Source organism: Hemitrygon akajei, chromosome 14, assembly GCF_048418815.1.
Source record: "Hemitrygon akajei chromosome 14, sHemAka1.3, whole genome shotgun sequence".
In the NCBI taxonomy this organism is placed as follows: domain Eukaryota; kingdom Metazoa; phylum Chordata; class Chondrichthyes; order Myliobatiformes; family Dasyatidae; genus Hemitrygon; species Hemitrygon akajei.
This window is the reverse complement of record NC_133137.1, coordinates 42622908-42689721: the sequence shown is the minus strand read 5'-3', so window position 1 is coordinate 42689721 and position 66814 is coordinate 42622908. Positions and strand designations below refer to the sequence as shown.

The 66814-nt window shown below is 45.7% G+C and overlaps 1 protein-coding gene across 6 annotated transcripts; it reads right to left on the bottom strand.

The window, feature by feature from the left end:
* Positions 1–8050: 8050 nt before the first annotated feature.
* Positions 8051–65799, bottom strand: LOC140738528 (histidine ammonia-lyase-like). Of its 6 annotated transcripts, none has more exons than XM_073065910.1 (20): positions 65505–65799; positions 65307–65361; positions 56143–56173; positions 55983–56057; positions 55826–55898; positions 55660–55726; positions 55054–55091; positions 51327–51452; positions 51092–51231; positions 50658–50735; positions 49827–49974; positions 48293–48388; positions 46303–46361; positions 46094–46174; positions 44568–44633; positions 41953–42118; positions 35402–35536; positions 21187–21295; positions 19085–19154; positions 8051–9171 (listed from the first exon to the last, which is right to left on the bottom strand). In XM_073065910.1, the coding sequence occupies exons 1-20, from the start codon at positions 65749–65751 to the stop codon at positions 9112–9114; spliced, it is 1920 nt and encodes a 639-aa protein (XP_072922011.1). In that variant the 5' UTR covers positions 65752–65799; the 3' UTR covers positions 8051–9111. The 6 variants fall into 6 exon arrangements, with proteins under 6 accessions (XP_072922011.1, XP_072922013.1, XP_072922012.1 ...); XM_073065912.1 differs by having other exon boundaries at positions 50688–50735; XM_073065911.1 differs by having other exon boundaries at positions 56143–56164.
* Positions 65800–66814: the final 1015 nt, after the last annotated feature.

Genomic DNA, 66814 nt, shown 5'->3' with positions numbered 1-66814 from the left:
AATAAAAGCGATCTTCCGTTGGTTCTAGCCACAAACCCCGCATTCGGAATTTAACGCACGTGGCTTATTTCAAAATGGCTTCCCGTTCCCACGGGAAGCGTTATCGTGCTTCTTGGTGTCTCCTTGGTGCGTCTGAGGGTCGTCCTCTTTCAGACCCTTCTTTATACTGCCTCACGGGATCTCAGGTGTCAATCAGGTTGCAGGTGATGCAATCTCTCTCTCAACCAGCCCACTTTGCCCGAGGGCTTTACAATGTCCCTGTGAGTTGGCACGTCTGCAGTTCCCAGGTGTCTCCTGAGAACAATGCCACAGTCGCCAGCTTTTGTCCCAGTGGAATGCGGTATCCAGCACGTTGCTGTCTTTCCATTTCCTGTGTCCATTCGGCCTGTCTCTCTCTCTCTCTTGCTCTCTCTCTCGGGTCATTGACCCCCCTTTCACTAGGGCTCTTGCAATTCTCACAAAGGAGGGGGCTGGTATCATAACACCTCCCCTCTTAAAAAGGTTTTTACCAGCGGTTAAAACCCAGAGTGGTACAGTCTTACAGAAATTTTGAATCTAATACAATACAGAAGCTTTTCTTTTCACTACAGAGTAATACAGTTATACATTCAAGTCAGCATCTAAACAGTTAACAAGTACAGTGCCCCTTTAGTTAATATCTTAACATCTTAATATCTTAAAGTCTTGTAGCATCAGACTTCAATTCAATAACCACCTATTTATTTATTTCAGCCACAAAACTGCGGAGGTGTGATCTTAGCTTAGGTGCATCTACAAAAGTTTATGCGAATACTAATCGTTTCGGTCGGTTTACTTCGCCGGCAGGTCTCCAAAGGTCTGTCTTTATTATTCACAGGCTTTGGCGCAACCCGTAAAACCTGCTTTGCTGTTTAAAAAAAATGGCATCCCCATTAACCGTCACCTCTTTTCTGGCGAGCCCCCCCCCCGTTGGGACTTTGAGTAATTTGGCGTGGTGAACTCCCGCCCGCCTCGTTCATCGGGGCTATTTTTTCAACACCATGCCCCAAACTGTCAAGACCCTTCAGGCTATTTGTTTTTAATTCCAACTCCTCTTTCAGGTAGCATTTCGAATGCAACCTCTTCACACCCCACCCTGGCGTAACAATAGAGTGGGGGGCCCCGCTATTTCCCGACTCACTCTGTGAGCGATCTGCCAGGTTTAAAATTTCTTCCTTCGACTTGGGAACTACAGACTTTCCGTTTCCTTCAATAACAATCCTCATTCCCCCCTTAAATTCGGCATTAACCTTGGCCCCACTCTCGAATACAAACACCGTGGAACTCACACTTCCCACGGTTACCAAGGTTAACCCTTTTCCTACTGAACCAACCCTATCTGATCCACAGAGACGGCCGCCCCGTCCCCCTGAATCAAACACCTCAGACTTCCCCTGAGCTCTGTTACCAGGTTCAGCACCACGTGCGCCCCCATCTTGGACACACTCAAACGGGACATTGGCCCCTTCCAGGCTTTCAATACCCGTACCTTTTTCAAATTCTAACGACCCCCGATCCTTCCAGTTACTCTCTAGGCAGCCCCCCGTTGGGGAAGGCGCAACCCTGCGAGCTGAAACAACCTCCTCGGCCATTTCAGCTGACTTCTCCACAGCAAGGATACCCTTCCTCTCTAAGACTGCCCTCATTTCACTCTCGGGACCATCGAGAACACCTTTAGAACTCTGAACTTCTTCAAACAATTCTGCCAAACCAGACAGATTAACCATGTCCAACTCTGGACATTTTAACAACTTTATCCGTTTCTCAACTTTAGTTCCTACCTCTAGGACCTTTCTCTTCACTAAGGGCAGGGCTATTTCCTCTCCCTTACCCCCTTTTACTTTACTGCTTTCTGTTTTACCACCCTCGGAACCCTCATGGTACAGGGTCGGTAAAAACATCTTGGCCAGATTACTGCTGGCCCGATTTAAACTGCTCACTGCTTTTCTGGACAGGCTGCGTGTGACCGCGCATGCGCGATAGCTTTGTGACTCTAGGGGCGGGGCCACCGTACTCGCCGGTCGGCGGGTCGGCATCATGGCTGCCCAAATCCTCCCTCCTGCTAACACACTTTGTAACAACGCGACCCACTGCTCTTGTGGCCACTTCTGGTTCACTGCCACCTTTTCAAAAAGCAAGAAATAACTATCAACATCCGTCTCTTCGAACGGAGGTACTACTCTCAGCTCCCGACTAACATTAAACCGCTCTCTCCTTAGCTCCTCCCTCTCTCTTTCTCTCCCCGCTGCCGCTCTCTCGGCTGCTGCTAACTCTCTGATCCGAATTTCATGCTGTCTTTGCCTCTCAGCTTGATCCTGCTCGTTTTCCACCTCTAACCCCTCCGCCAAATTTAACAAGTCTGATTTGGTGCTCACCTCTAGCGCCGCCACAGTCGCGTTTTTCATAAATTCACACACGTCCATCTTTGCTGGTTTTTCTGTCTGGCTACCTGCGTACCAGATCCAAATTATTTTTTTTTGACTTACAATCCCAATTGACTGACCTCCCCCTTTTTGGTGTCAAATCCCGAGACGAGAACCCCACTTGTTACGAAACCAGTAACTGGTTTCACTTACCAGCAAAGATAAATATGTCAGTTGAAGTCCAATGGTACTATTTTCAAAAGTTTTATTAATAAAGGGGCACAAAAATTAAGGTTAATACAAACATTCAGATAACATGCGTCAATACTCAATCTAAAACGCAGGTACATTAATAATCACTCAGAAATAAGCTCTTTCGTTGTCTAGGGTATAATACTGAGTCCAATTGGAAATATAAAGAGTCACTCTGAAGTCTGCAGGCTTTTCCCTTTTTGGTTTCACGTGTTGGAGAGAGAGAAGAGAGATTGTTAGGAAAAGAGAACACTTGCCGTTGTCTTTATGAATCAAATCCTCAGCCTCAGAGGATTTGGCTTCCCTGGTGTTAAATAAAAGCGATCTTCCGTTGGTTCTAGCCACAAACCCCGCATTCGGAATTTAACGCACGTGGCTTATTTCAAAATGGCTTCCCGTTCCCACGGGAAGCGTTATCGTGCTTCTTGGTGTCTCCTTGGTGCGTCTGAGGGTCGTCCTCTTTCAGACCCTTCTTTATACTGCCTCACGGGATCTCAGGTGTCAATCAGGTTGCAGGTGATGCAATCTCTCTCTCAACCAGCCCACTTTGCCCGAGGGCTTTACAATGTCCCTGTGAGTTGGCACGTCTGCAGTTCCCAGGTGTCTCCTGAGAACAATGCCACAGTCGCCAGCTTTTGTCCCAGTGGAATGCGGTATCCAGCACGTTGCTGTCTTTCCATTTCCTGTGTCCATTCGGCCTGTCTCTCTCTCTCTCTTGCTCTCTCTCTCGGGTCATTGACCCCCCTTTCACTAGGGCTCTTGCAATTCTCACAAAGGAGGGGGCTGGTATCATAACAGTAGCAAATGTTGTGCCTTTATTTATGTGTAGCAAAGAAGCACCTGGGAACTGTAGACTGTTACGTCTTACACTTATGGTAGGTTATGTTACCGTGAGTGGAATAAGTATTTGGAAAGTCAGGGTAGATTAGAGAGAGTCAGCATGGAAGATCATACCTCATGAATTATGATTGTGAGTTTTTTTAGAAGAAGTAACCAAAAAAGTTGATGAAGGCAGGGCAGTAGTCATCTATATAGTCTTTAGTAAAGCCTTTGATAAGGTTCCGCATGGTAGGCTGCTATGAGAAGTTAGATCACGTGGGATTTTAGCTTGATGGTCCGAAGCAGATGGTGATGATGGAAGGTTGTTTGTCAGATTGGTGGCCCCCTACCTGGTAGTATTCCCCGGGGTTTGGTACTAGGCTCATTACTATTTGTCATCTATATCTGTATTACGGTTTGTAAGTTTGAAGGAAACACTAAAATAGGTGGTGTTGTAGACAGTGAAGATGGTTATCAAGAATTAGAGCAGAATCTTGACCAGCTGCATAAGTGGGCTAGGCAAAGGCAAATGGAGTTTAATTCGGGTAAGTGTAAGGTTGTAGTCACGCGCAACGCGCTGCTAAAGAAGCACACGGAAGCAGAGAGAGCTGAACTCAGAATGCTTTTACTGATTCAAAATCACGTGCTTAAATCTCCCCTCCCATGGGCCCCTGCAACCCACGGGACGGACGTGACGTCAGACTGTCCCCAGAAGGCCCGTCCCAAGCGGGTAGTTCCAAACGTGCTACCGCATGTCTGGCTGCGGCTCCCGATGGCGGTTCGAGTCTCGCATGTGCAGGCCGCCACCCCCCCCCCCCAAAACGTCCATTGGGGGAGTGGAGCCCCCAGCCTGGGTGGCCGGCCTTGCCAGCGCGGTGCGGGTACCCTCACTGGTTGCTCAATGTCCAAGTGTGCCGGTTTGAGGCGGTCCACTGTAAAAGTCTCTTCCTGGCCACCCACCTCCACGACACACGTGATTCCGTTGTGCCGGATCACCTTGAAGGGTCCCTTGTATGGCCGCTGTAGAGGTGACCTGTGCATGCCCCTGCGAATAAAAACATACTCACAGTCTCGGAGCTCTTTAGGGGTGAAGGATGGCGTGGGACCGTGCCTGGAGGTCGGGACCGGTGCCAGGGTCCCTACCTTGTCCCACAGCCTCGTTAGCATCGCTGCTGGAGTTTCATCCGAACCTCAGGCCTCTGGTACGAACTCACCCAGGACCGTCAGGGGGGGCGCCGTAGACCAATTTCGCCGAGGAGGTGTCCAGGTCCTCCTTGGGGGCTGTGCAGATGCCCAGTAGGACCCAGGGAAGCTCGTCTGTCCAGTTGGGGCCCCTGAGGCGCACCATCAGGGCCAACCTGAGATGCCGGTGGAATCGCTCTACCAAACCGTCGGACTGGGGATGGTACGCTGTGGTGTGATGCAGCTGCACCAGTGCTGTCCACAAACCAGACGTGAACTGTGCCCCTCTGTGGGAGGTGATGTCCATTGGGAGGGCCAAACCTGGCGATCCAGTTTGCAATGAGCACCCTGGCGCAGGACTCAGTGGACGTGTCTGTGAGCGGTACGGCTTCCGGCCATCTGGTGAACCTATCTACCATGGTAAAGATATACCTGGTGCCCCGGGAGATTGGCAGGGGGCCGACGATGTCCACGTGGATGTGTTGGAACCTCCGGTGCATCGGCTGGAACTGCTGGAGGGGAGACTTCACGTGCCGCTGGACTTTGGCGGTCTGGCAGTGTACGCAGGTCCTGGCCCAGTGTCTGACCTGTTTGCGCAAACCGTGCCAGATGAATCTGTCTGCTACCAGCTTGATGGATGGTTGGGCCAGGTCATGCAGCGTGTCGAACACCCGGTGCCTCCACGCCACTGGTACCACGGGTCAGGGTTTGCCGGTAGACATGTCGCACAGGAGTCGATCCGCTGCCCGGCCGATGGAGACGTCCTCTAACTGGAGCCCCAAAATGACGGTGCGGTAAGCCAGGATCTCGGTGTCCGACCGTTGTGCTTTCGCTAGTGCTGCATAGTCTATTCCTGAGGACGATATGCCTACTGAGTGGAGGCAGGGCTGAGACAGTGTGTCGATGATGACGTTGTTCTTCCCTGCGATGTGGCGGACGTCCGTGGTGAATTCTGAAATAAAGGACAGGTGCCTCTGCTGCCGAGCCGACCATGGGTCCGATACCTTGGCCAGTGCGAAGGTGAGGGGCTTGTGGTCCGTATACACGGTGAACTCCCTTCCCTCGAGGAAATACCGGAAATGCCGGACAGCCAGGTAGAACGCTAGCAACTCTGTCGAAGGCGCTGTACTTCACCTCTGGTGGCCGTAGGTGCTGGCTGAAGAAAGCAAGTGGTCACCACTGATCCTCGACGAGCTGCTCCAGGACTCCGCCGACTGCCGTGTCGGAAACGTCGACTGTGAGTGCCGTGGGTACATCGACTCTCGGGTGCACTAGGAGGGCCGCCTTTGCCAGCACCTCCTTGGTCTGCTCGAACGCCTCCGTGGACTCCGCGTCCCATGCCACTTCTTCGGCCTTGCCGGCGATCAGGTGGAACAAGGGTCTCATGACGCATGCTGCCAGCGGCACGAACCAATGATAAAAGTTGACCATCCCTACGAACTCCTGCAGGCCCTTGACCGTGCTGGGCTTGGGAAACTGGCGAATGGCCTGGACCTTGTCTGGTAGGGGAACTGCGCCATGTCGGTTGACTCTGTGGCCCAAGAAGTCGATCTCCGTCAGCCCGAACTGGCACTTCGCCGGATTGATTGCCAGTCCGTGGTCGCTCAGGCGTTGGCAGAGCTGGCGCAAATGTGCCACGTGCTCTTGGTGCAAACTGCTGGCCACCAGGATATCGTCCAAGTAAATGAAAATGAAATCAAGGCCGCGTCCCACCTAGTCCATGAGCCTTTAGAAAGTTTGGGCTGCATTCTTGAGACCGAAAGGCATCCTCAGGAATTCGAACAAGTCAAACGGGGTGATGAGGGCTGTCTTGGGCACGTCGTCGGGGTGCACTGGGATCTGATGGTATCCCCTGACCAGGTCGATTTTGGAGAAGATGGTTGCTCCGTGCAGGTTCACTGTGAAGTCCTGGACGTGGGGTACCGGGTATCTGTCGGCAGTTGTGGCGTCGTTGAGCCTTCTGTAGTCTCCTTGGGCACCATGTGCAGCGGGGATGCCCACAGGCTGTCTGAGCGGCGTACGATTCCCAGCTCTTCCATCATCCTCCTTGGCGAGGTGGAGCTTGTCGGGTGGGAGCCCTGTGAACTCGGGCGTGCAGCGGCAGTCCTTGCGTGGGGATGTGGTGCTGCACACCGTGCTTGGGGTCGGCCGTGGAGAACTGTGGGGTGACTATGGAGGGGAATTCCTCCAACACCCTGGCGAATTCGTTACCCGAGAGGGTCACGGAATCCAGGCGGAGGGCTGGTAGCTTGGCTTCTCCAAGCTGGAAAGTCTGGAATGTCTCGGCGTGGACCGAACGCTGACCTTTTAGGTCGACCAGGAGGCAGTTGGCTCGTAGGAAATCTACCCCTAGTAGTGGCTGTGATACCGCTGCCAACGTGAAAGTCCAAGTGAAACAGCTGGACCCAAAATGCAGTGAGATAGTTCGTAGGCCGTACGTCCAAATACTGGTGCCATTTGCAGCGGTGAGTTCGGGGCCTGGGACCGCGTTACGAGTGTCCATGTTAGAGGGGGGGAGTATGCTGACTTTGGTATGGTGTCTACCAGGAAGCGCCACCCGGAGTGTCGGTCCCAGAGGTACAGGAGTCTGTCTCGGTGGCCAGCCATCGTAGCCATTAGCGACGGCTGGCCCTGGCGTTTCCCAGAAAAGCACATGGTGGTCGGCAGCGACGCGCACCTGAGCTCCATCTTTGGTGATAGAAACACCATTGTTCCAAACTTCCGTCATTTACCCCCATGGGTCTCGACGGCTTCGGTTGTGGGACCTGGGCTTTGGGGTATGCGATTGTGGCTAAGCCCATGGAGGCTGCTCCACGTTGCTTGCTCTGCCAAAGGACATCTGCTTTAGCCGCGACCCTACGTGGGTCGCTGAAATCCTCACTCGCGAGGAGGAGGTGAATGTCCTCTGGCATTTGCTCGAGGAACAAGTGTTCAAATAAAAGGCACGGCTCATGGCCGTCCATGAGCACCAGCATATCATTCATGAGCTCGGATGGTGTGCAGTCGCCAGGCCGTCCATGTGTAGGAGACGCACAGCCCGTTCGCAGCAAGAGAATCCGAAGGTACGAATCAGGAGCGCCTTAAGCTTAGTGTACCCGTCCTCTGTTGGTGGCTGGCGTAGGAAGTCGATGAACCAGCCTGCCGTCTCCTGGTCGAGCGTGCCGACCACATAGTAGTACTGCATGGCGTTGGCTGTAATGTCTCCGATACTGAACTGGGCCTCAGTTTGCTCGAACCAAACGTGGAGCTGAGTGGCCCAGAGAATCTGGAGCTTCAGAGAGACCGCGTTGTACGAGTTGTTGGAACTCATGGCTGGTCGCTGAGTCGCCGGCTCCAGATGCCATCTGGAACGTCAGGGTCACCAATGTAGTCACGCGCAACGCGCTACTAAAGAAACACACAGAGGCAGAGAGAGCTGAACTCAGAATGCCTTTACTGATTCAAAATCACACGCTTAAATCTCCCCTCCCCTCCCCTGCAATCTGATGTCAGACTGTCCCCGGAAGGTCCGCCCCAAGTGGGTAGTTCCAAACGCTCTACCGCGTGTCTGCCCGCGGCTCCTGATGACGGTTCGAGTCCCACGTGTGCAGGACGCCACAAGGTGTTGTATTTTGGGAACATAAATCATGGCAGGACTTTGACAATTAATGGTCGGACCCTGAAGCTGTGTTCTGTGTTGATCACACATCTATAGGAAAGATAGCATTAAGCTATAATGAGTGCAGAGGATGTAATCAGGTCTCAAGGGACTTAGTTATGGAAAGAGGTTGAGCAGTTTGGGACTTAATTCAGTGGGATTAATGATTATAAGAGGTGTTAAAAATCATGAGGGTCCTAGATAGGATAAATGCATGCCGTCTTTTTCCCATGGTTGGAGAATCAAGAATTAGAAGACAAGGGTAAAGTGAGAGGGGAGAAATTTAACAGGAACCTGAGTGGCAATGCTTTCACCAGAGAGTGGTCAGTGTATGGAACAACTGCCAGAGGAAGCAATGAGCCAGGCATATCAACAGCATCGAATAAGAAACTTGGACAGGTACATGGATAGGAAAGATTTAGAGATATAGGCAAACAAGACTAGCTTTGTCAGCATGGACCTGTTGAGACAAAAGGCCTGTTTCCATGCTGTATGGCTCTGTGACATTCAATGAATGGTGCTCAGCTCTAAAGAGAAGTGGTTCCTCAGTACTAAGTCAATGACTCCCCAAGGTTAGTGATGCCCACAGCCCAAGACTATGCCTTTAATTATGCTGTATCCAACTTTGAAATTCAGGAATCATTTCAGATGAGTTGCCAGGTTAATTAACTTCTGTGTGAAGACATGACAAACAGGTGAACAACCTTGTTTTTTTTACTTCTTTTCTCTAGTGTTGAGGTGGAGGGTCAATATTTCACCTTCAAATTTCTTTACAGTTCTGCTCACATTGGCCCAACAAAATACCCATTTTCTGTTGGACAGCTGTCACATGGCCGACGACTATTCTGGTGCATGTGCTTGTCTGTAATGTTCCATGTATGGCTGTACAGCTCTCCAAACCTGTCAACAGAAATCACAAAGGATCACATTTCAATCAACACAGCGCCTGATGAGAATTACTTGGCTCATACCTCACCCTGGGACTGAGCTGGCGAAGCATTCACTGCTCAGAATGACCTGCCAACCTCACTGCATACATAATAAATTTACTTTGAACTTTTGATTTTGTTATCAAGGTACAACCCTGAGATTCGTTTTCTTGTGGGCATATTCAGTAAATCCATGAAACACAATCAATGAAACAGGACAGACAAACAACCAGTGTACAAATGACAGCAAACTGCAAATACAAATGGAAAAATAAATAAATAAACAATAAATATCGAGAACATACGATGAAAAGTCCTTGAAGGTGAGTCCATAGGTTGTGAAAACAGTTCAGTGACTGGGTGAGTAAAGTTGAGTGAAGTTATTCACTCTGGCTCAAGAGCCTGATAGTTGGGAAGTGATTACTGTTCCTGAACCAAGAGGTGTGGGTCCTGGTGGTGTGCAACTTCTTCCTGATGGCAGTAGTGAGAGGAGAGCATGGCCTGGATGGTGGGGGTCCTTGACAGTGGATGCTGCTTTCCGTGTAGATGTGCTCAGTGGTAGGGAGGGTTTACCTGTGATAAACTGAGCTGTATCCACTACTTTTTGTAGGATTTTCTGTTCAAGGGCATTGGTGTTTCCATACCAGACCATGATGCAACCAGTCAATATACTCTCCACCATACACCTATAGAAGATTGTCAAAGTTTTAGAAGTCATGCCAAATCTTCACAAACTTCATGGAAGTAGTGGCACTGCCGTACTTCCTTCATAATTTCACTTATGTGCTGGGCCAGGGTAGATCCTTTGAATTGATAACACTGAAGAATTTAAAGTTACTGATCCTCGCCACCTCTGATTCCACAATGAGAACTGGCTCATCGACCTCCAGTTCCCTCCTCCTGAAGACAACGATAAGCTCCTTGGTCTTACTGACATTGAGTGAGAGGTTGTTGTTCTGGAAATTGTGGAGGAGATGCTGTTGCCAATCCAAACTGACTGGGATCTGCAAGTGAGGAAATCAAGGAACCAGTTGCACAAAGATGTATTGAGACCAAGGTCTTGAGGCTTATTGATTAGTTTTGAAGGGCTAATGGTCTTGAATGTTGAGCTATAGTTGATAAAGTGCATCCTGATGTATGCATCTTTGCTGTCCAAATGTTCCAGAGTTGAGTGAAGAGCCAATGAAATGGCATCTGCCTTAGACCTGTTGTGCCAGTAGGCAAAATGGACCGAATCCAACTCTCTTCTCAGGCAGGAGTTGCTATGTTTCATCACCAAATTCTCAAAATATCATCACAGTGGATGTAAGTGCTACTATATGAAAGTTATTGTGGCAGATTACCATGTTCTTCTCAGACACAGGAAGAATTAAAGCTTGCTTGAAGCAGGTGAGTACCTCAGACTGCTGAAGTGAAAGGTTAAAGATATTGGTGAACACTCCAGCTAGTTGATTAGCACAGGTCTTTAGTACTCAGCCAGGTACCCCGTCTGGGCTGAATGCTTTCTGTTGGTTCACCTTCCTGAAGGAGATCTCATGTCAGCCTCAGAGACTGAAATCACAGGTTTGTCTGGGCTGTAGGAATTCATGAAGGTTCCTCTATGTTTTGACAGTCAAAACAAGCACAAAAGGCATTAAGCTCATCTGCAGGTGAAGCCCTGTTGACACCTATGTCGATTGGTTTCACTCTGAAAGGGATAATACCATTCAAGCCCTGCCATAGCTATCGAGTATCCGTCACTGATTCTGTTTAGTCTGGAATTGCCACTTTGTCTGTGAGATGGATTTCCGACAATCATACCTCAACCTCTTGAATCTCACTTGAAAGCCACTATTCTGGCCCTCTGCAGATCGTGGATCTCATGGTTCATCCAGGGCTTCTGGTTGGGGAAGACTAAGTGCTTTTGTGGCAACACACTCATCTATGACTGTTTTTATAAAGTCTGTGCCAACTGTGGTGTTGTCCTAATCTCCGAAGATTTGCTCTTTAGCGTCTGCCTGTCTGCAGGTCAGAGAAAGACAACCAAGTGATCTGATTTCCCGAAATGCGGCCTGGGCATGGTAGGCATTCCTTGTCAGAGTATAGCAGAGGTCTAGTGTGTTGGGACCCCTGGTACTGCAGGTTATATGATGACAGAGATTTTTACCAAACAAGCCTGATTGAAGTCCCCATCTATGACATGAAATGCATCGGGATGGACTGTTTCCTATTTGGTGATAGCAGCATTCAATATCTTGAATGTCTGATTACCATCAACTTTTGGTGGTGTGTAAACTGTGGTCGGGATCACAAAGGAGAACTCTCTTGGTAGGTAGAACTGTCGGTACTTAATTGCTGGATGTTCCAGGTCGGGGGAATGAGAGTGTGGAAAAAACACATCTGAGTACCACAGAGAGTCAAAGTAGATTTATTATACTGTATATGTATCCATCACCAAACTGAGATTTGCTTTATTACAGGAAAATAAAGAAATTCCATAGAAATTCTGAGTATACAGAAACAAAGACTGACAAATAACCAATGTGCAAAACACGACAAATTGTGCAAATAAAAAATTAATACTGAGAACATGAGTTATGGAATCCTTGAAAGAGAGTCTGTAGGTTGTGGAATTGGTTCGGTGTTGAGGTGAGTGAAGCTATCCATGCCAGTTCAGGGGCCTGATGGTTATAGGGTAATAACTGTTTCCGAACCTGGTGGTGGTGCGGGACCTAAGGTCTGATGGTAGTGGCGAGAAGAGAGCGTGGCCGGGATCGTGGGCATCCTTGATGATGGATACTGATTTTCTTGTGGAACTGCTCCATGTAAGTGTGCTCAATGGTGCAGAATGACATGGTATAGACAGTCACCTACTGTAACTACCCAGCCAAAGGTTAAGCGATGAGTGCTAATATGGGCACCTGAAGGAACTCCCTGCAGATTATTGATTTACCTCCCTTGTCATTGTAGGGTAGGTATGATCCCAGTTTCACAATCTAGAGTTGTTGTGAAATTACATCAGCATTGTAGATTCTCTGCAGCTTTGCCTTTGCAGAAGGACAGAAAATTAACATCCAGCAATGGCATTAACTGCTGAATTAGTAATAGTTAAAAAGGCACTTGCAGGCTATGACAGACATGGGTGCTCATAGATACGTACACACACACAACCATATACTCTTGTAACGGTGGAGAGGACTTTACTTTCTAATTCCTGCCTCAATATAGCAAAGTTAATGATGACCACTTTGCACTAAGATGCACTTTTTTTGTTCTAATTGTATTCTTAATTTATGTTTTTCTTGTAAGTGCTGTTTATCGGACGCTATGTGCCTATGATGCTGCTGCCAGGAGTTTCCCACTGCACCTGTACACACACATGCGGCAATAAACTCCAGTTTGACTTTGTTGGTCAGCCAAACAGAGAAGAAAGGAGGAAATCACCTCTCAGCAGAACATAAAGGTGTATCTGGGAAATGGGGCAGCCAATCCTGGCACACACAACACAAGGGCAATGAGCAGGGGAAGGTAAACAAATACCTAAGTATTGGAGATCTAAAATAAAACCAGTGTACTGGAAAGGCTCAACAGATCATACAGTATCCATAAGGAAGGAAACATTTCAGGTCAGAGCCTCGTCATTAAAACACATTCAGCATTTTCTGCTTTGATTATTGATGACCAAATAATCTGTTTTGTTCACATTGACTGACAAACAAATAGTAATATCAAAGGTACATAAATAGTACTAAAAGTAGTGAATTCGGCCCAGTCCATCACAGGTAAATCCCTCCCACCACTGAGCACGTCTACACGGAGCACTGCCACAGGAAAACAGCCCCTTCCAGGCCATGATTTCCTCCTGCTGCTGCCATCAGAAAGGAGGGATGGCAGTCTCAGGTCCCACACCACCAGATTCAGGAACAGAAAGGAGGGATGGCAGTCTCAGGTCCCACACCACCAGGTTCAGGAACAGAAAGGAGGGATGGCCGTCTCAGGTCCCACACCACCAGGTTCAGGAACAGAAAGGAGGGATGGTAGTCTCAGGTCCCACACCACCAGGTTCAGGAACAGAAAGGAGGGATGGCAGTCTCAGGTCCCACACCACCAGGTTCAGGAACAGAAAGGAGGGATGGTAGTCTCAGGTCCCACACCACCAGGTTCAGGAACAGAAAGGAGGGATGGCCGTCTCAGGTCCCACACCACCAGGTTCAGGAACAGAAAGGAGGGATGGCCGTCTCAGGTCCCACACCACCAGGTTCAGGAACAGAAAGGAGGGATGGTAGTCTCAGGTCCCACACCACCAGGTTCAGGAACAGAAAGGAGGGATGGCCGTCTCAGGTCCCACACCACCAGGTTCAGGAACAGAAAGGAGGGATGGCCGTCTCAGGTCCCACACCACCAGGTTCAGGAACAGAAAGGAGGGATGGCCGTCTCAGGTCCCACACCACCAGGTTCAGGAACAGAAAGGAGGGATGGCCGTCTCAGGTCCCACACCACCAGGTTCAGGAACAGAAAGGAGGGATGGCCGTCTCAGGTCCCACACCACCAGGTTCAGGAACAGTTACTGTTGTGTCTGTGCACAACTACATATTGATTAAATAAAAGCACATATGTGAGAGATGGCTTTAACTGGCATATTCACATTGCACTGAGAGAGAGCAACGTGCATGCGCAGACAACAGATCAATACGTAGCCACTAAGGGGGAGAGGTCATTGCTCCAAAAGAAATAGATCCACACATTACACTTCCCCCCCCCCCCCCCAGATTAATGCAACATAAAACTGTCTATGCACAAAACATTCAGTTTCCCTTTCACAAACCATATTCAAATAAACATACTTCCACAATAACAATCTATAACTAACTTCACAGTTCTAAAGGCTCAGTTTTTTGGGTGACGCTCTGTTTCTTTCAGGACACTGCCTCTGTGCCTTGGAGTGGCATCAGGTTTGGTAGGGGTCTTGTCTAAGACAACATTCTCAGTTACCAGTGTCATGTTTCTATCAGAGACATGACCATCACTGAGAGGTAAGTCTGGTGACTGTAATGTGTCCGTCTTGTTGGATGCAATTAACTCAGGTGTGTTCTTCAGTTGAGCATCCAGTATCTGGTCCACATGACATCTCCAACATCCACTCTGTACATCAGTGGTCCAGTACTTGTAGCTATCCTACCGGGTGTCCACTCGTCTTCTTGGTAGTCATGCTCTAGGACTTCCTGTGCAATCTCAAAGCTCCTTGTTGCTTCACTTGGCAACCGGCTGAACTGTTTATTCTGTGCTTCTCTCTGGAGGTCTGGTTTCAGGAGTTCTATGTGAATTCTCAGATTCTTGTTCATGAACAGCATTGCAGGTGTTTGATTTGTCGTCGCATGAACGGAGTTCTGATAAACGAAAAGAAGTTGCTCACCTTGTGCTGTAGAGAAATGTTCTCCTTGTCCATCGCTTTAATGGACTTCTTGAAGGTTTGGATAAACCTTGCAGCTAACCTATTCATTGCTGGGTGGTGAGGAGCTGACTTGAAATGTCTGATGCCATTTTTCTTCATGAACAATTGAAATTCTGATGTGTATTGTGGTCCGTTGTCACTCACAATTTGTTCTGGAAAGCTATTTCTGACCAAGATAGTCCTCAGAGCAGAGACAGTCTTTGCTGAGGTGTTTGACTTCATTGGTATAACTTCCAGCCACTTCAAATGAGCATCCACAGCAATCAGAAACATGGAGTCCATGAATGGCCAGCAAAGTCAATATGTACTCATTGCCATGGTGACAATGGCCACTTCCACAGGTGGAATGGTGTTTGTGGGGGTGCATTTTGAACTTTTTGGCATCCCAAACAGCTTTTGGCCAAGCCTTCAATCCACTTATCTATTTCCAGCCACCACACATATTTCTGGGTGAGACTCTTCACCTTGACTGTACCCAAATGCCCTTCATGCAGACTCTCTAGCACTCTGGTGTGCAGTTTAGAGGGAACCACAACACGAGATCCACACATCAGCATTCTTTGACATACAGACAGTTGGTCTCGTCTTGCTGAGAACTCTGGAAACATAGGGTTACCATGAGCTGTCCATCCTTGCATCATGATTTCATAGACTTTTGACAATGTTGGGTCATTCCTTGTTCCCCTTTGTATTTCAGAACTTGGTACCAGCAACTGGTCCATCAGCATTGCTGTGTTGTTTGGTAGCCTTGAACTCTATGTCATAAGAGTGGGTTCCTAGGAATAGTGACCAACGTTGTAACTGGGTAGCAATCATCACGGAATTCCCTTCCTGGGAATGAAAATGGACACAAGGGGCTGGTGATCTACACTAGCATAAACATCTGTCTGCAGAGGTAGTGATGGAACTTTGCTATTTGCCATACTAGACTAAGGGACACTCTGTTGATCTGTGTGTAGTTGTGTTCTGTGCTCGTCAATGATCTGTAAGCAAATGCAATTGGACGTTCAGATCCATCTTTCACGCTGTGTGACAAATCGGCTCCAATGGTTCACACGCCAGTCTGATGGGCAGGGATGGGCCATAATGGGTGAGCAGTTCATCGGATGTTATTAGTCTCTTTGTTTTCTTGAATGCTTTTTCACATCTTTCTGACCATTCCCACTTTGCTCCAGAGTGTTTAATGGATACATTGCTGTAGCAATGTTTGGGAGAAACCGGTGGTAGTAGTTAACTAGTATAACCTGCGTTGTGACACATTTTCCACTTTGGCTGCCTGTGGCACTGCTTCAATCTTCTCTTGTGATTTCTGTAAGCCAGGCTTGTCAATGACATGTCCACAATATGAGATTCATTCTTGAAATACTCATACTTCTCTCTCTTTGTGCACAGACCACACTCACTCAGCCTGGTAAGCTCTTTACCAAGGTTCTGGAGGTGCTCTTCATCATTCTTGCCAGTCACTATGATGACATCAGTGTGTTCCTGGGACACCTTGGAGCACTTGGTCTATTGCTCTTTGCAAAATTGCTGGAGCTGATGCCACACCAGTAATGAGATGATTATACTGGAACAGTCCATAGTGAGTTTTGATTGTGAGGATCTTCCTGCTCGACTCCTCAATCTCCATTTGCAGATAGGATTGTGACAAGTCAATCTTTGAAAACCTCTCCCCACCTGCCAAAGATGCAAAAATGTCTTCTATTCATGGCAGGGGATACTGCACAGTACACAGCACTGGGTCGATGCTCACTTTGAAATCCCCACATATGTGAATGACTCCAGCCTTCCCTTTCTTGATCACTGGATAATGTGTGTGGCCCAGTCACTCAACTCAGCCTTGGAGTTAATTCCAGACACTTCCAAACTCTGCAGTTCAGCATCCACTTTAGGACAGAGTGCTTAAGGCACTGGGCATGCTTTATGGAATCTTGGTGTTGCTGTTTCATTCAGTTCAATTCTGGCCTTAAGCCTTTGGGTTTACCAATCCCTTTCTCAAACACCTTCTCATTAGCATTAAGCAGCTGTGCCAGTCTCTGGTTAGAGCTACCATTTGGGCTGCCAGTCTAGTTGGATTTTTCTCAACCATTCACATCTGAAAAGTGCTGGCCTCCACTTTTCAATATATAAAGCTCTAACTGTTGTGTTTGGCCTCCATACATCACATGTACTTTTGACTTTTTCACCTGTGTAGGTCTTTAGCATCAATGAGGTCTTCTCAAATGGTATCTTAGAAAACAGTCTGCTGCAGTCAGACTCTGGAATTTTGGACAAAGCTGACCCTGTATCCAGCTCCATTTACAGTTTTACACCAAACACATCTATTGTGATCTGTTTCAGTTATACTATGTAGTTCCAGGCATGACAGTTCACCTTTGTCAGACTCTGTGTTGTCTGATTCTGTTTTACATTCAGTAACTTTATACATTTGCTTAGTTTTGAATTTGAGACTTTTCACTTGGTTGTGCTTTTTGTCTGCATTGTGCATTCTCTCTGTGACCTTGTCTGTGACACTTTCTGTAAACTTTTTCTTTGAACCAACAGTCATATTGCAATGGTCAATGCCTGTTCTAAGGTTAGATCTCTTTCTGACAGTAGCCTCTCTTGAGTGCTTTGACTACACATGCCATCTACAAGCCTGTTCCTTAATGCATCAGAAAGTCCATCTCTAAGGTCACAGTACTGGGAAAGTTTGCGCAGTTCTGTTTGTTAGCGTCTGTGACGGTGTTCTTGTGCTGTTTAACTCTCGATGGTTTGTCCCGTAACTGGCTGTGCAGTTGGTGATATTCTCTGCCACTCAGGTTCAAACTTGTCGCCAATTTACTGTGTTTGTGCACAACTACATATCAATTAAATAAAAGCACGTACACGGGAGATGGCTTTAATGTTGCAACGAGAGAGAGAGCGAGAGAACAATACCATGTGTAAACAGCAGCGCATGCACAGACAACAGATCAGTACATAGTGCTAAGGGTGGGGGGCATTGCTCTGAAAGAAATAGATCCATACATTAGAGTTATTACCCTACAACCATCAGGCTCCTAATTCAGCATGGATAACTTCACTCACCACAAATCTGAACTGATTCCAACTGATGGACTCACTTTCAAGGACTCTACACCTCATGTTCTCAGTGTTGTTTATTTATTTACTTACTTATTTATTATTTCGTTTTTCTTTTTGTATTTGCACAATTTGTTATCTTTTGCACATTGACTGTTTATCCATTTTTGTGTGATGTGTAGTTTTTCACTGATTCTGTTGTGTTTCTCTGCATCTACTGTGAATGCCCACAAGAAAATGAATCTCATGGTGGTTTATGGTGACATATACAACATATATTATTTGATAATAAATTTACTTTGAACTTTGAACAATCATTGTTCATTGCCTTTGGGAAGATCTACTATTCATCTTTAGGGAGGGCAATGGGGTCATCTCTGTCTCCCAAAAAAGAAGGTAGAATCGCTACAAAACATTTCATCCTAAAGGCACTGTTTCTGATACAGCAGTGTCCAGTCAGTATCTCACAGGATGGACAACCTGGATTGTGCAAGGTTGAGTGGAGTGGGATTGTGACCCACAGACTTCTGTCTCAGAAGCTAATGTGGATGGATTCACCTTAGCCTTTAGGACAAAGGGTCATGGGCACACACACACACACACACACACACACACACACACACACACACACACACACACACACACACACACACACACACACACACACACACACACACACACACACACACACACACACACACACACATCCAATCAGCCGCACAGCAGTGGCTCTGAGATTATCTCTGTCACGTTTCCAAGTTGACGCTCAGATGCAAGGATAATGATGCAATCAGAGAGCCAAACTCATCCTTCTGTCAGTCACCCAGTTAATTTTAGATCTGGACAGCAAATTGGAAATGTAAAACAGAGCAACTGAGAGATTCAGAGGAAGTTTGCAAGAACAATTGTAGGAATGAAAGACAATATATGAGGAGTATTTGATGTCTCCAGGCCTGTACTTGATGGAGTTCAGTAGGGTGAGAGGGGATTTCATTGAAACCTAATGGATACTGAAAGGTCTGGATAGAGTGAATGTGGGAAGGAAGTTCCCATTAGTAGGAGAGTCTTGTATCCAAGACCATAGTCTCAGAAAAAAGGGATGTCCCTTTAAACTGAGATGAGAAAGAATTTCTTCAGTCAGAGGATAATGAAACTGTGGAATTCATTGCCATGGAGGTCTATGGATGCCAAGTCATTAGGTATATTTAAGGCAGACATCCATAGGTTCTTTACTGATAAGGGAATTAAAGGTTATGGGGAGTGGTGGTGAATGAAGTCATGATTGAATGGCAGAGCAGACTCAATGGGCTGAATGGCCTAATTCTGCTCCCACATCTAGTGATTGTGCAGTATCTGCAAGCTCAGGATGTCTGGAGCTATGAGAACTTGCCTGTTCTTCTGTCAGCAGCCTCTGAACAACCTCAATGTCTGGAGCCATAAAGCGGTCTTTAACCAAGGGCCTGCAAAAGGGAAAGATTTACAGGCAGCGAGGAACAACAAGCCAGTGGCAATGCAGACATTCCTCATCATAGAGTTTTATGTTGAGGTTATTCCAACAATGCAGTCTCATCAAACTACTCCTGCAAACCGTCAGCTGTACAAAGCAGTGAATCCCATTCCCTTCCCAACATCTACATAAATGAAGAGACTTCAGAGGTCAAACAATCCACCCTCACAACTCCATTTTGATTTGTGCCATCGAGCAATGCAGCACAGAAACAGGCCCTTCAGCCCATCATGTTCATGTTGTGGTGAACAGGACCCAGGCTGTTTGGCACAAAGCCTGGGCCACAGTACAATGCCACACTTCAACTGCAATACCAGCGTGGGTAAATTTAGGCAGAGAATATGAACCGTAGAAGTGGAAGATCATTGAACTAATGGGCTGCTTTCTATACTTTCCAGTTAGTTTCTTTCAGGGAATAGAAATATAAAAGGAATCTGATTTATTCTTTAATACCACTAAATGATTCAGCAACAGTCACTGTTTGAAGTGAGGGGGTCAGATAGGACAGAGGCATATGATACTGCAAATGCTGGAATCTGGACTATCTGTGGAAGGAAATGGATAGTATGTATGCTGGGTAGGTGCATCACACACAGCTGGCAGAAAACAGAGTATCATTTTCCAAAAGGAAGAAGGCTTGAGGGGAGGAACTGATACTGGGAGCTGCATTCCCTGATGACAAATAACATGACTGAAGCATCAATGTTCAAGAATGTAAACACGAGGTGTGGCACCAGCCAGATTGTTGACTGTGAGAATGTGAGCTTCAGGTCTCTATTCAAAACCTCTCAGAGGTATTTACAAAGAATACAAAACTGTTGTTCTCTTAATTTGCTAAATGTGAAATATGCCTACAAATTCACTTGCCAATCTGATAGTTCAAAACGTATCAACACTACCCTGTTCAACAGTTGGGATACTGTTTTATAAATTAGGCCACTTCTGTGTGGGTGATCATAGCAACAATAACTCTTTCTTTTTCCCCAATGATACTCTTCATCCAAGGAAAACTAGGATTAGAGAGCATGTCTTATGAAGATAGGCTGAGCAAGCTAGGGCTTTTATCTTTTGAGTGAAGGAGGTTGACAGTGCAAGATGATAAGAGGATAGACAGCCAGAGACTTCCTCAGTGTGGAAATGACTAACACTACATTTTAGGTGATTTGAGGAAAGTATAGGGGCGATGTCAAAAGTAGATTTTTTTTACACAGAGAATGGAGAATGTTGAAAGAGGCAGATACATTAGAGGTATTTCAGAAACTCTTAGGTAGGCACATAGATGACAGAATGGAAGAGAGAAGGATTAAATTGATCTTCGTAGATTAAACAGTCAGTACATATTATGTACTGTGCTGTAATATTCCACTGTCTGTGTTCTGTATAAAAAGCAAGCAACAAGGCAGTAACATTTGCCACATGAACATGGGGATAAATTCAAAGGAGATTTACCAAATGGGGCAAGTTTTTTACACAGAGAGTGCTGGGTGCCTGGAATATGCTGTCTGGGATGGTGGTAAACGCAAATTTGATAGAAGCACTTAAGATGTGCAGAAAAAAGGAGCGATATGGACATTGTGAAGGAAGAAGGGATTCGTTTAGTTAGGCTTTAAATTACTAGTTCAGCTCAACATTGTGGGCTGGAGGGCCTTTTTCTGTGCTGTACAGTTCTATGTTTTAACATAACCAGTGCCCTACTATCTTAATCTAACTGCAGATTGTGGAAATCTGAGCTGAGAGCAGAACATGCTGGAAATATTTACATAGCCAGTCGGCCAGCATCTATGGGGAGAGAAACAAGACAATATCTCAGGCCGATGATCATCCTGTGGAAATATCTGCACAGAAGGTCATATACCTGAAAGGTTAACTCTGATTCTCTGCTGGTGTCACCTATATTTTCTGTCCCTATCACACTTGGCATTTTTACCTGAGCAGAATATTTAACCTGTTCGGAACATTTAACCTGAGTGAAAAGTTTAACTTACTTCACCACTGAGCGAACCAGCTGGTAGACTTTTTCCAAAGGTTCTGTTGTGTGCAGGGGGCGCACAAACTCGAGGCCCTGACAGGCTGCAAGAAGTTCAATAGCAAGCACTGGAAGAAAATATGTCCCATAAGGAGTGAACCATTGAACTATCAGTCTACAGTGATCTGATAGCAAGTGGAATATTCACATTAACAAAATCCAGATATACAGTATATATGTGAAAATGAAAAAAAAACAAATGCTGAAAGTCTGAAGTCAAAACAGAAATGTTGGAAAGACTTAGCAGGATTGGCTGATGAAAACCAATGAACCACATTAGATTGATTGTGAGAATGTGACAAGTGCATGTGTGGCTGATTAATCAGATGGTGAATCGATTGGGCTTCCAATGGCTTTCTTTTTGTGTGGCCTTGGGAGTGCAAATGTTCTGTCTCCCTTGGGCCCAGTTTGTCACTCCCACCCATGACTCAGTAAATGTATTCAATCCTGTGACTACGTTGTCGTTCTTTTTCTGCATATATGTAGCAACCAGCATGCCACTAGACATCTTCACCAACCTGCATACCTGCAATGCCACTTTCAGGGTTGCCTGAACTTGTACATCTACGTCCCTCTATTTGTCACTAATATAACCACCATCCCACCCTACCCAAAAACAGGCAGTTAACTGCAGGGACTTGAGAAGTTAGGTTGATTCTCCTCCAGTGTAGAAGATAAAACAGGAGATTTAAACACCTGTTCAAAATGAGATAATTTGAAGGAAACATTGTTTCCACTAATAGATCAGTATCTGGAAGACAGAGATTTAGATTAGTTACCAGAAGCTCACTGTTCAAATTTTCCACTGTCTTAGAGCATAAGACATAGGGGCAGAATTAGGCCATTTGGCCCATTGAATCTGCTCCACCATTCAATCATGGCTGATCCTTTTCTCCTCTCCCTATCCCCACTCCCTGGCCTTCACCCCGTAACATTTGATGCCATGGCCAATCAAGAACCTTTCAATCTCTGCCTTAAATACACCCAGCATTCTAGGTGTATTCCGTGAATAGTTCACAAGGCGCAGGATAAATATGTCCCACAGAAGTAGTAGTTCTCAATTGGCTGGGGATAGGCAACTGTGATTGACAAGAGAAGTTAAAGACTGTATAAAAGCCAAGGGAAGGGCATATAAGGTAGCTGAAGTGTTTGGGAAGTTGGATGATTGGGAAGTTTTTAAAATCCAACAAAAGGCAACTAAAATCCATAAGAAGGGAAAAGATGAAATATGAGGGTAAGCTAGCCAACAATATAAAGCAGGATACTAAACATTTTTTTCAGTTATACAAAGAGTAAAAGGGAGGTGAGAGTTGATACCTCCACTGGAAAATGATGGTGGTGAGGTAATAATGGAGGATATGGCAGGTGGCAGATGAACCTAATAAGTACTTTGCATCTGTCTTCACTGTGGAAGACACTAGCAGTGTGCCAGAGGTCCGTGAGTGTCAGGGAGCAGGAGTGAGTGTCATTGTTGTTACAAAGGAAAAGGTGCTAGGCAAACTCAAAGGTCTTAAGGTGGATAAGTCACCTAAACTATATGGACTACTTTCCAGAGTCTTCAGAGAGGTCAGTGAAGAGTTAATTGGTCATCACTTGATTCACTTGATTCTGGCATGGTTCCGGAGGACTGGAAAATTGCAAATGTCATTAAGAAGGGAGGAATGCAAAAGAAATGAAATTATAGGCCAGTTAACCTAACCTCAGTGGTTGGGAAAGTGTTGAGTCTATTATTAAGGATGAGGTTTTGGGATACTTGGAAACTAATGACAAAATAAGTCAAAATCAGCATGGTTTCGGTAAAGGGAAATCTTTCCTGACAAATCTGTTCGAATTCTTCGAGGACGTAACCAGCAGTGTGGACAAAGGAGAGGCAGTGGATGTCATTACTTGGATTTTCAGAAGGCATTTGATAAGGTGCCACACATGAGGCTGCTTAACAAAACAAAATCCTATGGTGTTACAAGAAGGATACTGACATGGATAGTAGAATGGCTGAGAGGCAGGAGGCAGTGAATGGAAATAAAAGGGGCCTTTTCAGGTTGGCTGCCAGTGACTAGTGTTATTCCTCAGGGGTCAGTATTGGAACTGCTACTTTTCACATTGTTTGTCCATGATTTGGATAGTGGAATTGATGGCTTTGTGGCAAAGTTTGCGGATGATACAAAGATAGGTGGAGGGGCAGGTGGTGCTGAGGAAACAACGCAATTGCAGCAGGACTCAGACAAAATGGAAGAATGGGCAAAAAAGTGACAGATGGGAAATGTATGATAATACATTTTGGTAAAAAGAACAATAGTGCGGACTATTATCTAAATGGGGAGAAGGTTCAAACATCAGAGGTGCAGAGGGACTTAGGAGATCTCATGTAAGACTCCGAGAAGGTTAATTTACAGGTTGAGTCTGTGGTAAAGAAGGCAAATGCAATGTTGGCATTTTTTTCAAAGGCAATAGAATATAAAAGCAAGGAGATAATGCTGAGATTTTATAAGACACTAGTCAGGCTGCACTTCGACTATTGTCAATAGTTTTGGGCCTCATATCTCAGAAAGGATGTGTTGTCATTGGAGAGGGTCCAGAGGAGGTTCAAAAGGATTATTCTGGGAATGAAGGGGTTAACATATGAGGAGTGTTTGGCAGCTTTGGGCCTGTACTCACTGGAATTTAGAAGAATGCATGGGGATCTATTTGAAACCTACCAAATGCTGAAAGGACCAGATAGGGTGTATGAGGAGAGGATGTTTCCTCTGGTGATGGTATCTAGAACCAAAGGGCACAGCTTCAGAATTGAGCAGCAACCTTTTACAACAGAGTTAAGGAGGAATTTTTTACCCAGTGAGTCGTGAATCTGTGGAATGCTCTGCCACAGACGCCGGTGGAAGCCAAGTCTGTGGGTATATTTAAGGCCGAAGTTGAGAGTTTCCTGATTGGTTAAGGCATCAAAGGATTATGATGAGAAGGCAGGTGTATGGGATTGAGTGGGATCTGGGAAGACTTGATAGGCTGAATGGCCTAATTCTGCTCCTGTCTTATGGTCTTGTAGTCTTACGGACCTGGCTTACAATGCTGCCTGTGGTAGAAAATACCACAAATTCACCACCCTCTGGCAAAAGAAATTTCTCTGCAGCTCTGTTTTAAATGGACAGCCCTCTATCCTGAGTCTGTGCCTTCTTGTCCTAGACTCCCCCACCATGGGAGACATCTTTTCCATATCTATTCTGTCTAGGCCTTTCAACACTCAAAAGGTTCCCCTCATTCTTCTAAATTCCAGCAAGTATAGACCCAGAGCCATCAAACGTTCCTCAAATGATAACCCTTTCATTCCTGGAATCATCCTAGTCATCCTCCTCTGGGCCCTCTCCAATGCCAGCTTTTCTTAGATAAGGAGCCCAAAACTGTTCACAATACTCGAGTGAGGCCTCACCAGTGCCCTATAAAGCCTCAGCTTCACATCCCTGCTCTTGTATTCTAGACTTCTTGAAATGAAGGCTGACATCGCATTTACCTTTACCATCGCACTGACTCAACTTGCAAGTTAACCTTTAAGATGTTCTGCACAAGGACTTCCAAGTCCCTTTGCATCACAGATTTTTGGATTTTCTCCCGTTTAGAAAATAGTCTGTACATTTATTTCAACTACCAAAGTGCATGAGCATGCATTTTCCAGCGTTGTATTTTACTTGCGACTCTTTTGCCCATTCTCCTAATCTGTCTAAGTCCTTCTGCATCCTACCTGTTTCCTCAACACTACCTGCCCCTCCACCAATTATCATATCATCTGCAAACCTGGCAACAAAGTCATCTATTCCACCATCTAAATCATTAATATACAGCATAAAAAGAAGCGGTCCCAACACCGACCCCTGTGAACACCACAAGTCACTGGCAGCCAACCTGAAAAGGATCCTTTTATTCCCGCTCACTGCCTCCTACCAATCAGCCAATGCTCTAACCATACTAGTAACTTTCCTATAATACTATGGGTGCTTAACTTAGAAAGCAGTCTCATGTGCAACACGTTGTCAAAGGCCTTCTGAAAATCTGAATACATATACAACATTCACTACATTCTCTTTATCTATCCTACTTGTAATCTCCTCAAAGAATTCCAACAGGTTCGTCAGGCAAGATCTTCCCTTCAGAAAACTATGCTGACTTTGTGCTGTCTTGTCCTGTGTCACCAAGTACTCCGTAACTTCAACCTTAACTACTGACTCCTACATCTCCCTGACCACTGAGGTCAGATTAACTGGTCCATAATTTCCTTTCTGTTACCTTCCTCCTTTCTTAAAGAGTGGACTGACATTTGCAACTTTCCAGTCCTCTGAACCATGCCAAAGTCCAATGGTTCTTGAAAGATCATTACTAATGCCTCCACAATCTCTACCACTACCTCTTTCAGAACCTGGGGTGCAGTTCATCTGGTCCAGGTGACTTATGCACTTTTAGGTCTTTCAGCTTTTTGAGCAGCTTCTCCCTTGTAATAGTAACTGCACCCACTTCTCTTCCCTCACACCTATCAACATCTGGCACGCTGCTAGTGTCTTCCACAGTGAAGACTGATGCAAAATACTCATTTAGTTCATCTGCCATCTCCTTGTCCCCTATTATTATTTCTCCAGCCTCATTTTCTAGTGGTCCTATATCTACTCTGATCAGTCTTTTATTTTTTATATACTTGCAAAAGATTTTTCTATTTTCCTTGATATTGTTTGCTAGTTCACTTTAATATTTCTTCTTTTCCCTCCTAATGATTCTTTTAGTTGCTCTCTATAGGTTTTTAAAAGCTTCCCACTCCTCTATCTTCCCATTAATTTTTGCTTTGTCATACAACCATATAACCATATAACAATTACAGCACGGAAACAGGCCATCTTGGCCCTTCTAGTCCGTGCCGAACACTTACTTTCACCTAGTCCCACTGACCTGCACTCAGCCCATAACCCTCCATTCCTTTCCTGTCCATATACCTATCCAATTTTTTTTCTAAATGACAATATCAAACCTGCCTCTACCACTTCTACTGGAAGCTCGTTCCACACAGCTACCACTCTCCGAGTAAAGAAGTTCCACCTCGTGTTACCCCTAAATTTTTGCCCCTTAATTCTCAACTCGTGACCTCTTGTTTGAATCTCCCCTACTCTCAATGGAAAAAGCCTATCCACGTCAACTCTATCTATCCCCCTCATAATTTTAAATACCTCTATCAAGTCCCCCCTCAACCTTCTACGCTCCAAAGAATAAAGACCTAACTTGTTCAACCTTTCTCTGTAACTTGGGTGCTGAAACCCAGGTAAAATTCTAGTAAATATCCTCTGTATTCTCTCTATTTTATTGACATCTTTCCTATAATTCAGTGACCAGAACTGTACACAATACTCCAAATTTGGCCTCACCAATGCCTTGTACAATGTTAACATTATATCCCAACTCCTATACTCAATGCTCTGTTTTATAAAGGCCAGCATACCAAAAGCTTTCTTCACCACCCTATCCACATGAGATTCCACCTTCAGTGAATTATGCACCATTATTCCTAGATCACTCTGTTCTACTGCATTCCTCAATGCCCTACCAGTTACCATGTATGTCCTATTTTGATTAGTCCTACCAAAATGTAGCACCTCACACTTATCAGCATTAAACTCCATCTGCCATCTTTCAGCCCACTCTTCTAACTGGCCTAAATCTCTCTGCAAGCTTTGAAAATCTACTTCATTATCCACTGACCTACTTAGTATCATTTGCATACTTACTAATCCAATTTACCACCCCATCATCCAGATCATTAATGTGGAACCTTCCAGGTGGAACCTTGCCAAAAGCCTTACTGAAGTCCATATAGACAACATCCTCTGCCTTACCCTCATCAACTTTCCTAGTAACCTCTTCAAAAAATTCAATAAGATTTGTCAAACATGACCTTCCACGCACAAATTCATGTTGACTGTAATCAGACCCTGTCTATCCAGATAATTATATATACCATCTCTAAGAATACTTTCCATAAAGCCCATATGTCTAAATCTAAACTATCTTGATTCTACCCTGGCATTAGTCCGCTCTGTGATAAATGCAAGAGGGGCGTGGCCTCTCTCATCCACATGTACTGGTTCTGTCCTAGTTTGGAGAAATTCTGGAAAGATGTCTTCACTACATTATCGGGTATTCTGAATCAGCACCTAGAACCTAACCCCTTAATTGCTCTGTTCGGTTTTTGGGGCGAGACAGATTTATGTCTGGGTCCGATCAAATTCCGAATACTATCCTTTGCCTCTCTCCTGGCGAGATGCTTGATCCTCCTTAGATGGAGAGATGTTGCCCCGCCCACTCATGCGCAATGGCTTAACGACATTATGGCCTGCTTGGACCTCGAAAAAAATTCATTATTCAGTTCTTAATTCGGATCTAAAGTTCCATAAGGTCTGGGGACCTTTTATCGAGTACTTTCATAACCTTCCTCTTGACTAGGGTTTTTTTTTTTCTTTTTTTTTCTTCTTTTTCGGTCCCTTGCTTTCAGCTCCCTTTTTTTTCTGGTAGTAGGCATTATTATCCTCTGTTACTAAGTGTATTCACAGTCTGGGAGTTTGACTGTCCGGACTTATACTCTTTATACTGTGTGGTGGTTGGTCTGGAGTTGTTGTTGTTTTTTTCTTGTGTTGTGGGGCTTGGGGAGGACACTAAGCTCACTTGTCTTTAATTTAGGTGCTTTTTTGTTAAATTCTCTTCCTTTGTAGCATATTGTTATTGTATGCTTAATCTTGCACTGTATTAATGCTCCCCATTGGGATTTGGGGTTTTTAATTTTGTAAAATGTTTTGAAAAACTAATTAAAAAATTTTTTAATAAAAAAGAATACTTTCCATTAATTTACCCACCACTGATGTCAAACTGACAGGCCTATAATTGCTAGGTTTACTCTTGGAACCCTTCTTAAACAATGGAACAACATGAGCAATATGCCAATCCTCCAGCACCATCCCCGTTTCTAATGACATTTGAAATATTTCTGTCAGAGCCCCTCTATTTCTACACTAACTTCCCTCAAGGTCCTTGGGAAAATCCTGTCAGGATCTGGAGACTTATCCACTTTTATATTCTTTAAAAGCGCCAGTACTTCCTCTTTTTTAATCATCATAGTTTCTATAACTACCCTACTTGTTTCCCTTACCTTACACAATTCAATATTCTTCTCCTTAATGAATACCGAAGAAAAGAAATTGTTCAAAATCTCCCCCATCTCTTTTGGCTCCCCACATAGCTGTCCACTCTGATTCTCTAAGGGACCAATTTTATCCCTCACTATCCTTTTGCTATTAATATAACTGTAGAAACCCTTTGGGTTTATTTTCACCTTACTTGCCAAAGCAACCTCATATCTCCTTTTGCTTTTCTAATTTCTTTCTTAAGATTCTTCTTACATTCTTTATATTCCTCAAGCACCTCATTTACTCCATGCTGCCTATATTTATTGTAGATCTCTCTCTTTTTCCGAACCAAGTTTCCAATATCCCTTGAAAACCATGGCTCTCTTAAACTTTTAACCTTTCCTTTCAACATAACAGGAACATAAAGATTCTGTACCCTCAAAATTTCACCTTTAAATGACCTCCATTTCTCTATTACATCCTTCCCATAAAATAAATTGTCCCAATCCACTCCTTCTAAATCCTTTCGCATCTCCTCAAAGTTAACCTTTCTCCAATCAAAAATCTCATCCCTGGGTCCAGTCCTATCCTTCTCCATAATTATATTGAAACTAATGGCATTGTGATCACTGGATCCGAAGTGTTCCCCAACACATACTTCTGTCACCTGACCTATCTCATTCCCTAACAGGAGATCCAACACTGCCCCTTCTCTAGTTGGTACCTCTATGTATTGCTGCAAAAAACTATCCTGCAGACATTTTACAAACTCCAAACCATCCAGCTTTTTTACAGAATGGGCTTCCCATTGTGGGGAAAATTAAAATCTCCCACAATCACAGCCTTGTGCTTACTACAAATATCTGCTATCTCCTTACAAATTTGCTCCTCCAATTTTCGCTCCCCATTAGCTGGTCTATAATACACCCCTATATGTGTTACTACACCTTTCCCATTCCTCAATTCCACCCAGATAGCCTCCCTAGATGAGCCCTCTAATCTATCCTGCCAAAGCACCGCTGTAATATTTTCTCTGACAAGCAATGCAACACCTCCCCCGCTTGCCCCTCCAATTCTATCACTCCTGAAGCAACAAAATCCAGGAATATTTAGTTGCCAATTACACCCCTCCTGCAACCATGTTTCACTGATAGCTGCAACATCATATTTCCAGGTATCAATCCATGCTCTAAGCACACCCGCCTTTCTTACAACACTCCTAGCATTAAAATAGTTGCATTTAAGAAATTCTCCATCTCTTACTCTCTGTTTATCCTTAACGATGCAAATAACTTTATTATCTTTTTCTTCCTTCTCCCCTACATCTTCGGTCTGAACACACCCCTTCTCTATCACCTGCCTATCCTCCCTCACATACTGTCTACGCCCAACCATTCTAGTTTAAAGTCTCCCCAGTAGCCTTAGCAAATCTCCCCGCCAGGATATTGGTCCCCCTAGGATTCAAGTGCAACCCGTCCTTTTTGTACAGGTCACACCTGCCCCCTGCTCCAATCCCTCAGCCACGCATTTATCCTCCACCTCATTCCATTCCTACTCTCACTGTTGCATGGAACAAGCAGTAATCCTGAGATTACTACCTTTGCGGTCCTTCTTCTCAATTCCCTTTGTAACTCCCTATATTCTCCTTTCAGGACCTCTTCCCTTTTCCTACCTATGTCATTGGTACCTATATGTACCACGAACTTTGGCTCCTCACCCTCCCACTTCAGCATACCTTGGACGCGATCAGGAACATTCCAGACCCTGGCACCAGAGAGGCAAACTACCATCTGGGTCTCCTGACCGCGTCCACAGAATCGTCTATCTGACCCCCTAACTATCGAGTCCTCTATTGCTACTGCCTTCCTCTTCCTTTCCCTACCCTTCTGAGCTACAGGACCAGACTCTGTGCCAGAGGCATGGCCACTGTTGCTTCCCCCAGGTAGGCTGCCCCCGCAACAGTACTCAAACAGGAGTACTTATTGTCAAGGGGTACAGCCACTGGGGTACTCTCTAGCACCGGACTCTTCCCCTTCCCTCTCCTGACTGTGACCCATTTCTCTGTCCCCCCGTGGCCCTGGTGTGACCACCTGTCTGTAACTCCTCTCTATCAACTCCTCACTCTTCCTGACCTGACGAAGGTCATCGAGCTGCAGCTCCAGTTCCCTGACACGGTCCCTGAGGATCTGCGGCTCCAGTTCCCTGACACGGTCCCTGAGGATCTGCGGCTCCAGTTCCCTGACACGGTCCCTGAGGATCTGCGGCTCCAGTTCCCTGACACGGTCCCTGAGGATCTGAAGCTCCAGTTCCCTGACACGGTCCCTGAGGATCTGCAGCTCCAGTTCCCTGACACGGTCCCTGAGGATCTGCGGCTCCAGTTCCCTGACACGGTCCCTGAGGATCTGCCGCTCCAGTTCCCTGACACGGTCCCTCAGGAGCTGCAGCTCCAGTTCCCTGACACGGTCCCTGAGGATCTGAAGCTCCAGTTCCCTGACACGGTCCCTGAGGATCTGCGGCTCCAGTTCCCTGACACGGTCCCTGAGGATCTGCCGCTCCAGTTCCCTGACACGGTCCCTGAGGATCTGCGGCTCCAGTTCCCTGACACGGTCCCTGAGGATCTGCGGCTCCAGTTCCCTGACACGGTCCCTGAGGATCTGCGGCTCCAGTTCCCTGACACGGTCCCTGGGGATCTGAGGCTCCAGTTCCCTGACACGGTCCCTGAGGATCTGCGACTCCAGTTCCCTGACACGGTCCCTGAGGATCTGCGGCTCCAGTTCCCTGACACGGTCCCTGAGGATCTGCGGCTCCAGTTCCCTGACACGGTCCCTGAGGATCTGAAGCTCCAGTTCCCTGACACGGTCCCTGAGGATCTGAAGCTCCAGTTCCCTGACACGGTCCCTGAGGATCTGCGGCTCCAGTTCCCTGACACGGTCCCTGAGGATCTGCAGCTCCAGTTCCCTGACACGGTCCCTGAGGATCTGAAGCTCCAGTTCCCTGACACGGTCCCTGAGGATCTGCGGCTCCAGTTCCCTGACACGGTCCCTGAGGATCTGCAGTTCCAGTTCCCTGACACGGTCCCTGAGGAGCTGCAGCTCCAGTTCCCTGACACGGTCCTGAGGATCTGCGGCTCCAGTTCCCTGACACAGTCCCTGAGGATCTGAAGCTCCAGTTCCCTGACACGGTCCCTGAGGATCTGAAGCTCCAGTTCCCTGACACGGTCCCTGAGGATCTGCGGTTCCAGTTCCCTGACACGGTCCTGAGGATCTGCGGCTCCAGTTCCCTGACACGGTCCCTGAGGATCTGAAGCTCCAGTTCCCTGACACGGTCCCTCAGGAGCTGCAGCTCGGCGCACCTGGTGCAGTATGCCCTCTCTTTTTTTCTTTTACATTAGCTTTAACTTCCCTTGTCAGCCATGGTTGTACTATTTTGCCATTTGAGTATTTCTTTGTTTTTGGAACACATCTATCCTGCACCTTCCTCATTTTTCCCAGAAATTCAACCTATTGCTGCTCTGCTGTCATCCCTGCCAGCAGCTCCTTCCAATTTACTTTGACTAACTCCTCTCTCATACCTTCGTTTACTTTCTTTTTTTTTACTCCACTGAAATACTGCTACATCAGACTTTTCCTTCACCCTATCAAATTTCAAGTTGAACTCAATCATATTGTGATCACTGCCTCCTAAGGATTCCTTTACCTTAAGCTCCCTAATCACCTTTGGTTCATTACTTAACGTCTAACCCAGTATACCTGATCCCCTAGTAGGCTCAACAACAAGCTGCTCTAAAAATCCATCTTATAGGCATTCGACAAACTCACTCTCTTACTAACCAGATTTTCCCAATCTACCTGCAAGTTAAAATCTGCCGTGACTAACATAAGGTTGCCTTTTTGACATGCCTTTTCTATTGGGAGGCCTGTATATAACTGCCATCAGGGTCCTTTTACCCTGCAGTTTCTCAACTCAACTCACAAGGATTCAGCATCTTCCCATCCTACGTCACATCTTTCTAATGATTTGATGCCATTATTTACCAGCAGAGCCACGCCACCCCCTCTGCCTACCTTCCTATCACTCCGATACACTGTGTAACCTTGGGCATTCATCTCCCAACTACAACCATCCTTCAGTCATGATTCAGAGATGGCCACAACATCATACCCAACAATCTGTAAAAGTACAAAATCATCCACCTTATTTCTTATACTCTGTGCATTGAGATGTAACATTTTGAGTGCTGTATTTGCTACCCTTTTTGATTCTGTATCCCTAACGCACTGATACTCACCCAGCCGGCTGCAATTTTGTGCTATCATCTCCCAGCCCTTCCTGACAGTCAGACTGCACACTATCTTTGGCTTTTACCATCCGCCCCTATCAAATTAGTTTAAACCCTTCCCAACATCTACAACAAACCTGCCCGTGAGAATATCGGTCCCCCTCGGGTTCAGGTACAACCTGTCACTTTTGAACAGGTCATACTTCCCCTGATCCCAATGATCAAGAATCTGAAGCCCTGCCCCCTGCACCAGCTTCTCAGCCACTCATTTATCTGCCAAATCACCCTGTTGCTACCCTTACTGACGGGTCTCATGGGTAGCAATCCAGAAATTACTACCTGGTTGGTCCTGCTTCTCAGCTTTCTGCCTAGCTCTCTAAATTCTGTTTTCAGGAGCTCTTTGCTTTTCCTTCCTATGTTATTGGCACCAATATGTACCAAGACATCTGGCTGCTCCCCCTCTAAAATGCCGTGAACGCGATCCAAGATCCTGGCACCTGGGAGGCAACATACCATTTGGATGTCCTGTTCACATCCACAGAATCTTCTGTCTGTTCCCCTAATTACTGAGCCCCCTGTCACTACCGCTCCCCTCTTCTCCCTCTTTTCCCTCTGCACCATGCCAAAAACCTGGTTTCCATGCCACAACAGTATCTGAAATAGTATATTTATTATTGAGGGGAATGGCCACAGGGGTGCTCTGCACTAACTGCCTATTCAGCATCCCATTCCTTCTCCCTAGACCTGTTAGAGTGTGTGGGATTGAAGGGAAAGGGGTGGCCTTACTAGTCAGGGAAAATATCATGGCAGGGCTGGGACAGGACAGACTGGAGAACCCATCTGCTGTAGCTGTATGGGTGGAACTGAGGAATAAGAAAGGGATGGCCACTTTATTGGGATTCTATTATAGACCATCTAATGACCATGCACATAATGGTCACCACCCTACAGGGCAGGTATCAATAAGATTGAAAGACTAGAGTAATCTTATAAGGATGTTGCCGGGTCTTGAGAACCCAAGCACAAGGGGAAGGTTGAATAGGTTAGGACTTTATTCTTTGGAGTATAGGAGAATGAGGGGAAATTTGATAGAGACATACAAAATCATGAGAGTAGGGGAGATTCAAACGAGAGGACATGATTTGAGAGTTAGGGGGCAAAAGTTTAAGGGAAACACGAGGGGGTATTTCTTTACTCAGAGAGTGATAGCTGTGTGGAATGAACTTCCTGTAGAAGTAGTAGAGGCCAGTTCAGTTGTGTCATTTAAGGTAAAATTGGATAGGTATATGGACAGGAAAGGAGTGGAGGGTTATGGGCTGAGTGCGGGTAGGTGGGACTAGGTGAGATTAAGAGTTCGGCACGGACTAGGAGGGCCGGAATGGCCTGTTTCCGTGCTGTGATTGTTATATGGTTATATAGATAGGGCAAATACAAGCAGGCTTTTTCCACTGCAACACACACAAAATGCTGGTGGAACACAACAGGCCAGGCAGCATCTATAAGGAGAAACAATGTCGACGTTTCAGGCCGAGATCCTTCATCAGGTCCTGACGAAGGATCTCGGTCCAAAACGTCGACAGCGCTTCTCCCTATAGATGCTGCCTGGCCTGCTGTGTTCCACCAGTATTTTGTGTGTGTTGTTTGAATTTCCAGCATCTGCAGATTTCCTCGTGTTTGCTTTTTCCACTGCAGTTGGGTGAGACTGGAACTAGAGGTCATAAGTTAAGGATGAAAGGTGTAAGGGGAGGCTGAGGTGGAAGCTCAACTCAGAGGGTGGTGAGAGCACAGAATAAGCAGCCAATGAAGAAGTGGTGGATGTGGGTCAGATATCAACATTTCAGAGAAGTTTGTACAAGTATTTATTAAGTTACTTAGCCGTACGGTGTGGAGTAGGCCCTTACCGCCCTTTGAGCCACACCTCCTACTCCAGCAACCCCCGACAAACCCGATTAACTCTAACCTAATCATGGGACAATTTACAGAGACCAGTTAACCTACCCAGTCCATCTTTGGCCCGTGGGAGGAAACCAGAGCAGCCGGGGAAACCCACGCATTCCACAGGGTAGATGTACAGAGACCCCTTACAGAGCGGAGCTCCGAACTCTGGAATGCCCCGTGCTGTAATGGTGTCACATGAAGCACCACACTACTGCGGCACCCACACGTGGATGGGAGAGGTACAAAAATCTATTGGCCACGTGCAGGTCAATGAGATTAACAGTTCAGCACAGACTGGATGGGCTGAGGGGCCTGTAGGGTAGGTAGAGATTATTATGAGAATTTGGATCCCATTATAATTACAGAAGATGAATAGAGCGGAATCCGAAGTTTCCACTTTAGAATACTATATAGGATGGATCAATGGAGTTCTCCATTCCTGCCCCACCTGCATACCAGAGCTTCTCAACAGGGATGAGGGAATGGCTTGGCTCAAGGGAGTTCTCTATCCAAGATACTGAGTTAGTAAGTGCATCCAAGACAGGACACTGAAGGAATCGCTGACAGCACAGGAGAGGGGGATCTTACCATTAGTTCCGACACAAACTTATTCAATGGTGACACAGCTGAGATTACTCCTGTTATTCCGTACCAGTGAACTTGCTACAAATCATCAAATTCCTCCTCCTCTCTGAGAAGGACAATGAACATGACAGAAGGAAATAAATAGCTGTAGTAGCTCTGCCACAGTCAGGTTCACAGCTCTTCCCAATGGCTGGCAGAGTATCCCAGCCACCGGGAGCTTGTCTCACCTTGCTCCACGTGCTCGATGACTTTCAGTGCCTTCCTGGCGGCCCATCCCCCCATAGAGACGTGGTCTTCAGTGGCAGCGCTGGTGGACAGCGAGTCAACAGACGATGGGTGGCACAGGACCTTGTTCTCAGAGACTGGAGAAACATCAGATTACTGGAATTATTGTTGTTTGCTTCATTGTCATTTATGATTTAATAGAAAAATATCAGCGAAGGGCAAGGCCATTTGACCTTCAACTGTATTCTGCCAATCAATGATCACTTAGCTGATCCATTATATCACCCCTCCTCAGTGTAAAGCTCATCTTACACACTGTTCATACAGATCATTTCATCACATCAGTGCATTGAAGTAGTACAGGGGGAACAACAGCAGAGTTCAGAATAAAATGTTATAGTTATGGAGAGAGTTCAGTGCAAGTAAACAATAAAGTGCAAGATCATAACGAGGTAGATTGTGAGGTCAGGAGTCCATCTTGTCATACTACAGAAGCATTCATTTGTCTTTAACAGTGGGGTGGGAGCAGTTCTGCAGCCTGCACTCAGATTTTTTTATATCCTGCCTGACAGGAGAGGGGAGAGGGGGGAGTCTTTGACTATACTGGCTGATTTACCGAGGCAGTGAGAAGTGTAGACAGAGTCCATGGAAGAGAGACTGGTTTCCGAAATGTGCTATGATCACAACCCTCAGCAGATTCTTGTAGTCATGCAGACCTGTTGCCATACCAAGCTGTGATTCACCTGAGAGGAATGTTTTCTGTGCTACATCAATAAAAACTGGTGAGGGTCGAAGAGGCTCAAATTTCTCCAATTCTTGAGGCTGTAGATGGTTGGACCAGAACAGGCTATTGGTGATATTCACTTGAAACTCTCATCCCTCTTGACAACAGTGCCATTGATGTAAACAGGAGCATGTGAATTTTCCTCATGTCAATGCTCAGCTCTTTTGGTTTGTTGACTCTGAAAAGTTTTTGTCATGACAACATGTCTCTATCTCCTTCCTCTACTCCAGCTCTTCACTATTTGAGATTCAGCCCACTACAGTAGTACTTAGCACAGTCTTTTACTCTTATTTAACCAGTCTTTTTAACATTTTTATTATCCATTTGCCTTCGTACCATCTTTTTTCATCTGGACGTTACCACATTTGTTGCTCTATTCTGTCCCTTCCTTATGTGTTCATCTCACCCACTCACTTTCTGGCACTACCTCATAGTCCTGTTGTCAGACTGTAACAAATGTGAAAGTTCAAACTAATCTTATTAACAGTGAAAATACCTGGGTTGGAAACGCTCTCTGTGCGCAGGTTTGGTTACCATTCACAATGTTATGGTACCAGTGGAAGTGGAGGCACCCAAGGGTGTGGGTCCACTGAGTGGCACTGTCTAGTCTGTGTGGACTTCAATGACTTCTCCTCCTCACTGACAATCAACCCAGGTTCACCTGAAGAATATGTACTTAGCCTGCTAGTCTCCTCTCTCTGCGCCTGCGCCTGTGCTGTGTGGCTGGGCAAATGGCACCTAGAGACTTGCACAGCTGTCGGCAGCAGAATCTCAGATGGCATCCAGGAGGCATCCAGGAGTGAGATTGTCAGGTGGCGTTGCAACACAGCCTTACAGACAATGTCAGCAGATCCAAGGAACTGAGGATGAAGGCACACAGTCAATGTTTCAGGAACAGCTTCCCACCACCAGTGGATTTCTGAATGGTTCAGAACTCCATGAATACTGCTTCAGCCTTCCTCGTTTGCAATACTTATTTATTCTAACTTTGAGTAATTTTAATGCATTGCATGGTACGGCTGCCACAAAGCCACAGGTTTCACAACATATGTCAGTGATAATAAACCCGACTCCGATTCAGAAATACAACTGTATAGATTTGTACTTTTAATAAATAAATTTATGATTTGGAAAAATTAAATTAAAATAGGCAACATATGGAGGTTGTGGAACAACAGCCACATTTGTCTGCAGTTTGAGAAACTTTGGCACTGAGCTGATAAGCTGGAGTCCAGGTTTAGGACACTGCAATATCTTGGGAGGAGACAGCTACCTGGATGCTCTCTACCAAGAGGCAATCATACCCCTTGGATTAAGTCTGCAGACTAGGTCAGGGCATAGGGGCAGTAGGGTGCAGACTAGGTCAGGCCAGAGGGGCAGTAGGGTGCAGACTAGGCCAGGCCAGAGGGGCAGTAGGATCAGACTAGGTCAGGGCATAGGGGCAGTAGGGTGCAGACTAGGTCAGGCCAGAGGGGCAGTAGGGTGCAGACTAGGCCAGGCCAGAGGGGCAGTAGGATCAGACTAGGTCAGGCCAGAGGGGCAGTAGGGTGCAGACTAGGCCAGGCCAGAGGGGCAGTAGGATCAGACTAGGTCAGGGTAGAGGGGCAGTAGGGTCAGACTAGGTCAGGGCAGAGGGGCAGTAGGGTGCAGACTAGGTCAGGGCAGAGGGGCAGTAGGGTCAGACTAGGTCAGGGCAGAGGGGCAGTAGGGTGCAGACTAGGCCAGGCCAGAGGGGCAGTAGGGTGCAGACTAGGCCAGGCCAGAGGGGCAGTAGGATCAGACTAGATCAGGGCAGAGGGGCAGTAGGGTCAGACTAGGTCAGGGCAGAGGGGCAGTAGGGTGCAGACTAGGTCAGGGCAGAGGGGCAGTAGGGTGCAGACTATGTCAGGGCAGAGGGGCAGTAGGGTCAGACTAGGCCAGGGCAGAGGGGCAGCAGGGTCAGACTAGGCCAGGCCAGTGGGGCAGTAGGATCAGACTAGGCCAGGCCAGAGGGGCAGTAGGGTGCAGACTAGGTCAGGGCAGAGGGGCAGTAGGATCAGACTAGGTCAGGGCAGAGGGGCAGTAGGATCAGACTAGGTCAGGGCAGAGGGGCAGTAGGATCAGACTAGGTCAGGGCAGAGGGGCAGTAGGGTGCAGACTAGGTCAGGGCAGAGGGGCAGTAGGATCAGACTAGGTCAGGGCAGAGGGGCAGTAGGGTCAGACTAGGTCAGGGCAGAGGGGCAGTAGGATCAGACTAGGTCAGGGCAGAGGGTCAGTAGGATCAGACTAGGTTAGGGCAGAGGGGCAGTAGGATCAGACTAGGTCAGGGCAGAGGGGCAGTTTAGTTCAAACAGGCTGCATGATCGTTCCTTGTTAGGTAAGGCAGAGGCAGAGGCTCTGCATGGTTGGGGGATACTCCAGCTTTGCACATATCTAACAAGGAATGATCATGCAGCCTGTTTGAACTAAAGCAGAGAGTGCAGGAGAGAAGCACAAACTGACAACAGCTCCATGAGACTACATAAGAACCACTCAAACTGGAGAAGTAAAAATCAATATAGTAACGAGCAATCATCGTGCCCGCCTTCCCCGAGGATTTTTGGCTATTTTATCTATACAGAGCCTCCTTATTGACTACAGATGGCTGCTTCCTCGCAGTGAGAGGAGGTTACAGAGGTGGAACTCTGTCTGGCTCCAACCTGCACTGTACTTACCCCTCTTCTCCGCTTGCTTTATGCTTACAACTGTGAGGCTAAGCACAGCTACAATGCCATATATAAGTTTGCTGACAACACTGCTACTGAATTAAATTGGTGTATAGGAGGGAGACTGAAAATCTGGTTGAATGGAGCCACAACAACAACCTCTTACTCAACATCAGCAAAACCAAAGAGCAGATCAGGAGGGAGTAATCAGGGGTCCCTGAGCCAGTGCTCGTTAGTGGATCGGAGGTGGAGAGGGTCAGTAGCTTTAAATTCATGGGCATTATTGTATCAGAAGACCTGTCCTGGGAAAGCACTTAATACCATTTCAAAGGAAGCACGGCAGCGCCTCTACTTTCCTAGAGGTTTGTACGGATTCAGTATGTCATCTAGATTTCTAGAGATGTACAGTGGGATATCATCGGGTTGCATCATGCCCTGGTATGGAAATACCAGTGGCCAAGAATGGAAAACCCTACAAGAAGTGGTGGATACAACCCATTTCATTATAGGCAAAGTCCTCCCAACCATTGAGCACATTTGCAAGGAGTGCTGCCACAAGAAAGCAGCATCTTTCTCGGACTCCCACCATCCAGGCCATGCTCTCTTTTCACTGTTGCCATTGGGAAGGAGATAAAGGAGCCTTAGATCTCATATCACCAGGTTCAGAAACTGTTATTACCCTACAACCATCAGGCTCCTGAATCAGCATGGATAGCTTCACTCACTACAAACTGAACATAACCTATGGACTCAGTTTCACTGGACTCTAGTGGTATCTGGTGTACCAGTGCAACCCTCTTTACACTGGTGAGACCCAATACAGATTGGGGCATTGCTTCATTGAACACCGTTGGTCTATCTGCCGTAAAAGGTTTATGTTACTTAAGATTTCCAGCATCGCAGAATCTCTTGTGTTTGTTTGTTTCCTGGCTGGTGACCCCATGGGTGAGGTAATTGGAACCAACACCAGCCAGCTCCCAAGTAACCTCCTAGTCCCATTTCGCTCTGGATTACAGAGTATCCTGCCTCCCTGAGCATGGATAACATGTCCCAGCACTTTTTCTTGTTTCTATCCCCCATATTTCTGTAGCACCATTCACAATCTCAGGACATCTAGTTCATGAAGTACTTCTGAACTGTTGTCAGTGTCGGAACACATAAAGAGTGTGCTCTCGAACGAACCATCTGTTTTCCTCCCATTGGTTAAGGAACAAGTATTGTTACTCTCTAGGGATAATCTCTCTCCCCAAATCAGAGAATACCACATGATCTTTCGTATCTATTTTATTGAGGTTGGGTGAGTCCGGAATTAGAGGTCATAGGTTTAGGGTGAAAGGTGAAATATTTAAGGGGAACCTGAGGGGGGTTGTCCTCATCAGAGGGTGGTGAGAGTGTGGAATGAGCTGCCAGATGAAGTGGTGAATGCAAATTTGATTTCAACATTTAAGGGAAGTTTGGATGGGTAGACGGATGGGAGGGGTATGGAAGGCTATGGTCCCGGTGCAAGTGTATGGGACTAGGCAGAGTAACAGTTCAGCACAGACCAGATGGGCAAAGGGCCTGTTTCTGTGCTGTAGTGCCCTAGACTCTACCTGGCTGAGAGTGTAGGTGGGTCTATTGCCCATCTAAGCAAGGGCACCTCAGGCAATGTGACGCTTTCTGGGCTCAGCCTACTGGAGAGGAGTTGAAAACATTACACAGGTCCATGCAAGCTACTGCAAGTTCTGGGAGTACTCTGCACGCTGGGCAAGAGAGGGAGGTAGGGTCTGACCTTTAACAAAGACCCTGACCTGTACCTTCCCTTCACAGGTGCTGTTGAGTTTCCCACCAAGATCTGTTGGTAACTCAGACTGAGAATGTTACGATATTGTTCTGCAGTTAAGGTGCACAAATAAAATCGTTGCCCATTCTAACAATCCGTACAGACGACCCCTGCTTTCCAGCCACTTGGGCTGCAGAAATTCACCTTGAGAGAGTTCAGAAAAACACTATCCAGAATTTTGGCATACAGAATAAAATTTACCCACAGAATTTACGTAACAAAAAGTAAATAAATTTTGGTTTTCGTAGATAAAAAAGCATGAGGCGTTTTATGTTGAAGGAAAACCATAACAAACTCCTTTAAGGCTGATTTATACTTCCACATAGTAGCCTACGCCGTAGCCTTCGTAAGTGGCCTGCGCCGTTGTGGGCATTTATACCTGTGCGTTGGTGTGTCTGCGTCCCTCTGCAATTCACCGCCAAAACGCTAGTCGGCGGTGGGGTTTCTATGCCAATGCGTTGAGTTTCTTCGTGTACTTCAAACAATAGTGACTGAAACTGAGCACATCATGTTGGAGTTGAAGCTAATAAATGTTGAACAAGAGTTACTTTTATTGACATTACTGCAATGCAGAAAAGAGAGAAAACATCCGAGGAGATGGTGTGTATGACCATTGAACGGATTGAGGCAGAAGGAGGGTGAATTTTCTGTGCTTGTCCGGCCACTGAGAGACATGGATGAGGAAATGCATTTCAAATATTTTCAGATATCGGCAGGTAGATTTGATGATTTGGTTCAGTTATTTCGCATCACTGTATGCACAGTATGCCCATAGACAGAAGGAAATGCGATGCTACCAAATGGACTGATCATCACCGCGACGCGCAGTTACATTTTTGGAGAGGCGCTTGTCAGGCTACGGCACAGAGTACAGCGTAGGTTACGTGGCTACGCCATACCTACGGCGTTCATTGACGCAGAAGTATAAATCAGCCTTTATTGTCCTCCAACCAATTAACACAAAGCAGGGTAAAAGTACTTCACGTCATTATGTCATCATGTCAGACCAGCCTCTTAAAGTGAACCCCAGCTCAACGTCAGTGGTTGTGAATTATGTATGTTTCCACTAATTACATTACCCTACAAAATTAACACAGATTTTCACAACCAGCACTTTTTAACATGAGTGGACGACACAGCTACATGTTACAGAAATCACGACATGCATCATTTCTTGCAAACGATAATTATTTTATCCATAATTGTTTGGATGTATCAAAGTCTGAGCTGTAAACTCAGGGTTTATGAAAGCGGAGTTTATACCTAATGCAGCTGCTGTGCAATGGGCCATCATAAAGCCACAGTTAAGTCCACCCTCTTTTACCAGGAAGGCGGGCAGTTCGCTCAGTGACGGATTACACAGCCTCTCAATTCTCCTCTCACTGATGGAAGCAAGCTCATGAACACCAATTGCCAGATAGTCGAGAGCCTGCAAGCAATAAGGAGACACTGGTGTCAATCTTCTGAACACTTCAGATGTGATCACAGTTAGACTACAGATTCTTCAATGTCTGCCTTGTGAATTGGATTAGCTTCACCCCCAAAAACACCAGATTAGAAGTGACATTGCTGCCTTTATTAGATGTTACAGCTCTGCCCAGGAAACTGGCTGGATGCACAACCCACCTGTGTTCTGTCCACTATGACCATCTGGGTTCTCCACATTACAATCCATTTTAACCCCCTCCCCATTCCCACATGGACCCATCTGTCCACAGCCCGCTCCACTGCCAGGATGTGGCTAGACACACGCTAAAGGAACATCATCTCGTATTCTGCCTGGGCAGTCTATAACCAGTGGTATGAAAGTTGAATCCTCTAATTTCATGTGACCTGCTCCCCCCCACCTCCATCCCCTTCCATTCTCCTTCCTCTTACACCCACCTCAGCCCCCATCTTCTGTTTCCTTCCCCTCCTGCACCCACTCCATTTGCCCATCATCCCCACATACTTCCCCACTGAGTCCTCCCCTCACCCTCCCTTGGTTCCATGTTCTGCATTCCATTTCAATCCAGTTCCATGATCTACAGCCCTCTCTTGCCTCCACCTCTCACTTCTGTCAATCTTCCCTCCCTTCTCTCCCCCATCTGCCTATCACCCCTCCTCACCTGGATCCATCTGCCTATCACCCCTCCCCACCTGGATCCATCTGTCTATCACCCCTCCTCACCTGGATCCATCTGCCTATCACCCCTTTTCACCTGGATCCATCTGCCTGTCACCCCTCCTCACCTGGATCCATCTGCCTATCACCCCTCCTCACCTGGATCCATCTGCTTGTCACCCCTCCTCACCTGGATCCATCTGCCTATCACCCCTCCTCAGCTGGATCCATCTGCCTATCACCCCTCCTCACCTGGATCCATCTGCTTATCACCCCTCCTCACCTGGATCCATCTGCCTATCACCCCTCCTCACCTGGATCCATCTGCCTATCACACCTCCTCACCTGATCCATCTGCTTATCACCCCTTCTCACCTGGATCCATCTGCCTATCACCCCTCCTCACCTGGATCCATCTGCCTATCACCCCTCCTCAGCTGGATCCATCTGTCTATCACCCCTTCTCACCTGGATCCATCTGCCAATCACCCCTCCTCACCTGGATCCATCTGCCTATCACCCCTCCTCAGCTGGATCCATCTGCTTATCACCCCTCCTCACCTGGATCCATCTGCCTATCACCCCTCCTCAACTGGATCCATCTGCCTATCACCCCTCCTCACCTGGATCCATCTGTCTATCACCCCTCCTCACCTGGATCCATCTGCCTATCACCCCTCCTCACCTGGATCCATCTGCCTATCACCCCTCCTCACCTGGATCCATCTGTCTATCACCGCTCCTCACCTGGATCCATGTGCCTATCACCCCTCCTCACCTGGATCCATCTGCCTATCACCCCTTTTCACCTGGATCCATCTGCCTATCACCCTTCCTCACCTGGATCCATCTGCTTATCACCCCTCCTCACCTGGATCCATCTGTCTATCACCCCTCCTCAACTGGATCCATCTGCTTATCACCCCTCCTCACCTGGATCCATCTGCTTATCACCCCTCCTCACCTGGATCCATCTGCCTATCACCCCTCCTCACCTGGATCCATCTGCCTATCACCCCTCCTCACCTGGATCCATCTGTCTATCACCCCTCCTCACCTGGATCCATCTGCTTATCACCCCTCCTCACCTGGATCCATCTGCCTATCACCCCTCCTCACCTGGATCCATCTGCCTATCACCCTTCCTCACCTGGATCCATCTGCCTATCACCCCTCCTCACCTGGATCCATCTGCTTATCACCCCTCCTCACCTGGATCCATCTGCCTATCACCCCTCCTCACCTGGATCCATCTGCCAATTCTTGCTCCAACTTTTCCATACACCTTTTTATACTGGCTCTCCTCCCACCTCTAACTTTCAGTCCAATGACCTGGAACATCAACCGTCCATTTCCCTCCACAGAATCTGCCTGGCCCGCTGAGTGACTCCAGCAACTTCCTGCTGCTCCGTGCTCCAGCTGCCCAGTCTGGATCAGATCAGAGCAATGCTTTACTCCGGGTCCAACCCCATCCAGAGAGACTGGGCTCCACACAGCACAGGTCTGTGAAGGAGCCACAGATCCTGGTTGAGCTCCTCTCTCATGATCTTTGTTCCATTTCAGATGGGTGTTATTCTGCTGTCGGCACCAAAGGACAGCCTTAGATGCCCATGGAGCCCCAACTGCCACTAACATCTGTATCTAACAGATAAAAATATTCAAGTGTGATCTTCAGTCCTGTATTCTCCCGTTAGCGGTTTCACTTAGAAATCCTTTCATCCAGGAACATTTAAGACAAATTGTGAAAGAGACAATCTGCAGATTGAACACTTACTTTAGCAGGATATTCACCATGGAAATTCCCACCTGAAATAATTTCCCCTCTCTCTGCAAATACAATCTGGAAACTGATTAAGAAGCAAAGTTGATCAGACTTTAAAGAATGCAAACGATCCGATATTCAACACATTTGTATGCATGCTTTGACTTGGTAAGTTACAGAATTTTATATCTTTTTTTGAAAGGTGAAAATTGAATATCCATAGATTTGGAAAACAAATACAGACATGTTTTGAGCAACACACTTGCAAACTGCTGGAGGAAATCAGCAAGTAAGGCAGCATCTATGGAGGGTGACGTTTTGGATCAAGACCCACTTGATCAAAAATTTGTGTAAAAATATGATGAAGTGTAAATAAAAGCTACTTATGCTCACTGTCACATCAAGATGATTTATTTCCTCATCATTTCAACCAACTCTCTTTGAAATCAAATCACTAAAGACTCAAATAATTAGAGATTCCATCTTTTCAGACACACAGCAACTGATCTGGACGTTGTAAAATTTACAAAAATCCAACTGGTGGGTATGTGGATTCACGACCACACGAGTCACAAAGCACTTTTCAGTTGCAGTCTGATATAACAGCACCAAATTTATACAGAGCAACAATAATGAGATTGGAAGTTTTAGAAATGCATCACTGCTCGGTGTAGCCAGCATGCAGAAGAGTACCAACCAGCTATAAAACTCAAAGTACACTGCAGATGCTATGGTCTGTACGTGTTGAGCTACAAACGTTTGTATAAAACTCTACTCCCAAAATCCCAAAGTCCAAAGAATCAAATTCCTGCAGTCTGACATCATCCTAAATATTACAGAATCCAAAAAATCAGAACATTTAGGAAATACACAGCAGGTCAGGCAGCACCTGTGGAGACGTTCCAGGTCGATGACTTGATCCCATGACGTGCCTGACAGCCTTCCACACTGAGCACTAATTAGTGATGATGAAATTCCCTTATTTGCACACCCACCCAGCCCTCTTGTTGCTCAACCTGTCCTCTTGACTTGTTCTGAATGTTCTGTCACAACACTAGCCCTGTTTCTCTCTCCAGAGATGCTGCCTGACTGCTGAGTATCCCTTCCTTTCTGTACACTGTTCATTGTACATGCAGTAATATTCTGTGTGTTTAGGATGTGCAGCTGAGGGTGAAGTTGGCTGAGTACTGGTTGTGACATCAGGAAGACATGACTCCAAGTTGTGATGCCTGCTCTCCATTGACTTGCATTGTGAATCAGTAAACTGTAACACCAAAACTTTACCACCCTGACTGGGCCTAACCCCACCCCTCCCTGCACTGCCAGCCACAACTTTGTGTTCAAGTAAACCTCAAGGCAAGGATCTCACCAAAGAACCACAGGTAACCCCAAAAACATTTCTTGGGGGCAAAGCTAAATGGTATGCTTGTTTCTTTTACATTGTTATACTTTATTTTGTTTAATACGTAAATATATTGAAGATATACTGAAAGTGGCAAAAGGCCTATACAGAGCAGAGTTAGGTCACTAAAGGATACAGGGTTATCGGTTACGCTATTCATTTCAGTCTCCAGAATACCCCTCACAAAAGCAATTGTGTCATTGACCAGCCCATGCACCTGGAAGAGAGCATCCCCAGGTTAGGAGAAATGTAAAACAATTCCAACCAGGGTCACCGAGATCAGATCAGTACAATAATAGTCGATAAACCAAAAACTTGTGCACTGCAGCATGAGTAGACACTCACCTGTGGACAACACCGGAGTGTATAGGCATCCTGTACTCGGTCACACAACTGGTGACTCTCTGGGAAAGTAAATTAGCAGATTGGTTTATTGTTATCCCATGAACCGAGTTACAGTAAAAATCCTGTCTTTTTGTTACATGCCATCTACACAGATCGTTTCATTACAACAGCACATTGAGATAGTACAGGGGAGCAGAGTAACAGAGACTGATGATCATAGAAGCAATGTATTGATCTGCAGAGGGCAGCTTGCAATGAGTTACAAAACAAAATGAATTTGTTGTCTCCATGTCCTTCCTTTTCTTTGCATTTTTATTACAAACCCCATTTCCAGAAAAGTTGGGATATTTTCCAAAATGCAATAAAAACAAAAATCTGTGATATGTTAATTCATGTGAACTTTTATTTAACTGATAAAAGTACAAAGAAAAGAATTTCAATAGTTTTACTGACCAATTTAATTGTATTTTGTAAATATACACAAATTTAGAATTTGATGGCTGCAACACACTCAACGAAAGTTGGGACAGAGGCATGTTTACCATTGTGTTACATCACCTTTCCTTTTAATAACACTTTTTAATTGTTTTGGAACTGAGGATACTAATTGTAGTAGATTTGCAATTGAAAATTTTGTCCATTCTTGCTTGATATATGACTTCAGCTGCTCAACAGTCCGTGGTCTCCGTTGTCTGATTCTCCTCTTCATGATGCGCTATACATTTTCAATAGGAGATAGATCTGGACTGGCAGCAGGCCAGTCAAGCACACGCACTCTGTGTGTACAAAGCCACGCTGTTGTAGCCCATGCAGAATGTGGTCTGGCATTGTCCTGCTGAAATAAGCATGGACGTCCCGGGAAGAGACGTCGCCTTGATGGCAACATATGTCTCTCTAAAATCCTAATATATGCCTCAGAGTCAATGGTACCTTCACATACATGCAACTCACCCATGCCGTGGGCACTGATGCACCCCCATACCATCACAGATGCTGGCTTTTGTACCTTTCGCTGATAACAATCAGGATGGTCGTTTTCATCTTTGGCACGGAGAACTGGAAACCCGTTTTTTCCGAAAACTAGCTGAAATGTGGACTCATCTGACCACGGCACATGGTTCCACAGTCTTTCAGTCCATTTGAGATGAGCTCGGGCCCAGAGAACTCACCGGCGTTTCTGCAAAGAGTTGATGTATGGCTTCCTCCTTGCGTAATACAGTTTCAAGTTGCTTTTCTGGATGCAGCGACGGACTGTGTTAAGTGACGATGGTTTTCCGAAGTACTCCCAAGCCCAGGTGGCTATAATTGTCACAGTAGCATGACGGTTTCTTAGGCAGTGCCGCCTGAGGGCTCGAAGATCACACGCATTCAACAGTTGTTTCCGACCTTGCCCTTTACGCACTGAGATGTCTCTGAATTCTCTGAATCTTTTCACAATATTATGTACTGTAGATGTTGAAAGACCTAAATTCTCTGCAATCTTGCACTGAGAAATGTTCCTTTTGAACTGCCTAACAATTCTCTCACGAATTTTGGCACAAAGGGGTGAGCCATGACCCATCCTTGCTTGCAAAGACTGAACTTTTGATGGACGCTACTTTTATACCCAGTCATGATACCTCACCTGCTACCAATTAGCCTGCTTAATGTGGAGTCTTCCAAACCGGTGTTACTTGGATATTCTGTGCACTTTTCAATCTTATTTTAACTCTGTCCCAACTTTTGTTGAGTGTGTTGCAGCCATCAAATTCTAAATTTGTGTATATTTACAAAATACAATTAAGTTGGTCAGTAAAACTATTGAAAATCTTTTCTTTGTACTTTTGTCAGTTAAATAAAGGTTCACGTGAATTAACATAGCACAGATTTTTGTTTTTATTGCATTTTGGAAAATATCCCAACTTTTCTGGAAATGGGGTTTGTAGTATCTGAATTGGTCCACATTCTTTCAAACACCAGTGAAATCATTGTCACAAGGCAGGTGGCTCACCTGAGATTTCAGACACATGAACATCGGAATCCAAGACTGACCGCATTCGAGTAGCCACTTCCATCTGTCCGTGGTGAGGCCGCAGCTTGTGCATACCTGTTCAAAACACAAGACCTTTGCATTATCCTAAAAGCTGGACCAACCTTCCTTTCTACAAGCCTGACGTACTGTGTTAAGTCGAGCCGACAGGCAGCCATTTCATAAGGAATGTTCAGTCAGCCACATGGATCAGTCCATGGCAGAATTCTGCACGTTCTCGGTCGGATTTGGAATACTGAGTCAGATAACAGAAAATCTGGGCCAAGCACTGGACTCAGCACTGAGTCCATGCAGGAGCGGTAGCACTTCCCACTTGGCCCCTGAGCCTCACAAAGGGAACAGCATAAACAGAATTGCTTACTCTTTACTACACCTCTGCATTTTCTGCAAATTTCAAAACTGCACACTGCTGCCCAAAGTTACCTTAAGAATTGTCTTTAAAACACCTCTGGAGCCAGCAATAAAACCCAGGGCCACACTATTGTTCTTTGATTCTGAAAGGCAGCATGTCAACACTTCTCTCTGCTTTGGACCTTTATCCAGTTCTGTCCTTTCTGTTACTACATCCCGTGGACACTTTGTAAAGCCCGGGTACGTGAGGTTGACTGGACTGCTCTCATTCACCCTCGCTGTGAATTCATCCAAATTGGTCGCTGGTGAAACTGGAGCAAAATTGCTGGATATGCTCAGCAGCCTTGGTGGAGAGAGAAAGTTCTTTTCATCAGAACTTTATATTCGAGGATGAGGTAGAGTCATTGAGTTCAACAGCATGGGTAGAAACGAGCCTTTTTGCTCATCTAGTCCATGCCAAATTATTATTCTGCCTCGTCCCATTGACCCGAACCTGGACATCCAAATTTCTATTAAATGTTGAAATCGAATCCTTATCCACCACTAGTTTCCAGTTTCGCACGCTATCATCCAGATCATTGATATAGAAGGCAAGCAGCAATGGACCAGCACCCATCCCCGCGGCACTCCACTAATCATAAGCCACCAGTCAGAGAGGCAACTATCTACTACCATCCTCTTCCTTCCCCCTTGAAGCCAGTGTTGAACCCAATTTACTACCTCATCCTGAATGCCAAGTGACTGAACCTTCTTGCCCAGCCTCCATGCAAGAGCTTGTCAAAGGCTTCGCTAAAGTCTATGACTTAACAAACCCCTGCTGGCTCTCTTTTACAGAATGTGCATGAGGCATTCAATCAAGGTGAGAGCTTAATTAATTTTTAGCTAAACAGCCACAATCAGATCATAATGTGGTCAATTTATTTAAAACCTTCACTCAAAAATTTTCAAGACTATATTGAATACCAGCCTGTGTATTAAGGGCTGTGTTACATTCAGTAATAACAGGTGTTAACTCTCCACATTGTGATAGATCCTGTCCATTTGGGCTAAACTGTACAAAAGGTAGCACAGTGGGGGGTGGGGAATGACAGAGTCCATGTTTCATTAGGCTGCTCTGTGTATGGTCCATGTCCAGGACACTCACCACTGTCGAAGGCTCTAGTGGTGCCTTTGAGAACCTCCAGTGTAAGAGCTGCAATAATGTCAGCCTGCCGGGCTATTGCCGTCGCTCTCTCCACCGCCTCTGCACCCAGCGAGGTGATCATCTGTGTCCCGTTGATCAGCGACAGTCCCTAGGGATTAATCACCACTGAGTCTGATGCAAAATTATAACAATATGCATTAAATAAACAATTGATCCATAAAATTAAAGGCTTGAATATAGGATTTCTGATTGAATGAGTTAAGTGTCAATGTTTTCTTAATATCATTCATTTATTGGGGTCAGGACCTATCAATTAGGTCCAGAGAGCACACAAGAAACCACACCACTTGCTGTTATGTCAAATCCCACAATTAATATAAAAGTGAACAGTGGCTATGGCAATCTCATACGGTAACACAGAACAATATTTTGTACATCTTTGAACTTTCAACTTGTTTCAATCATCAAACTGCTTGTCAAACGAGGTCCTGGAATTAAAGAGTAAATTTTACAGATGTCTGGTAAGTAATGTTTACATAATTTTTTCTCAAATTATATCAGTGAGTATTCACATTTAGAGTGCTAGAGCACTACAGCACAGAAACAACCCCTTCAGCCTGAGCTGAAATTATTCTGCCTCGCTCCATCTGCACCATAGGCCTCCATATCTCTCCCATCCATATCCAAATTTCTTTGAAATGCTGAAATCAAACCTGCATCTACCACTTCCGCAGGCAGCTCACTCCAAATATAGAACTTTTATAGATATAGTAATCAAATATGAACTTAAATTGGCAATATCTATAAAATTGCTTACGTTCTTTAACTCACAAATTGTTGATGAAAGCCCTTCTTTATTACCTCTTTAGCTTTTAGTGAAATTGGTTGAAGCCCATGAGCTTGTAAAACCTGATGGTATGAGATAGAGTAACATTAATGGATGTCTGTTTTATGATCCACATGTACAGAATCACAGTTTAGGAGAATAATTGGATTTTTCAGTCCAATTACACAGTATTACTGAATTACACACCTTGAATCACCAAATAGCAGAGTACGATCAAATGTCAAAGGATTGTCTGATCACCAAGCAGCACAGAATCAGAGTCATACAGTCAAACAACAGCACAAAATCTTGGATTCATAGAAACCTGCGTAACCCACCACTGCACCATTTGGCCAATGGTGTAAAGTCCAGATTTTAATTGGTTGAAGTCTACACATGAAACAGTGTTCAGGTCCCACAGAAAACCAGGAGAACTTACATACTTAGCGTCAGCCCAGCCACTTTTTGGCGACCACATTTTCCCTTCACCCATCAGTCCAAGGGCAAGGTGGGCAAGGGGAGCAAGGTCCCCACTGGCCCCAACGGTTCCCTTCTCTGGGACGTAGGAGAGGCAGGAAGCTGCAGAAGGCAAATTAACAGAGTGAGATCACAGCTCATCAAAGCATAATCTACAAAACATGTAGAAAACAGCGAAGAAGAAAATAAGAGGTTACCATTAAATGCCTCAATCAGCTGACGGAGGGTCTCCAAGGAGATTCCACTGTAACCCTTGGCAAGGACATTGATCCTGAGAGCCAGAAGCATGCGGCACCTCTCCGGTGACAAGGGCTTGCCCACACCTAAAGAGAAGCAAGATTTATTGATTTCCATAAAGTTAGCCCCTGTTGCCTCAGTACAAAGTGTAGAAACCTGGGTGTCCAGGCTGACAATAAAATCAACCTCTCATGGTTCCTCCCTCACCTCCCTCTGGTGCCCCTCTTCCTTCCTTTTCTCCCATGGTCCATGACCATCACATTCCTTCCTCAGTCCTTTACCTTCCAGCTTCTCCGCTTTATCCCTCCTCCCCCACCCTCCACCTTCCCCCTCACCCGGCTTCACCAATCACCCGCCAGCTTGTACTCCCCCCCTCCCCACACCTTATTGTTCCCCCATCCTATCTAGTCCTGATGAAGAATGCCAGTCCAAAATGTTGACTGTTCATTTCGCTTCATGGATGCTGCCTGACCTGCTGAGTTCCTCCAGCATTGTGTGTGTTGTTCTCAGGCAATTTTCAGTGGCAGTGAGGCAAGCAATGTAGATGTTTAGAAACATTAGCCAATCCTGAGCTGAAATAATGAGGCAATCCTGCTATGTTTTATGTCAATTATAGGATTGCTCATAATTCTGGTGGATGTGGCATAGGAAAGGTTTTGCAGCAATGTTTCGGGGTGTAGATACTGCCGACCAAAAACAATCTATGACCTTGTTGAGAGCAGTAAGGACCTGAAGTTGGACAGGGTTGGAGGCCTGGGTTCCAAGGAAATGGAAGGGGGATTTGGAGGAGAGGAGTGGGGGATTCAGAGGGGAGGGCAGAGGGACAAGAGGAGGATTCATAAGGTTGCAAGGGATAGGGGTGGCTAGGCAGCAAGTTCAAAGCTCATCTATGAAAAAAATATTTAAAAAGTGACTAAATAAATATATTTTAATACTTAATGATTCACTTATTAAATATACTTTACACAGATTAACTTTGAGTGCTCTCATTGAGATACAAGGTTGGATGCTGACTGCCACTAGCGTGGAATGCTGCAAGATTACATTAGCTTCATTCGTCACATCTACATTGAAATGCATCGTTAGCATCAACGACCAACACAGCACAAGGAAGTGCTGGTGACAGACTGCAAGTGTCACCATGCTTTCAGAACCAGCATAGCTTGCCCACAACTTTCCAACCTAACTGTACATTTTTTTGGACTGTGGGAGGAAACTGGAGAACCCAGAAGAAACCCACGCGGTTACAAACTCCTTACAGACAATGGCAGAGTTGTAGCTGGGTTGCTAGTGCTGTAATACTGTTACACTCGCTGCTACTCTGCCATGCTGCCCTGCAATTTCTTGCAGTCTGGGGCAGATGATAAAATCTGGGTGGATCCTGGACCTTTGCCATCTACAAATTTGCTTTGTTTCCTGAGAATGGACTGAGATCATTCTTTGGCTTTTACCCTCTGTGTTAACAGCTTGGGCAGATTTTGTTTTGGAAGCAGCAGTGAATAGCCATAGGGAGTGAAAACAGACTGGGAATTAATCAGCTGCAGAGAAATTGTAAAGGAATTGTTCGGGCTTCTCCGACTGTGTAAAAAAAACAGAAAAAAGAACCAAAAATAATAGTGGCTCTAATGGAGAAATTAGAACTGGGAATAAGGAAATTGAGCATGTCCTAGACCCTCACCAGTTCTAAAATCATAGAAAACCCCCTATCCAGATACATCACAGCTTGCTATGGCAGTTGCTCTGGCCCGAGGCTGCAAGAAACTGCAGAAAGTTGTCAACGCAACTCTGTACCTAACACAAACCCTCTTCCTCTCTATTGACTCTGTCTACACTTCTTGCCGCCTTGGGAAAGCAGCCAACATATGGGGCGGCACCGTAGTGTGGTGGTTAGCGTAAAACTATTACAGTGCCCGCAGCCTGGGTTCAATTCTGGCAGCCGGTTGTATGTTCTCCCCGTCATAGTGTGGGCTTCCTCCAGGCGATCCCACGTTCTGAGGACATACGGGTCAGTAGGCTAATTGGTCATTTGGGTGTAACTGGGCAGTAGGCTGGAGGTGCCCACTACCCTGCTGTATCTCTAAATAATAAAACAATGTCTAACACTAGAGGGCACGCATTTAAAGTGAGAGGGACTAAGTTTAAAGGAGATCAGCAGGGCAAGTTTTTTTTTACGTAGAAGAGTTGTGGGTACCTGGAATGTACTGGAATGTGGTGGAGACAGATGTGATAGAGGCATTTAAGAGGTTCCTAGATAGGCACATGACTGTACAGGGAATGGAAGACTAGATTTTTGAGCTCACAATCTACCTCGTTATGATCACTGCATTTTGTCAGTAGCTGTTACACTTTCTTCTGCATTCTGTTAGTGTCTTACCTCAATGCACTGTGTAATGATTTAATGGTGAAAATAGTGTGCAATAGTTTTCACTGTATCTCAGTACATGTGACAATAATAAGCATCGTGTGGTAAAAGGAATTCATTTAGTTGGGCATGTGATTACAACATCATGGGCTGTAGGCCTGTTCTATTTTCTATTGCCTATAATCAAGGATTCCTCCCACCATGCTCATTCTCCCCTCCCTGTCCCTCCTGTTGAGCAGAAGGTGCAAGATCTTGTGAGTGTGTAGCACCAGACTCAAGAACAGCTTCAATCCCCCTGCAATCAGACTCTTGAACAAGCCTCTTGTCCGTTACCAATGAACAGTCCATCTCACCAAGGCTCTTGCTTCTTATTTATCTCCCTGCACCAGTTTCCCTGTAACAGCAACATCGTGTACTTCTGTGTGCAATGATCCGAATGGATGGCACAAAGCAAAACCTTTTCACTGTATCTCAGTATATACGACACAAAAATGACACTTGTGAGCTGCCTCAGCACATCCTAAGGTTCTGCTGGTTGTTAATGCAAGGTGCCTTTCACTGTAGATTTTGATATATGTGTGATAAATAAATGAATCTGAATCTACTACTAAACCAAACTAACTGAATAAATGAGGTCTTCACTGCGGAATATAGCAGAGCAGAGAATAATACATAATACACCTTTATTGTAAAGGATGTTGGAGTACAGAGGTAAGGAAGACTTGCTGAGATTATTCAGAGCTCTGGTGAAACAGTTATTTGCAACGATATGTGCTGGTTTGCTCTTTGTGCCTAAAGGAAGGACCCCTGCTTTTGAGTTAGAGCAGTGTACATACACTGAACAGATTCCCACATAAGACATTATCCTATGTGGAGACATTAAGGATACTACTAAATGGAGTCATGCAAGGTTCTGAGGAGAACTGAAAGGGTCAGTAGTGAGAAACTTTTTTCTCTGATAAGCAGCAAAGATTCAGGATGAGAGATTCGCCATTCAGGACCAAGGTGAGAAATTTAAATCCATGAAAACTTATACTTCAATGGGCTGTGGATTTTCAGTAGAATCTAAGTATGACCAATAGATTGCTGAGTTCTCAGGGGGTAGCGATAGAAGGATAGGCAGGAAAGCTGAAGAATGTTTAGCCGTGATCTATCAAATTTCAGAGTAGAGGAGGGTTTGCTGAAGTTTGGTCCGCTCCTACTCCTTATATGCTCTTCAGCCATGTGTTCAACCAATGAGGAGAAGGCAAAAATGGTTCTCACAGAAACATCCACTCGAGAACATGTTTGATCATTAAAACAGTAAAAGGGGTTCTTTCACGTACCGACTGCGGTGGAGTGTATAACATTCTCCTGCAGTTCCCTGTAAAAACAGCAGAGTCAGAAAGAATGCAGCAGTGCCAAGGATCAAGGATCGACTTTATTGACCATATCCATTTACAGCACAGGAATTTGCTGTGCTGCTAGTCAGGGCACAACATGCAACAAAAAACAACAACTTTCAACAATTCTAAAGTAGGATTTGGAATAAAATGTGTATAAATACATAAATACCAGCATGTGCTTACAATGTAAACAGCTTTATAACAAGTAGTTTAAAGTGTTGACAGTGCAGTGCAGTGGCAGAGGTAGTAGAAGGGGCGGGGGGAGGGAGCTAACTAGAATTGTTAATCAGATTAACTGCCTGGGCAAAGAAACTTTAAGATGGTGTAAAATTTTTGTTTTAATAACCCTACAGGGCTTTCCTGAAGGGAGCTTTTGCAAAAGGCAGTTTGCAGGGTGGCAATGATTTTTCTTTCCACTTCTTTATCCTGGACACATACAAGTCCTTCTGTGTCAGTAGACTGCAGCCATTTCTACTGTCCGACAGTTCACTGTAGTTTTCATGTATTGTGAAAGGATGCTGCACCAAATCAGACAATGTTACTCACACAAGTTTATCTGGGGCAATAACAGTTCTGGCAAACTTCCCAAAGCCTGTGTTTATTCCGTACACAACTAGAAAACAAAATATTTGCACAAGGTATTATTTGTGGGGCTGAAACATGGCTCATAAAGTGAGTTGCTGAATATTAAATGAACTTAAACCAATGTGACCTTGCTCTTCAGTGATGATTCTTTCCACCAGCTCTCTTGACCTGTTGACCCTTCTTTCACTCTCAGTGGTAAGCTACAAGGAAAATCCACTCATTTAATGACACATGGCTGTATGACATTGCACATCTATCACCTGAAGTGGCATCCAACATCTCACCTTGATTTTATAAGTCCCCTTGCCAATTTGAACAAGTTGTTGTGTTGATAAGCTATTTCCATCCACATAAATGTACTGAATAGGGAGAAAAACCACACTGAAAATGAACTGCAGATCACTGCAATCCCCTTATTCCTCTTATTAACTGGGCTACACTCACCTGCTGAGAATATTGAAGCATTCTGCATTTACTTATTAAGAACTTGTAAGAACAAAATAACGGTTAACAGTACAGTTTGTCAGCTGTGAGGTTGAAAAACACAGATCACTTTGTGAAACAGGACAAAACTCAGCAAATGCTGTTATCTCATTTAGGAGGGGTTACAACATGGCTGCCATGGGAAACGAGTCAAGAGCCGGCTGCTGGAGTTTCCAAGGTGACTATTCAGGCAGTGAAGACCTAATCTTGGGGACACAGCTAATAGTGTAAGCTTTCATTTAACTTGAAGGTGACAATGAAGCATAGATGAGTATAAAAGCAAGGAGCTTATAATTCACTGATAATACCCCACGGGCTATTGTGTCTGGTTCTGTACATACATCTTAGTTGAAGTTTTGAAGTTATGGGGAGAGTGCATATGAGATTTACCAGTACAGTTGCAAGTTGCAGTAAAGCAGTGCACTGTGGCACTAATCTCAGATCAGAGAAATCCAAGTATAGATTTAACAGGGTTGAAAATTACAAAGGGTTTTGGAAAAAAAAAAGAAAATATTTTACCACTGACTGCTGGTATCATGGTCTGGTACGGCAATTCCAATGCACAGGAATGCAAGAAGCTGCAGTGGGTAGAGGGCTCAGCCCAGAACGTCACAGGCACGTCACTCCCCACCATTAGTTGTATGTACATGCCTCAAAAAAGTAACATCCATCATCAAAGATCCCCTCCATCTCGGCCATGCTGTCTTCTCACAGCTACCACTGGGCAGGAGGATACTGAAGCCTGAAATCCCATAGCTCCAGGTTCAAGAACAGATACTGTACCTCCCTTCAACCATTCACTTCTGGAAACACACGGCACAACACTGGTCACCTTGCATTACAATGGAGCTTATTTTTATTTAATTATGTTCGAGGCACAACTGCGCAAGCGCTGGGATGTCAGCGAGTTAGACCGGCGGGAAGAGTTTAAAAGGAGACAGTTTTTTAGAGCGGACGCCAGAGTAGATGGAAACAGAGTAGGAGGGCTTTGGTTCAATGGGACTTCTGCTATAACGGGTCGAGGCCAGATAGGTTACCTGCAAAGAATAGAAAAAGGAAGTATGTTTGTGAGGCTGGTGTTCTGTATTGGGTGTCAGATGTGGGATGTCCGGGAGACTCCCAGCCTCCCGGACGGCCACATCTGCACCAGGTGCATCGAGTTGCAGCCCTTTAGGGACTGGTTTAGGGAACTGGAGATGCAGTTTGATGACCTTCGTCTGGTCAGGAAGAGTGAGGAGGTGATAGAGAGAAGTTACAGGCAGGTGGTCACACCGGGGCCACAGGAGACAGACAAGTGGGTCACAGTCAGGAGGGGGAAGGGGAAGAGTCAGGTACTAGAGAGTACCCCTGTGGCTGTACCCCTTGACAATAAGTACTGGCTCAGAAGGGTAGAGAAAGGAAGAAGGCAGCAGTAATAGGGGATCTATAGTTAGGGGATCAGACAACGATTCTGTTGACACAGGAAAGAAACAGGGATGGTAGTTTGCCTCCCAACTGCCAGGGTCTGGGATGTTTCAGATATCCTGAAGTGGGAAGGAGAACAGCCAGAGGTCGTGGTACATATTGGTATCACCGGCATAGGTAGGAAAAGGGAGGAGATCCTAAAAACAGATTACAGGGAGTTAGGAAGGAAGTTGAGAAGTAGGACCTCAAAGGTAGTAATCTAGGTATTACTGCCTGTGTTACGCAACAGTGAAAATAGGAACAGAGTGAGGTGGGGATAAATTCATGGTGAGGGATTGGAGTAGGGTGCAGGGATTCAGATTTCTGGATCATTGGGACCTCTTTTCACCTGTACAAAAAGGATAGGATGCACTCAAATCCAAGGGGGCCAATATCCTGGCAGAAAGGTTTGCTAAGACTATTGGGCAGAGTTTGGACTAGAATTGCTGGGGGGTTGGGAACCAAACACTAGAGACAGAGGAAAGGGCGGTTGGCTCACAAATAGAGAAAGCTTGGAGACAGTGTGAGAGGGACGATAGGCAGGTGATAAAGAAGGGATGCACTCAGACCGATGGTTTGAGATGTGTCTATTTTAATGCAAGAAGCATCATGAACAAAGTGGATGAACTTAGAGCGTGGATCAGTACTTGGAGGTATGATGTTGTCGCCATTACAGAGACTTGGATGGCTCAGTGGCAGGAATGGTTACTTCAAGTGCCAGGCTTTAGATGTTTCAGAAAGGACAGGGAGGGAGGCAAGAGAGGTGGGGGCATGGCACTGTTGATCAGAGATAGTGTCACGGCTGCAGAAAAGGAGGAAGTCATGGAGGGATTGTCTGCTGAGTCTCTGTGGGTGGAAGTTAGAAACAAGAAAGGGTCAATAACTCTACGGTGTTTTTTATAGACTAGCCAATATTAACAGGAACATCGAGGAGCAGATAGGGAGACAGATTCTGGAAAGGTGTAATAATAACAGGATTGTTGTGGTGGAAGATTTTAAGTTCCCAAATATTGATCGGCATCTCCCTAGAGCAAGGGGTTCAGATGGGGTGGAGTTTGTTAGGTGTGTTCAGGAAGGTTTCCTGACACAATATGTAGATAAGCCTATAAGAGGAGAGGCTGTACTTGATCTGGTATTGGGAAATTAACCTGGTCATGTGTCAGGTCTCTCAGAGCATTTTGGAGATAGTGATCTCAATTCTATCTCCTTTACCATAGCATTAGAGAGGGATAGGAACAGACAAGTTAGGAAAGTGTTTAATTGGAGTAAGGGGAAATATGAAGCCATCAGACAGGAACTTGGAAGCATGAATTGGAAACAGATGTTCTCAGGGAAGTGTACGGCTGAAATGTGGCAAATATTCAGGGGATATTTGCATGGTGTTCTGCATAGGTACATTCCAATGAGATAGGAAAAGGATAGTAGGGTACAGGAACCGTGGTGTACAAAGTCTGTTGAAAATCTAGTCAAGAAGAAAAGAAGCTTACAAAAGGTTCAAAAAACTAGGTAATGAAAGAGATCTAGAAGATTATAAGGCTACTAAGAAGGAGCTTAAGAATGAAATCAGGAGAGCCAGAAGGGACCATGAGAGGGCCTTGGAGGACAGGATTAAGGAAAACCCCAAGGCATTCTACAAGTATGTGAAGAGCAAGAGGATAAGACATGAGAGAATAGGACCAATCAAGCGTGACAGTGGAAAAGTGTGTATGGAACTGGAGGAGATAGCAGCGGTACCTTCATTAAGTACCTCTGTTTCAGGATTCACTATGGAAAAGGATTTTGGCGATTGTAGGGATATAGCGGATTGAAAAGCTTGAGCATATAGACATTAAGAAAGAGGATGTGTTTTGGATGCTTTTGGAAAGCATCAAGTTGGATAAGTCTCCAGGACCAATTGAGATGTACCCCAGGCTACTGTGGGAGGCAAGGGAGGAGATTACCAAGCCTCTGGCAATTTGCATCATCAATGGGAATGGGGGAGGTTCCGGAGTACTGAAGGATTACAGCTGTTCCGTTTTCAAAAAAAGGATTAGAGATGGTGCAAGAAATTATAGACCGTGAGTCTTACTTCAGTGGTAGTAAGTTGATGGAGAAGATCCTGAGAGGCAGGATTTATGAACATTTGGAGAGGCGTAATATAATTAGGAATAGTCAGCATGGCTTTGTGAAAGGCAGGTCGTGTCTTACGAGCCTGACTGAATTTTTGAGGATGTGACTAAACACATTGATAAAGGTAGAGCAGTAGATGTAGTGTATATGGATTTTAGCAAGGCATTTGATAAGGTGCCCCATGCAAGGCTTATTGCGAAAGTAAGAAGGCATGGGATCCAAGATGACCTTGCTTTGTGGATTCAGAATTGGCTTGCTTACAGAAGAGTGGTTATAGACAGGTCACGTTCTGCATGGAGGTCGGTGACAAGCGGTGTGGTTCAGGGATCTGCTCTGGGACCCTTACTCTTTGTGATTTTTATAAATGACCTGGACGAGGAAGTGGAGGGATGGGTTAGTAAATTTGCTGATGACACAAAGGTTGTGGGTGTTGTGGATACTGTGGAGGGCTGTCAGAGGTTACAGTGAGACATTGATAGGACGCAAAACTGGGCTGAGAAGTGGCAGATGGAGTCCAACCCAGATAAGTGTGAAGTGGTTCATTTTCGTAGGTCAAATATGATGGCAGAATATAGTATTAATGGTAAGACTCTTGGCAGTGTGGAGGATCAGAGGGATCTTGGGGTCCGGGTCCATTGGACACTCAAAGCTGCTGTGCAGGTTGACTCTGTGGTTAAGAAGGCATACGGTGCATTGGCCTTCATCACCGTGGGATTGAACTTAAGAGCCGAGAGGTAATGTTGTAGCTATATAGGACCCTGGTCAGACCCCACTTGGAGTACTGTGCTCAGTTATGGTCACCTCAATACAGAAGTCTTAGAGAATCTCATCCCTCTAAATGATTACTTTTGAGTATTTATCCAACACTCAATGTGAAATTTATTGCTAAATCTAGTATCATAGAGTTATACAGCATGTGAACAGGCCTGGTGCCTCTCTTCTTTTCCCTCAGAGTCATGGAGTTCTCCTTCACAAAAATGCCCAACTCACACATGCTGACCAAGATGTCTGTTTAAGCTAATTCCATTTGACTGGATTTGGCCCATCTAGGTCTTTCAATCCATGCATCTGTCAGCTTCCTGTCGCAGCTTGCTCCACTTAGTTGCCACCATCTGTGTCAAAACTTACCACTCACAACCATTTAAATGTTTCCTCTCTCTCTCATTAAATCTCTGTCCTATAGTTTTAGATTCCCCTACCTTGGGAAAGACTGTGACCACCTACCTTATCTACCTCATGCTCCTCAGCCTCCTTCCCTCCAGGGAGAAGGATTCTAACTATCTATCCTATCTATGCCTCTCATAATTTTGAGAATTTCCATAAGGTCACTCCTTGGCTTCCTAAAATTCCAGTGAGAATAAAACTAGCTTATCCAGTTTCTCCTTAGGACTCTAGCTCTCCAGTAACAGCAATATCACTGGGAATCCTTCTGCATCCTTTCCACTTAGATCACATCATTCCTACAGCTGGCTGACCAAAACTGCACACAATGTCTTAGTGTCTTGTACAGCCATAACATGACATCCCAATTCCTGTACTCAATGCCCATCCAATGAAGAAAGGTGTGCCCATATACTTCTTAACCACTTTGTTGACCTGTGCACCACCCCCTTGGTTATTTCAGGCAGGCATCCCTTATCACCAGTGTGAAAACACCATTCTTCCCTCTGATTAGAAACATAGAAAACCTACAGCACCATACAGGCCCTTCGGCCCACAATGTTGTGCCGAACATGTACTTACTTAGAAATTACCTAAGGTTACCCATTGCTCTCTATTTTTCTAAGCACCCAGTACCTATCCAGGAGTCTCTTTAAAGACCCTATCGTATCCGCCTCCATCACTGCCACCAGCAGCCCATTCCACGCATTCACAACTCTGCATAAAAAAATTTACCACTGACATCTTTTTTAAACAAAGGGACTTCCCTTCTTCCACCATCAACTCTGCTCTCAAATGCATCTCTCCCATTTCCCGCACATCTGCCCTCACCCCATCCGCCCGCCACCCTACTCAGGATAGGGTTCCCCTTGTCCTCACCTACCACCCCACCAGCCTCCAGGTCCAACGTATAATTCTCTGTAACTTCCGCCACCTCCAACGGGATCCCACTACCAAGCACATCTTTCCCTCCCCCCCTTTCTGCTTTCCGCAGGGATCGCTCCCTATGCGACTCCCTTGTCCACTCGTCCTCCCCATCCCTTCCCACCAATCTCCCTCCTGGCACTTATCCTTGTAAGCGGAACAAGTGCTACACCTGCCCTTACACTTCCTCCCTCACCAACATTCAGGGCCCCAGACAGTCCTTCCAGGTGAGGCAACACTGCCTCACTGAGTTCGGTGCTCCCGGTGTGGCTTTTTATATATTGGTGAGACCCGACGCAGACTGGGAGACCGTTTCGCTGAACCCCTACGCTTGGTCTGCCAGAGAAAGCAGGATCTCCCAGTGGCCACACATTTTAATTCCACGTCCCATTCCCATTCTGATATGTCTATCCATGGCCTCCTCTACTGTCAAAATGAATCCAAACTCAGGTTGGAGGAACAACACCTTATATACCGGCTGGGTAGCCTCCAACCTGATGGCATGAACATCGACTTCTCTAAGGCAACACGAGTGAATCTGCAGATGCTGGAAATAAATAAAAAACACAAAATGCTGGCAGAACTCAGATTCAAACTTCAATTCTCCTTGTGGCCACACACTTCAATTCAACAGACCACTCCCACTCCGATATGTCTGTCCATGGCCTCCTCTACCGTCAAGATGAGGCCACACCTCATGATGGAGCAATACCTTATCTCCCGCCTAGGTAGCCTCTTACCTGCTGACATGAACATTCAACTCACTGGCCTCCGTTGATACCCCTGCCCCCCCTTACCCCATCCCTATCTATAATTTTAGTCCGGTTCTCTTTCTCTCTCTTTTTCCCCCCTCACTACAATCTCCCCCCAGCCCTACTTTTCTTTCTCTTTTATTTCCCATTATTCTCCACCTTCCCCCTAGCCCATTTCCCTGGAGCCTATCACTTCCCAGCTCTCTACTTCATCCCTCCCCCCACTTCTTATCCCCCCTCGACCATCCCATGTTACTTCACTCCTGATGAAGGGTTTCGGCCTGAAACGTCGTCACTACCTCCTCGCATAGATGCTGTCTGGCCTGCTGAGTTCTGCCAGCATTTTGTGTTTTTTATTGACTTCTCTAACTTCCGTTAATGCCCCTCCTCCCCTTCTTACCCCATCCCTGACATATTTAGTTGTTTGTTTTTTTTCTCTCTCTCTGCCCATCACCCTGCCTGTTCTCCATCTCCCTCTGGTGCTCCCCCCCCCCTTCTTTCTCCTGAGGCCTCCCGTCCCATGATCCTTTCCCTTCTCCAGCTCTGTATCACTTTCGCCAGTCACCTTTCCAGCTCTTAACTTCATCCCACCCCCTCCGGTCTTCTCCTATCATTTTGCATTTTCCCCTCCCCCCACTACTTTCAAATCTCTTTCTATCTTTCCTTTCAGTTAGTCCTGACGAAGGGTCTCAGCCCGAAACGTCACCAGTGTTTTTCCTTATAGATGCTGCCTGGCCTGCTGTGTTCCACCAGCATTTTGTGTGTGTTGTTTGAATTTCCAGCATCTGCAGATTTCCTCATGTTTACCCCTGACATCTGTACCCACTGCCAAGCACCTTAAAACCATGCCCCCTCGTGTTAGCCATTTCAGCCCTGGGAAAATGCCTCTGACTATCCACACAATCAATGCCCCTCATCATATTAAAAACATCTATCAGATCATCTCTCATCCTCCGTCGCTCCAAGGAGAAAAGGCCAAGTTCTCTCAACCTATTCTCATAAGCTACACCCTCCAATCCAGGCAACATCCCTGTAAATCTCCTCTGCACTCTCTTTCTCTATAGTATCCACATCCTTCCTGTAGTGAGGTGACCTGACTAAACATGGTACTCCAAGTGGGGTCTGACCAGGGTCTTATATAGTTGTAACATTACCTCATGGCTCTTGAACTCAATCCCATGGTTGATGAATGCCAACACACTATACACCTTAACAACGCTGTCAACCTGTCCAGCAGCCTTGAGTGTCCTAGACACGAATCCCAAGATCTCTCAGATTCTCCACACTGCCAAGAGTCTTACCATTAATATTAGATTCTGTCTTCAAATTTGACCTACCAAAATGAACCACTTCACACTTAACTGAGTTGAAGTCTATCTACCCAGTTCTGCATCCTATTGATGTCCCGCTGTAACCTTTGGCAACTCCCAGGCTATCCAGAACACCCTAACTTTTGTGTCATCATCAAACATACTAACTCACCCTTCTACTTCTTCATCCAGTTAATTTATAAAAATCACAAAGAGGAGCGATGCCAGAACAGATCCCTCCAGAACATGTAGAATATGAACCATATGTGGTTCCCCAGCAAAACCTCAGGCAAAGGGGTGGGTGACAAAGCAGATAAACATTGAAGAAAGGACTACAGTAACCAGGCACACTTTCAGTATGGAAACATTTGGTACAAAAGGGAGGGCTTCACATAAAACAAGTCATTTACACCACATAAAGAGGGAAGTGAGGAGATGGGGAAGGGTTCTAATTTGATCCATGGTGAGTGACAGATGAAACAGATGCAAGGATATTGGTCTGTTCCCTTTCAAACCTGCTGTCACTGCACTTTGCTCCAAAATCCACCACCTCCTTAAGGATGACTGTCATATCTCTAACCCTGCACTCACCCCACCAGTTTCTTTCAAAAGTTATTCCACGCAACCTCACCTCTCACTTGTGTTCCTGTCCTTCCCAATGTTACAACTATTACTTTGTTAACTATTGCTCCCAGCTTTCTCAGCCTCTCCTTGCCAGAGGCACAGCTTTGCCCACTCCATCCTCTCCTCTGTAGCCTTCTAATGGCACCAGTCTAGGTTCGGTCACTCGAACCTAAAACAAGTGGAGGCCAAGCATCCTGAGCAAAGGATGCTGCTCTCAGTCCCACACCCTCGACTCCTCATATTCCCATCAGACTAAAGGGTCAGCTTCCACTGGAACTGTGACTGCCCTGGACCTACTGCAAATCACCACCAACCTCCCAAAGCCTGCCACCACCTCTTTGTTGGTCGATTGCAGATCCGATCCATGTGAGGAGCTATAATTGGCTTGAGCTAAACAATAAGAAGGCTGGTAGGAGCCGGATGTTGATTTCATTCACCCTTACTTGGACATAGAGTATATTGTAATCACTGGGTCTAAATCCTGAAAGCCCAAACATATCATCAATGGATCTGGAAGCAGAAAGGTGGAGATCATACTCCAGATAATTTTAAGAAACAATGAGATGTGAAAGTGGCATGAAATGGTAGGTTTTCTGCACAGGAACTACAATGTTTTCTCCTGATCACCCTGTAATCTTATCATTTACACAATGCCTGAGTTTGCAGGTTTCTTAAAACTGAGATTTATCACAGCAAAATTTTGTACATATCAACCCAAAGGGCGACTTTTGAAAATAAGAGAGAATGAGACCAAATTGTACATAATTGTTAACCACCCAGAGAAGATAAGCTCAAAGGATACAGGGAGGCAAAGTGGTCGGTCAGTGGATCAAATTCAACTTCTTGCCCTTGGATAACTAGAATGGAGAAACCAAAAGGCCTGGTAAAATTAGGAGAAAACAACTAATGAATCAGAATTGGGATTCCCATTCTGAAAAAGGAGACAAGTATTAAAAGTAATAATTTTCTTGACCTGGCAGTTGTCTCTGCATTGACTTACCAATCTGGATGAAGTCTTTATCTTGCAAGACATCTTTAATTGCATCATTAAGATCCAACAAACTCTGCCCTTGACAGTGTTTCACTAAGAACGTGACATCTTCAGTGCACCCCAGGCCACCACCATCTGCCTTAGCTTTCACGTAGCGTCTCAGAGCTTCCTGTCCCAGCCATTGGATATTATAAGAAGGATCTTTACAGGGAACCGTCAACCATTCATCCTTCACATGCACAGTGAAGCAAAGCATTATTAATAGTCAACAGTCAGAACCAACATAAAGTACCTCCAAACACACTCCTCCTACAAACAAACGTGCAAGGAATGTTGTCAATTTATAGTCATTGTCTGTTAAAAATTAGCAGTGTTTATTGCAAAATTCATTAATACTCATCAAGACTCTCACTTGATCTGCTAACAATCATTACAGTGAAACCATTGTTTTTACTGAATTAAATATTATACCAGATTTCCTTGATTTTGGGTGTATAATTGACAGGTGTGCTGACTTAGGCTGGAGCAAAGTAGGCACGGTTGTCTCTGGATGGAGGTTACTTGGACTATTCTCTGTTGCTAGACTGTGCAAGTCAGCAAGAACTGCACAGTGGCACAGAGGAAAAGCTCTGCCACACACCTCCAAAGACCCGGCTTCAATGTTGACCTCTGGTACTGTGTGTGTGAAATTTGCATGTTCTCCATGTGAACACATGGGGAACCCCCCCCCCCCACCCACCCACCAATTCCTCCCACATCCCATAAATGTGTCAGCTGTAAGTCAAATAACCACTAGGTTGTTGGTGAGTGCTAGAATGGGAGGACAATTGTTGAACATGTGGGGAGAAGTTAAAACATGGGATTGACATGGGATTAATCTCAATGTGTTGGTGCAGACCACTTCTATGCTCTGACTCTCTCCAATTCTATGACAAAACACTCTAGAATCAGCCTTGCATATCTTGTCCATCACCTGTCACTCGTGCTCAATCAAGTGAGGGAGAATGTGTGTGTAAGACAGAAAAAGAGGCAGGTTGCCCAGATTTCTCCTGTGATGGCAGACACCCTGATGGGGGTTGTATACAGACCTCCAAACAGTAGTAAGGATGCTACCTATAAATTACAACAGGAGATGGAAAATACATGCCAAAAGGGTGATGTTACAATAGTCACGGGGGACTTCAATATGTAGGTAGATAGGGAAAACCAGGTCTGTGCTGAGCTACAGGGGGGTGGATTTCAAGAGTGCCTATGAGATGGCTTTTTAGAGCAGCTCATGGTTGAGCCCACCAGAGGATCAGCTATTCTGGATTGGGTGT

Bases quoted from the DNA above. Each gene is read 5' to 3' on its own strand.
- LOC140738528 (XM_073065910.1), bottom strand. From the start codon at position 65,751: ATGCTTTGCTTCACTGTGCATGTGAAGGATGAATGGTTGACGGTTCCC. The intron at 51,232-51,326 runs GTAACCTCTTAT...TGCCTTCTGCAG, and splicing joins GCTGATTGAGGCATTTAATG to CTTCCTGCCTCTCCTACGTC. The intron at 50,736-51,091 runs GTAAGTTCTCCT...TCATACCATCAG, and splicing joins GCTGGGCTGACGCTAAGTAT to GTTTTACAAGCTCATGGGCT.